Raw genomic sequence first — 72,089 nt, 5'->3', positions numbered from 1 at the left:
TCATACTCATGGGTTCAAGATAATTAAATAGGGGCAGCTGTCATACCCTAATTTTGTCCTACCCTCTTTTTACAATAATTTTTTATTTTTCACTTATTTTCTATTTTTCACTTATTTTTTATTTTTTATTTTATTATTATTATTATTTCAAAACAAAAAAAATAGAAAAAGTCAAAAAGAAAATGACAAAAAAAGAAGCAACAACAGCAGCAACAGCAGCACGCTCCCCCCTCCCCTGTTTCAGCTTTTTCCTTCACCTCACCATACTTTCTTCACCTTTTCTCACCAAATTCAATTCTCACACTCAATCCAATTCAAACACTTCAATCCAGTGGATAAAGAAACCCTAAATTTGCCTATAAATTGATCCAGCAGAATTGAAACAGGAGAGAAGGAATTGAGAGGAATCAGAGAAAGAAAAACAAAAAAACTCACCTCTTCTCCATCACTTTTCCCAAATTCGAAATCCATTCAAACCACCCTCAAACTTCAATTTTCTTTCACTAATCCCTTCTAACACATACTAGTAGCGAAACACACAAGGCAAAACGAAGGAAAACCATTGAGAGAAGCTTACCCAAGGTTCAAAATAGCAAAGAAAAGAGTAGGTGTTAACCCACCGAAGAAAAGCTCAAAACAAGTAGGTTTCTAAACGTTTTTTACTCATGAACACCCGCTGAAGCTTTTCCAACTCTTGATTTTGTTTAACTCGCACAAATGTAGATTTTCAAATTTTTTGGGTTTTAAAGTTTCGAACCTTTTTTGAGATATAAACATCTTTTGAAAAATCTAAGTTTATATTCATGATCTATGTGAAATTTCGAGCAAAATCATATACTCATTTGTAATTTTTGGTGTTTTTTTGATGTGTGTTGTTGTTGGCCGTGAGCTTCCAAAGCTCTTCCATGGCCGTTCCTTGTTGCTGCTTCACGAGGAAGAAGAAGATGTATGGTGGGGTGGCTACGTGTCACCCCTATATTGGTTGTTTATTTATTTTAAAACAGGACTGTTAGATTAATCCAGCGACTGAGATCTGTTTTGTGATTTTTAAATCACAGCCGCATGATTTAATCAAAAGGCTCAGATCCATGACGTCCATGTGTGCCTCTGTTCTCATGCCACACTGGATCCTTAAACCGTTTGGTTTTATTTTAAAGATCCAAGGGCTGAGATCTGTTATGTGATTTTTACATCACAGCCACATGATTTAATCAAAAGGCTCAGATCCATGACGTCCATGTGTGCCTCTGTTCTCATGCCACACTGGATCCTTAAACCGTTTGATTTTATTTTAAAGATCCAAGGGCTGAGATCTGTTATGTGATTTTTACATCACAGCCACATGATTTAATCAAAAGGCTCAGATCCATGACGTCTACTGTGCACCTCTGTTCTCATGCCACACTGGATTATTTTTTTTGCTTATTTTTTGTTTGGACGAATTGGATCTCGGGCTGGGCCTGGTGTTGCGGTTTCCTATTGCTTCACCCCCAGACCCCAGTTTACACCCCCAGCGGCGGTTTATTTATTTTTTAGTGCTTATTCATATAAGTGCTTATTCAAATAAGAGCTTGTTGTCTATACTTTGTTAGCTTGATTTGTTTCTTCTTCGTCTTGTTTAAATTTATTCAATACTTAATCAATAAATAGAATGAAAAAGGAAGGGACTGACGTATGACTTTCTCTACCCGGATGGTTTCGAGGCCCTGACGTATGACTCGTGTCTCGGACCATTCTCATTCTCAAACCTTAAAACACATAAAAAAAACATCTCTTAATCTTTTCTTTTGATTTCGTTAAATCAAACTAAAACGACTTAAGATTAAAAGGATGAAAAAGGAAGGGACTGACGTATGACTTTCTCTACCCGGATGGTTTCGAGACCCTGACGTATGACTCGTGTCTCGGATCATCCTCATTCTCAAACATTTTCACAAAAACTCATAAAATCAACTCAACACATTCAAACCTTTTTCACTGCCCTCGCGCGCAGTAAAAGTAAAACCCTTTTCATAAAACGGGTGACGTTTTCGTCCTTTCTCCGTAACACAAACCACGCTTAAGCCTCCAAAGTGCGAGCATACAAGCAGCGTTTAAATACGAGAATGCGACTTAGATGTCATGCGTCTAAAAAACAACCAACCCACAAACATTTTTACCCTGAACTACGAAACCCTGATTTTCCCATTGCACCTGGGAATACGTAGGAGCAGGATTCAACATCTTGTCGGGCACCATAATAAAAAACAAAACCTTTTTCCCCGCATATATAATAACATAAATAATAATAAAAACAAATTTTTTCTATTGATGAAGCAAGAAACGAGTAATCAAGCAAACATTAAAAAACACGTTAAAGCAAACAAACATTTCCCTCTAAAAGGTTCCCGTTGAGTACAACGGATGTGAGGGGTGCTAATACCTTCCCCTCGCATAACCAACTCCCGAACCCATTTCTCTACCCCTCAAGGTTTTCTCGATATTTTCCTTTCCCTTCTTTGGGATAAATAAAATTCGGTGGCGACTCTGTTGATTTTCGAGTGTTCACACTCGAGGTATTTTTCGCGCCGCGACACTTAGTCTCCACATTGAAATACGTAAAACAACTTAAAAGAAACAACTTTTAACTTAATGGATAAAAGCGTAAGCGTGGTTTCAGCTTTGAAACTTATCACTTATCAATTAATGCGTAACTACTCCCCCTTTTGTCATTATCAAAAAGTAAAAAAATTTAGATAACCAAGACAGTCAAAGAAGAAGAGTGGTTGTTACAAAGGTGAATTTATTTCAACAAACAAAAAACAACGCGCTAAAAGATGTATAAAAGGTGAGCGAGTTAACATACATTCTTCACACAAAAACAATAAAAAAAAATCAAGAAGAATGAGAAGATTTAGTTCACGTATTGCAGAGTTTCGGAGAAAGAAAGAAGAAGAAAAACGCGAAAAAGATGAGAAAGATAAAGAAGACGACAAGAAACCACAAGATGCTGAGATTATAATCATTTCATCAGATTCTGAAGCTGAGGAAAATGAAGATGACGCTGACTATGTTGAGTTCTTGACTGGCTATGTTCCAGAAGAAGAACAAGAAGAAGAAGAAGAAGAAGAGCAGAACCCAGATCCCATAGAAATTTCATCAGAGGATGCTGAGGAGAAATCTGAGATTTCTTCTGAGTATTATCCATCTGACTAGGATTAGGTCGTCTTTTTCTTTTTACCAATGTACTCAACATTGTTAGATCATCAATAAAAATTTTCTGTTAAATTCAGCTTGTGTTCTTATTATCTTGTTTATCAAAAAAAATTAGCACAGAAAAATAACAAACCACATAACTAAGTTAAAATCCAAAATAAAATTGTTCAGACCATACAAAAATAAAGTAAAGAAAACATCAATAACATAAGGTGCAAAGAATCCTAAGGTTTTTTGAGAAAGGCTAAGAGCTGGTCAAATTTGTCATTCAGAGACCCCACGTTGGAAACTAGACCATCCACTTTAGATTCCAAATTGAGTTGAGCTGTCCTTTGCCTTTCCAAACCTTCTTGTTGTTCCCTCAGAGCTTCTTGAAGAATCTGCAGCTGATCTACAACCAAAGGTGCCTGATCTTCAACCAAAGGTGCCTTGCCTTTATCAGAGGAGGGTTCACCTTCCTCTGGATAATCAATCATCAGAATATCAGCATCTGGATCATCCTCTTGGTTCAGCTCAGGAATTACTTCAGCAAGTCTTGCAGCAGCTTCAACCAGACGTTCATTCTCAATCCTTTGATCCTCAAGGCTCTTGAAAAGCTTGGAATCCACCCAGCAATCCTTAAAAGCAGACATATGCCTTGCAGTAGCAGAAATAGCAGCCAGCTTAGCACGCTCATGCTCTTCATGGTTAAACCCAGTCAGTCTTTTCAAACTAGCTCTTGCTAAGCTGTCCTTCAGCAGATGTACCATATCCAAGTCCCGTTGTCCAATCACAGTCTTGATCTCATCACCCATTGCATCCAGAGCATTGCAGATTTTAGCCTTAATAAGTGACACCTCCATATGCACATCAGAGGGACACACCAAAAACTTGTCCTGAATGTGTGATAACCTAAGTAAATCATCATAAAGCTGATTGGAGAGGTTACCAAAAGGGTCAGAGGATGAGGGTGAGATATTGGGAATGGTAGAGTGTTTTGTTGATTCATTAGCTGGGTTGTCAATGATGACAACTTCTGCTTCTGAAGGTTTAGGGGCACAAGTATGAATGTGTGGATTAGGGTTGGGTTCAGGAGTTGATTCAGAAGATGAGATGTCAGATGTTGATTCAGGATATATGTGTTCAGATGATGGTTCAGGAGATTTATGTTCAGAGGTTGGTTCAGGAGATTTATGTTCAGAGGTTGGTTCAGAAGATTTATGTGGAGAAGGTTGTTTGGTGGGAGAGGTTTGTTCAGCAGTTGGAATAACTTATTGAGGTTCAGATGGTGGAATGTCAGGTGATTCTTTTGGTAGTTGGGGTTGAGGTGAAGGTGATTTTGTTTTAGAAGGTGATGAAGATTTGTGGGTTTCATGAGTAAATGGTTGATTATTTAGAGGGTCAGGGCTAAGATGTTTTTCAAGTTCAGATAGAGGGTTATCAGAGGTTGAAATGTTAGTAGATTTGGGAAGAATGGTTCTAAGCGGTTTGGTAAAACCTATTCCAATCTCAGCTTCATTAAAAATGTACTTAGGAGACTTACCTTTAGGATCAGGAACTTGTCTTGTACGTAGCTTGGCACCAATAGTCTCTTCATCAGATTCAGTTTCATCATCAGAATTAGTCTCATCTGATGAGCTATCCTCCTCAATAATGATTGGCTTTTTAGATGATGCTTCAGCAGCCTTGGTAGCAACATCCTCATGTTTTCTCCTGGTTCTCTGTTCAGCCATAGATTGCTCAACCTTAACCTTCTTCTGAGCGAGAAGATCTGGCTTAACTTGTTCATCCTGAGAATCAGCTTTCCTCTTAGGTTTCCTCTTAGGCTTATACATGTTTATTGGAGCCTTTGGAACCATACTTCTATCAACAGTATAACCTTCATCCTAAAGAACTTTCAGATAATCTTGAATGATGTGCTCAGAATCCATTTCAGAGATTACTGGATATCCATCCACATACAGGCGATCTTCCAGACTAACTCTAAACTCTTGTTTAGGTTGAACCAGCTTGGTGTCGATTAAGTGCATCTTTGTTAAGAAGCTTGCATTCAGAACTTCTGGCGAGAGCTTCTGAGCCATAAGTTCTGGATAGAACTTCTTCAGATTCTGAACAATGTGACCTTGGAAGAGAAGATCTGAAAGCAGTCTAGGATAAACAATGGTTGTTTTCCTCTGAGACTTGCTTGAGAAGATGGCTTCACAGATCCTCTCAAAGAAGTATTTGCCCAGATTTACTTTCCTTTCAGTCAGAAGAAAGTAAATTAAATGACGAAGAGGCCATGAAATAGTATCAGTACCACCAACTCTTGGACTGATAGTTGACAAAATAATCTTGAATAGAACCCTGCACTCATCTGTCAATCCTTTAACTTTTCCCTTTAACTTCATATCAATGCACATCCTGTGCAGAAGTTCGTCTCTGAATCTTGTATCCTTCTCAAAATCATCCAGCACCAGACCAGAGTTGTCCAAACCCAACAAAGCATTGAAGTGAATTGGAGAGAAGGTAAGATTGATACCACAGATGTTAGACCTAATCTGTGTACCAGTGAACTCCAATAGACCCATCTCCTTCCTAGTTTTTCCTTTCAGACTAGGATCTCTTTCGATTGCTGCAAGTTCTTCTTGCTTAGCTTCAACCTTTGTAAAGACTCTTGCTTTCATCCAGAATTTCTTCAAAAGATCTGGATAAATGGGACCATTCAACATATCGAAATACTTATTCCATCCTTGAGCAGAGAAGTACGGCTTCACATCATACCCATTTTCCTTTAGACTTTCAAAATCGACCATCTTCTCAGGAAGTAACGTCAGTTGAGATTCTGGGAATTCCATCTCGTTCCCAACAATCTGAAGATGTCTGAACATGAACGGAGGAATCTTTGGAGAAGAAGACGAAGAACCGGCCATGATGGAGTTTAGGTAAGGGTAGGAACTAATGAGAGAGAAAGAAAATTTTGTTGAAGGTTTAGAGAGAAAAGAAAGTGTAGGTTGTGAGAGTGAGAAGTGTGCAAGTGTATTGTGTAAGTTTTATTTAAATGCACACAGTTAACACGAAAATAGCAAATTTGGGAAGTTACGCTAATTGACAGAAAGTTGAATACTAAAAATCATCATTAACCACCCACTACCTGACACACGTAGACCACGTGCAGAAATTTACTCGGTAACTGCTATTTTAATGGACAACTGTTCAGCAGCGAATGCTAAACGTTTCCCACTTAAATAGTTCAGAGCCTCTGAGATTTTTTAAAATTCTCTATCAGAGTTAAGTATTTCAGAGCTTGTGTTTCAGATGTTCTGAATCATAAGTTCTGATATACATAACCTCTTACACTTTAATTGCCAAAAAAATTTTTCATTCAGAGATTGAAAACATGTTCAGATGTTTCTTTATAAAATCAAATCTTTCAACAGGTAAAGCTTTAGTAAATATGTCAGCCCATTGATTTTCAGTATCAACAAACTTAATATCTATAATGCCTCTCTGAACATAATCTCTGATAAAATGGTGTTTGATTTCAATATGTTTGGCTCTAGAGTGTAGGATAGGATTTTTTTATAAATGAATGGCTGCAGTATTATCACAGTATAAAGGAATATTGTGACTGCTTACCTGATAATCTTCTAACTGATATTTTAGCCAGAGTAGTTGTGTGCAACACTTAGCTGCTGAAATGTATTCTGCTTCTGCTGTAGACAAAGCTATAGTAGTTTGTCTCTTACTAGCCCATGAGATAAGGTTTTCACCAACAAATTGACAATTGCCACTTGTGGATTTTCTTTCAATTTTATCTCCAGCATAGTCAGCATCACAGAATCCATTTAGCACATAATCATTGGATTTCTTATAGAGAAGTCCAAGATTAGTTGTTCCTTTCAGATACCTAAAGATTCTCTTTACAGCAGTAAGATGAGATTCTCTAGGATCTGACTGGAATCTTGCACATAAGCAAACACTGAATAAAATATCTGGCCTAGAGGCTGTCAGATAGAGTAAGGAACCAATCATACCTCTGTAGACCTTTTGACCTACTTTTCCTTCATCTTCTGACTTGCTCATGTTGGTAGTTGAATGCATAGGAGTGTTCATTATTTTGCAATCATCTAGGTTGAACTTCTTCAGAAGTTCCTTGGTATATTTTGATTGATGAACACAAGTTCCTTCCTTCTTCTGATTGATTTGAATTCCGAGAAAGAATTTCAATTCTCCCATCATGCTCATTTCAAATTCATCCTGCATTATCTTAGAAAAATTCTTGCACAAGGAAGCATTAGTTGAACCAAAGATAATATCATCAACATAAATTTGAATGATTTAAATGTCTTCTTTGGTTGTTTTTCTAAAGAGTGTGCAGTCAACCTTCCCTTTCTCAAAACCCTTTTCAAGAAGGAAATTACTGAGTCTATCATACCAAGCTCTTGGAGCTTGTTTCAAACCATACAGTGATTTCTTCAATTTGAAAACATGTTCTGGGTTTGAGACATCTTCAAAGCCAGGAGGTTGCTTAACATACACTTCTTCAGAAATAAAACCATTTAAGAAAGCACTTTTAACATCCATCTGATACAAGGTTATTCCATGATTAACAACATAAGATAGAAGTAACCTGATTGCTTCAAGTCTAGCAACTGGTGCAAAGGTTTCAGTATAGTCAATCCCCTCTTGCTGACTATAACCTTGTGCAACCAATCTAGCCTTGTTTCTTACCACTTCACCTTGTTCATTCAGCTTGTTTCTGAATACCCATTTTGTTCCAATAATGTTCTTGTGTGAAGGTTTGGGCACTAGAGTCCATACATCATTCCTTTGAAATTGATTCAGCTCTTCTTGCATTGCTACAATCCAAGCATCATCTTTCAGAGCTTCATCAATCTTTGAAGGTTCCATCATTGAGATAAGACCAACTAAAGATTCCTCATTTCTCAGTTGAGATCTTGTCTTCCTTGGACTATCCTTATTGCCTAAGATCAGTTCCTCTGGATGTGATGATTTGTATTTGAAAGTGTTTCTTGGGGGCTCATCATCTTCAGACTCATCAACAGCAGGTTCAGCAGTTGCTTCAGTTCTTTGTTGTTCAGAGTCTATAGGAACTGTTATGTTCAGAGGTTCTTCAGAGAATGGATGTTCTGAGTAGTTTGGAATATCTGAATACTGATCCTCTGATACCTGAAATCTAGACAAACCTTCCACAAGCTCTGACACTTGGTCAGGCTCTTTGTCATCAAATTTGACATGCATAGTTTCTTCCACAGTGTGTGTTTCAGAAATATACAGTCTGTATGCTTTTGAGCGTTCAGAATATCCTATAAAGATACCCTTATAACCTCTAGCATCAAATTTCTTTAGATGGACTTTGTTGTTTAAGATGTAACAAGTACATCCAAACTGATGAAAATAAGAAATGTCAGGCTTTCTTCCTTTGAACAATTCATAAGCAGTTTTGTTCAATTTAGATCTGATATAGATTCTATTTTGAACATAACATGCTGTGTTTACAGCTTCTGCCCATAAGAATTTTGCTACATTAGTTTCATGCATCATGGTTCTGGCCATTTCTTGCAGAGTTCTATTCTTCCTTTCTACAACCCCATTTTGTTGAGGAGTTCTAGGAGAAGAGAATTCATGCAAGATGCCATATTTTTCACAAAAGTTTTCAAAAGGTTCATTTTCAAATTCTCCACCATGATCACTTCTAACTTTTAAAATCGTGTAGCCTTTTTCATTTTGAATTTGTTTGCAGAAAACACTAAACTCATCATATGCTTCATCTTTTGTTCTTAGGAATTTTACCCAAGTCCACCTACTGTAGTCATCAACAATCACTAATCCATACTTCTTTCCATTGATAGAGGCAGTGTTAACTGGCCCAAACAGATCAATGTGAAGAAGTTCCAATGGTCTTGAGGTAGAAACAATGTTCTTAGATTTAAAAGATGATTTTGTAATTTTTCCTTTTTGACAAGAACCACAAAGTGTATTTGAGTGATATTTGATTTTAGGTAAACCTCTGACAAGGTCAAGCTTGCTAAGCTTAGAGATTAACCTCCAGTAACGACCCAATTTTCATATTATTAATTTTAATGTGTTAAAATATTTTATTTAACGTGGCATTTTAATTAAGTTAATAACTAGAGTTATTTATCGAGTACTTTAGTTATTAAGCGAATAGTGAGAGTTATCATGTTATTGGGCCAAGCCAATTGGGCTTGAGGCCCAATGGGCCTTGTGTGTGTGAGGGGCGCCCATATGGCCTAGGGGAAGGGAGAAACATTTCATTTTTCTCATGTTCTTGTGAGAAAGAGAGGAAGAAGAGGAGAGCTTGGGAGCTAGAGCAAGGGGAGAGCTAGGGATTCGAGATCTTCGTCGTGTTTTCTTCGAATCCAGGTATGAGAGTAGGTTCCATAGTCGTGGGTGATTCGAGGAAGGGGAGAATGTCGATTTCTCCTTACCCGAACTTCCTCCACCCCATTTTCGTTTAGATTGGAATGGATTTTCTTGATGGAAATCGTTCCTAAGGTTCTTAATATGTTTAACATGCTTGTAACATGATTAATGAACGGAAATAATGGTTAAAACGAGTTTTCTAATGGATTAAACTCAAGAACTTTGTGTTCTTGAGAGTTTTGATGAAAAAGTGTCAATCTTTACTTTTTCGATGTTTATGACGTAGATCTGAGAAATGAACTGTCCTTTTGTGTTTATCTATGTTTGTTAAGCTTGAATACAAACTCTTTTGGGATTTATAACATGAAAAATGGGATTTTTGGGCGTTTTTGTGTAGAAAACGCATGTTTTTCCGCCTCAGGCACAATAATTTCCGCCTGAAACGGAAGAGCAGTGAGCAGCCAACCTTTCAGATGTTTCTGCGCCTCAAACGTAAACTTTTGCGCCTCAGGCGAAAACTTCCGCCTCAAACGTAAATATTTCCGCCCCAGGCGGAAATGCTGCAGATTTCACCAATTTTTCATCTGCTATCTTCCTTTGCATGTATTTTCAATCAGTGTCTTATTCTTACATGATTGTTGATGCTTGTTGATGCTTGTTGATGCTTGTTGATGCTTGTTGATGCTTATAACGATTGTTAATCATGTATGAAGTATAAATGAAGTATATTAAGGTGTTAATCAACTTAATAAAGAAGGATATTAGAATTATGTTATTCTAATAAAGACGGATATTAAGGTATTGATTATCTTAATAAAGACGGACGTTGGATAGTGTTCCACGTTATTGTTGATGGGCTATATGCCAAAATTGTTGATGAATATAGTCATGAGTTTTGAGTGCATGCATCATGAATATTTAGGGATATTGGCTTGTCCAATAAAGAAGGATATCGAACTATATTTGTTTGATAAAGACGGATATCGGAGGTGAAATACTCTGATAAAGACGATGGTACCACATGCATTAGAGGTGTCTAGAGGACATAACATGAATGTGAAGCATTAGATTGCATTAGGGATTATGTGTGCATTTTATAATAAATGATGTTTGACACATACTTGGTAAATGTTGATTGTTAATCCGTATGTGAGGAGCAGAGTCCGTCATGACTATAAAATGAACAACGCAGGGTCCGTCATGACCATAATCTGAACAATGTATTTGTTGATGTTTTGGTATTGTCCGAGACGACGTGAAACTATATGTTTGGTGTATTTTGTGGATGATTGATTAGGTGATAAATGAAGTATATGCATGATATATGAATATGCATGAATGATGGTGATGTGTAACACCCCGAACTAACTACCCTTAAAAACGTGATCTTAAAAACTTTTTAAAGATAAGTAGCCGGAGCGCTACGGAAAACATTTTATAAAACGATCGTGCACATGACACGAAACGTCGCAGCGGAAAACATTAAATAAAGGATTTTCAAAGTAATGAACAAAATAGTTCAAAAGATGATTCATCTACATAAAACATAAGTTAAGATGTTCGCATCGATATACGACGGAATACAAACGATCCCCGACTCGATGTTACAAAATACCAGAGCACTAATATACATCACAGCCAAACTAAACTTAACGAACTATACAAAGGTAGCCTACACTAGCTCCTCACCAAAAGTGCTCCACACCAAAACGATCTGCAGCTAAAGCTCGATCGAAACCTCGACCTGAATACCTGAACCCCCAAAGGTCCAGCACATAACAATTAGGTAGAGAGTTAGTAAACATAATCACATACATACGAATATAGAAACGCACCTATATTCAACCTATCACGTAATACTAACTCACACACATACCTCAATAAGTAATACACCAGATAACACATACTCACAAATACACAACCAGATAGTTTCACGTCGTTTCGGACAACACAAAGAACTCACATAACACATAACACATAATTGCACATTTACTCAAATGCGACTAATGCCAAACATTCAATGTCATGCCAACCTAGACACGACTAATGCATGTGGTACCATCTTCTTTATCAAGGAACTTACCATTGATATTCTTCTTTATTGGACAAGTCCAATATCCTTCTTTATCAGACAAGTCTGATATCCCTAAATAATGCATGAATTTATGAATGCCATGCATTTACCAAACATATGATAATCACTTAGCACGAAGCTACTGCTCATTACATGGATAACATAATCCATTAAACTTCTTTATCAGACAAACTGATATTCTTCTTTATCGGACAACCCGATATACAAAAATACATATACTTCTTTGACATTTTATATAAATGCCATTACACAACACCATTATTAAACATATAATAATTCCAAACCAAAACGAAACCAAATACATGGATACACACACTTTACAAACATTAACAAAAATTGCTGTCGCAGAGGCCTTCGCTAAGCGAGGGCTTAGCGAGACATGGCGAACCTCACCAGGAAGTCACCTGCTCATGGCGAGCTTTGGCGAGCTTCAGCGAACCTGTTCGCTACAGCGAACTCCTGGTCGCTTAGCGAACTACACCAGAAAAATATCTGTTCTTGAGTTTCAATAAGGCGGTTTAACATTGAATCCACTCAAAAATCCATTCAAACATGTTATAAATTCTTATAAACAACAATTCCAAGCATATATGATATCAAGGAACATTAATCATCTCTTCCAAACATCCAAATACATCAAACAATCAAAATCATGTCAATTTCTTGCAAAATAAGCAAAGTTGCATAAACATGCAAAACCATCATCAAACATATACATATTCCCTCCTAGATGTTCATTAAGCATACTAAGATGAAAAGACATGTTTATGATAAAGAAATTTCACCCAAACCCCAAAGAAATTGGGTGAGAGAGTTTGGGAATGGAGGCTAGACACCTCCCCTCTCTTGGATCACCCAAGCTTATGCTTAACCACTCTCACCTTAGATTGAATGATGATTCTTGGCCTCTAAATCTCTTCTCCTTGCTCGTGTTCTTCTTCTTGCTCTCCTAGAGTTTTGCTCTTGCTTCTAAGCTTACAAACTTCTAACTTCTCATGAAAAATGAATTGTGAGACTATTCATTGGTTTGACTTGGTTACTTATACCACTTCCTTAGTCATGAACCAAGCCCAATTGGCTTAGGCCCAATAAGCTTCTATCACACGCCCAAGCCCACTAACATGGCAAAGGTTTCGCTCACAAACTTATGTTCGCGATAAATAATTATACGTCGTGTAAATAAATATTTAACCTAACCCAAAATATATGCAAATATATAAAATATCGATTTACTAAAAATCGGGTCGTTACATGATGTATATGTATAATGTATGATTATGCATGTTTTTATGAAGAAGTGTTTAAGTACCATTTACTTACACTTGTATATTTTGAGTATGTTATCTAACTCTCTTTTATGTGTTATGTGCTGGACCGTTGGGGGTCCAGATTTACAGGTTTTGTGGTATTCGATGTCGAGTCGTCGGTGAAGCTCTGCTCTGATTGTGACACGGGAAAAGGGGTTTATATGTATATAGAGTCTCCTTATCTAGGTTGTTTTGTATAGCTAATAAATACATTAGTTGATTTAACATTTGTATAAACAAGTATTTTTACTAATTAACTACATTAGTATTATTTTGGTAGAGGAGTGTAATACTCGAACCGACATTCAATAAATTAAATGTGATTTTCCGTTGCGTATTTTGAAAAAGATTTTACTAAGGTAGAAATATATAAATAATGGGTTTGGGTGTTACATCATACGCCTGGATTTTTGCAATCAAGGCCGCACGGTTGGAGGAGGCATACACCCCTTGAGGGTCGAGCTCCTTCTCTCCCTCTTCGACCACCCCAGTCGCCTGCAGCCCCGCTAGTTTCCCATCCAGCTCGTTGATCGTAGCTTTCTACTTCTCAACCTGCTGAAAGGCGCTGTCCCTCTCCTCCGACACGGTCTTGAGCCTGTCCTCCGCTTCCTTGAGGTTAGTTGAAAGAGTCTTGTGCTCTTCTCTATAACCCTCGCAGGAGGCCTCGGACTCTGCTAACCTCCGCTTCAACACCAACAGTTCTTTGCGAGCTTCGTCCCTTTCCTTCAGATATTTGCACTCCCGGCCATTCAAAAAAGTCGCCACTTCGACTAACTTGAGCAGAGCCATGGATTGAGTGGCGATTTCACTTCGCAGAGCTTCAGGACCCATGTCCGTAAGGATTGCCTCATCCGCTGGGTTGATCTTCACCTTCGTGTCTCCATTCAGCAAGGTGCCATGGGCATAGATAGGGTGGGAGGACGAAATCATCAGCGGGAACACCGACGATCAACCTGTGAGGGCCGGGATTTGAAGAATCATCCTGACCGTCGAGGTCCACAACCTCTTGCTCCCGACGAGAAGAAGCGTCCTCCTCCCTAACCAACCGGATCCTTTTGGAACGGTCCGCAGCAGAAGCGGTCGGGGATTGATGAGCTGAGGAGGTCGCCGCAGTACTGCTCGTTTCCCTCTTATTCTTCGCGGCACGGGCTTGGCGAAGAGCAGCAGAAGCACTTGTCATTTTACCTGCGCGAAAACGGAGTCAACAGTCAGCGAACGAAATAAGACATGCAAATAAAAATCGAAACACGCAAAGTAAAAAGCAAAGCATAATGATAGATAAAGCTAGCTACGAGCATACTCCAAAAAGCGGTTAATTTCTCTGGGGTGTCACAAACGATCAACTCCTTCGTCGCGATCACCTTTGTACTGGTCAACCTCTGACCATCTTCCCCGAACATGGGATCACCGTCAGGATCGCACAAAAGGTAAGGAGACAGGCCCTCTGTAACGACCCAATTTTCAAATTAATAATTTTTATGTGTTAAAATATTTTATTAACGTAGAAATTTAATTAAGTTAATAACTAGAGTTATTTATCGAGTACTTTAGTTATTAAGCGAGTGGAGTGAGTTAACGTGTTATTGGGCCAAGCCAATTGGGCTTGAGGCCCAATGGGCCTTGTGTGTGTGAGGTGGCGCCATATGGCCATGAAGCAAGGGAGAAACATTTCATTTTCTCATAGTTCTTGTGTTCTTGAGTTGAAGAGAGGAGAGCTTAGGAGCTAGGGCAAGAAGAAAAGCTAGAGATTCGAGATCTTCGTCGAGTTTTCTTCGAATCCAGGTATGAGAGTAGTTTCCTTAATCGTGGGTGATCCGAGGAAGGGGAGGATGTCGATTTCTCCTCACCCGAACTTCCTCCACCCCATTTTCGTTTTAGTTTGGAATGGATTTTCTTGATGGAAATCGTTTCTAAGGTTCTTAATATGTTTAACTTGCTTTTAACATGATTAATGAACGAAAATAATGGTTAAGAACGAGTTTTCTAATGGATTAAACTCAAGAACTTTGTGTTCTTGAGAGTTTTGATGAAAAAGTGTTCAATCTTTACTTTTTCGATGTTTATGACGTAGATCTGAGAAATGAACTGTCCTTTTGTGTTTATCTATGTTTGTTAAGCTTGAATACAAACTCTTTTGGGATTTATAACATGAAAAATGGGATTTTTGGGTCATTGGTGTAGAAAACGCCAGAATTTCGCCCCAGGCGAAATTTGTTTCGCCCCAGGCGAAAATTGGTCAGTGAGAACCAGTTCATTCTGCAGTTATTTCGCCCCAGGCGAAAATGTTTCGCCCCAGGCGAAAATGTGTCAGTGAGGTTTTTCGCCTCAGGCGAAAATGTTGCAGATTTCACAATTTTTCATCTGCTATCTTCCTTTGCATGTAGTTTCAAATCAGTGTCTTATTCTTACATGATTGTTGATGCTTGTTGATGCTTGTTGATGCTTATAATGATTGTTAATCATGTATGATGTTGTAAATGACGAATATTAAGGTTTTGTTAATCTTAATAATGACGTGTGTTGGATAGTGTTCCACATAGTAAATGACGAGCTTTATGCTAAATAATTGTTGGTGAATTCATGAAAAACATATACATGCATTCATGAATTTTGTTGTTGTATATTGGATATTCTAATAGAGACGGATATCGGATTATATTTATCCGATAAAGACGAATATTAGAGGTGAGATACTCTAATAAAGACGAAACGGTACCACATGCATTAGATATGTCTAGGGTGACATTGCATGAAGTTGACGCATTAGAATGCATTAGGATATGTGTACATTTATGTGATAAGTGATATGTGACACATACTTGGATAATTGTGATAATTGATTGTGTGAGTATTCGATTATATGTGTTTATGTACTTATAATTGAATGGTAGATTGTTGATGAATATGGATGAATGTATGATATATGCATGATTATAGAGGAAGTGTTTAAGTACCCTTTTACTTGCACTTGTAATTTGATTATGTGATCTAACTCTCATGCTTTGTGTTATGTGCTGGACCGTTGGGGGTTCAGATTCTCAGGTTGAGGATCCCGATCAGAGTTAGAAGTTGCTCGTGCTCGTGGTAGTGCGCTTTTTGGTGAGGAGTTTAGCTTAGACTACTCCTTAGATATATTTTATATATCTTTTTGACTAGGTTGTATAGAATTGCTCTGATTAGGTATTTACCGTGTCGGGTTATTCGAATTGAATTGTATTAAGCCCGTGATGGCATATTTAACTTTGCTAATCCTTTACTTTTTGGTTGTAAACATAATATCCTTGTTGTTGATATGGCCTAGAGCCTAGGGATATTGTGTGAACAATTTGGATATTGTATGATATGCACTATGATAAATATCGTTTTTAATTTCCGCTGTGCTAGCATGATTTTAATTAGGCCGTGGTTTTGTATTATAACATGTGACGCCTGAATTTTCTTAAGTGTTTTATTTATTTATATTCAATAAATACGCGTTAAGGGGTTTGGGTATTACACCCTCCACAAATTCCTTCAATTTCTTGTAATCCAGTCTCTCCTCGGGAGTGAGCTCCCCCAACTTAAAGACAAACTCACTGGTCGGCTTAGAATAATGCTCTTTGCGCCAGTAAATGGGGAATTTGGCGAAATCCTCCTCGATGGGATGCCCCTGTTCGTTGAGAACTTCACGCCCCTGGTCGTCTAGACGATGTCCTCTGCAGACAAAAATTTTCCAACCTTTCGTCGTTATCGCCCTGACCCCATCAAAGGCAGATTTGAATCTCCGCACCGATTCCGCATACATATCAAAGAGGCGCTGTCGTTGCCTCAAAGAAACCCAGCCGTGCTTGGTGTCGAGTTTTGGGGCCCCTTTTACGAGCTTCCCTTTCGCCTTCTCCCCGCGAGGACAGCTTCGTTGAAGGCCAAAGTGATAGAAGAACAAGGGCAGGGTAGGACCCAAACCCAGGTGCTCAGCAGTCATCTCAAAAGCCTTGATAAAGGCTAAAGAGTTCGGATGCAGTTGGGAGGGGGCTAAGTGGAGATGGCGGAAAATGGACACCTCGAGATCTGAAAATGTTAGCCTCAATCCCAGGTGTTTGAACGCGATCTCGTACATGGGAATCGTCCCCCACGCCCAATTACTGCAAATCCTGTGACGAGCAGTCGGGATCCGTACTTCGAAGTCTTCAATAGGAGGGGTCTGGATATCCGTACACATAGAATCCGGGATATCGTCCTGGCAATTTTTATAGATTGACTCCGTCTCCCGAGGTTCATCCGCCACCCACGAATGGTCGACTCGAACGCGAACCAAAGAAGACGGCTGTTGGCCTAAAAGCGGGGCTTGTCCTCGAGACCCTTCAGCCATTTACGAACCTGAAAAAGCAGAGGAAGGAAACGTGAATTCGATATTCAAATCCACCCTTCCACCGCCAAATCAAGTGAAAGGGCGAGGATCTCGACAATACTTAGGAAACATGCGAAAAAGCTAAAAGGGATAGGATTATTCCTCCGAACCCTAAATTCATAAAATACTCGAACACGAAACGCATGAGATGCTCGACATTGTTCTTAGGTGGAAACCCAAAAGTCAGTGGGTAAAACAGCGAATTTTCGCCTCCAAACGCGTAAAAATCCTTGTTTAGGGGGGAAAAGTGTGCTAATCACCACCTATAATCCTAAAAAAACTACACATGCTATATAGAGAACACACTACAAACTACCTACTACATGAACTAACTACGTCCTATTTAATCAAACAACTAAAGCAAAATCCAAAGCAAAATGAAAGGATAAAGCACTTATTTGATTAATGAAGACGAAAAAGGATGCTTGTAGTGTGGTAGCGAAAGAAACGTGAAACCACCGGAAGGAGTAGAATCAAAGAAGCAAAGACGATGGAGGAGTAAGCAAGAAACTGTAAAGTTTCAAATGAAAGAATCATTCTCCTATATATAGGCCAACGCGCCCGTACAGGGAAATTTGCGCCATTCCCCATCTGGACCATTGATTTAATCCAACGAACCGGATCAAATACAAACAAGCGGCCCAGATTTAATCTCAAGGAAAAAGAAAAGGCGCGAAAATCCAACGGCTTTCGACGACCTCGAGGTTCAAATCTCAGTTAATAGCCACTCGAGTGCTATTCAGATAGCCTTTACACGTGGCGAGAGAAAGCGAAGCGACTCGTCCTTTCAAGTCACATCCGCCTGCTCGCGTAAATCACGCAGAACCCAAGACGCCACTGTTGGAGTAAGCCCTAAAAGCCAATCTATTTTGATAGAATTGTCTTTTGTATGATGACTTTGATTTATATATATTTAATATATATAATAAGGCATTTCTTTATTATGTTTATTTGAAACTAATAAAGTCCCTAGAATAGCTAGTCTAATTAATGGAACATTAAGTGTGACTTAATAGTGAGACTCCATTAAACATAAGGACACTATTCTTAAAGTATCCATAGTCAAGTTTTACTGTGATGTGGGATAACGATAAAACATTGAGACTATTATGTGAGTAGACTGATGACCTCATCTCACGAGTCATGGATATGAGATATCAAGTCTTCACATAGATATAAATGTTGTTGGAGTAAGCCCTAAAAGCCAATCTATTTTGATAGAATCGTCTTTTGTATGATGACTTTGATTTATATATTTAATATATATAATAAGGCATTTCTTTATTATGTTTGTTTCAAACTAATAAATTCCCTAGAATAGCTAGTCTAATAAATGGAACATTAAGTGTGACTTAATAGTGAGACTCCATTAAACATAAGGACATTATTCTTAAAGTATCCATAGTCAAGTTTTACTGTGATGTGGGATAACAGTAAAACATAGAGACTATTATGTGAGTAGATTGATGACTTCATCTCACGAGTCATGGATATGAGATATCAAGTCTTCACATAGATATAAATATTAGGAGTAATATTTATATTGGATTGACCCACCATGAGAATACTACATAGTATGTTATGAAAAGTGTCATAAGTTATTCTCATAGTGATAATGGTGTATACCACCCTTCGACCAGAAACCACTATGGACCCTAGATGTGGAGTAGAGTACTTAGTTGTCGTTCAAACATTGTCCGTAACAGGATGACTATAAAGTCGGTTGATGGGTACTCTACAAATCATGCTGAGGGACATGAGTGACCTAGATGGAATTTGCCCCTCCTACATAACAGGAGCAATGTCTGTAGGCCTCTTGATGGAATATGACTGATAAAATGCGTGGCCACGCCGAACTAAGTCAATATGAGATATTGAGCTTATTCGTTGTTCAGTATATTCTAGGATCAAGAAATAAGATATTGAACCATACAAGGGTGACACAATCTATGCCTTGTGTTCAATATAGATATAAGGGCAAAGGGGTAATTATACACATGATCGTTATCACGGAAAGGTTTCGTCATATCACATGACATTCTCGTCACTTGGGTAGCAGTGATGTGTTGCTAGATACCGCTCATTGTTTATAATATTAAATATGTGATTTAATATTATTGTCAACGTTACGAGAACCTATAGGGTCACACACAAAGGACAGATAGATGAGAGAAATAAATAAGTAATACTTATTTATAAAATAATAAGTAGGACTTATTAGTAATTAAATAATTAAGTATGACTTATTATTTAATTTATGAAAATAGAGAAATGCGGTCCACCGTAAGGTACGGTGCAGTGCTTGGCTTGATGACCACACAAGTGGTTCCATAAATAGAACCCTTGTGATGAAGTTTTAAATAGCTTAACCTAATTCACAAAGAAAAACCTAGCCGCCGCTCTCTAAACCCTGTTCTCTCTGAATCTCTAATGGAATTGGCTAGCACCAGTCATCGGAGAAGTTCTGTTCGTGTGGACTGAGTAGATGCATCGCTACTTTGCTTTGCTCGTGATCAGAAACAGTTTCTACTTCAAAGGTTCTGCACTTCAAGAGGTAAACACATAAACTTGTGGTTTTGTGTTCTTTGATTTGTGATTAATGGTTTAATCAAGATCCGTTCATCGGGATTGTTCCGCTAAGAGGATTAATTATTTTGAAAAACCCCTCTTAAATCCCTTCAGTGGTATCAGAGCATCGGTTCCGATTAAATCATTATATTCAAATCGGATTGATATATGTATATATATGTGTTTCTTCGTGAAAAGCATTATTGTTTTGTTCTGTGTATATATGTGATATATACTTGAATGATAATTACTGGTTTTATGCTTCAATGGTTGGAGCAGATGGAATTTGATTCGAAAACCAATATATAATTTTATTATTATTAGATTCAAAACTATTACGCAATAATTTAAAGGTGTTTTAAATCATGGCTTGATTTTGCTTTCAATTTTAATTTGAAGAAGCAACATGTTAACAATATTTTAATCCCTACGTGTGTTTATTAGAATTGGATTTGATTCATATGAATTTACTTATGTTGCTGCGTGTGAGCACTCAATGTATTTTATGAATCGGTTTCCATTTATCACTTGTTATATATGTGATATATATGTTGTGATACTTGTGAATTAATTGTTTTTAATCCAAGAGGTCCTATTTTACTAGAAGCCACATGAAATTAGCATGAGAAGTTATCTTGTTTCCATGATGCCAAATGAAAAATTGTTTTAATTTTTGTGACTTGCATTTGGAATTAAACTAGCCATGTATTTTCTTAAAACTCTGCGATGTGCAGTAACCTTCTCATGATAATTAATGTACCACATGATTCAAAAGGGTTTTGAGTCTAGTTTATGTTTGAAATATGATTTATGAAATATGTATTTTATGTATGTGATGTGCGATAAAAGAGATCAATTCTGTTTTGGCTTATTTTGAATCAGGAGCTTTTGGATTAATTTTGTTACTATATCACCGAGATTGAATTTTAATTTAGCATTAAAATTTGATATCAATTTGCTTTCAATTTAGTAATTATGTGATAATTACTTAATCTGATTTAAAAGAGAAAGAATCGGTATATCTAAAAACATATATGAAAATTTTATATATATATATATATATATATATATGGGGGCTGCTAATTTAGACCCAGTTAGGTCTAAATTAGCAAAGTGCACCTTTTGAGTTAGACCAAAATACCCTTTCTTTTTATTTTTGACAAAGAATAGCAACAGGACATATATGTAATTTCCGTGATAAAAACACGCGCCCCCCATATCTCGCGAGCCCCCCCATACAATTTCACCAAATCAGTTTCACGCGCCCCAAAAGAATGTAATCAACGCGCCGCATCTCTAAACTCATCGCAGATCCAACGAAAACCACCATCATCATCATCATCATCGCAGCCACCGTCCACCGTCACGATTCAACGAAACCATCATCATCATCATCGCAACCACCATCGTTCTCTTTAATTTCAGAGAATCAACGATTCAACGAAACCATCATCATCATCATCATCATCGCAACCACCATCAACATCGCAATTCAACGATCCAACGAAAACACCATCAACATCATCATCGCAACATACGGTATCCCTTCCATCTCTTGTATCTGTAATTCTATTTCATTTTTGTTCTGAATCTGAACTTTAATTGTGCGTTTTTGTTTTTATTTATGAAATTGTGTGTGTGGAAAACTATGAAACCATTTTGCTACTATAATGGTTTCATTCAATTGGGTCTACCTATGGTTTTGAAGAATTAACAAAAGTCAGGGATGAATAAATACTAGTCACTGATATTTGGATGAAACCATTGTGAATGTAGAATGGTTTCACTAATAAATAATCACTGATGTTCGGAGTCCTAATGGCTTTTTGACTAAGTTGTGAATATTTTATACTGATATTTGGATGAAACCATTGTGAATGTAGAATGGTTTCAGAGAGCTGTTTCCAAATGTACTCTGAAACCATTATTCCAGCAAAATGGTTTCAGACAGTTGATACATTTTATTTGTTCTGTTTTATGCTTTTTTTGTGATGATTTTTGTGATGGTATAATGGTTGAGTTCTTATGAATTTGTTATGTTTTTAGGGTGAAAACATTTAAGTACCTAGAGATGGTAGATGCACCAACCTTCAGTCTCGGGTTGACAGCTTCGGATGAGGAGAAAGGGAATGCTTCATCATCTGGTGCTGAGGCAAATGTACAGCATAAAGGAAAGGAAAAAAAAGATGAGAAGAAAGTAAGCGATAAAGTGGGGAAAGATAACGATGCCGATCCAAGAGTGAGGCACAAGCTTAGCATACCTAAGGTGTACGACATTATGCAATTGATAGAAGGAAAAAGAAGGAAAGATCAGATAATTAAGGAACTTACCGAATGTGGCTTTGGAGGAATGAGGTATATATGTAATTGGACAAAGATTCCTACCTCCTTTGTGGATTGGATAGTAAAAAGCTTTGAAAAAGAGCACATGTGGATTAGACTGACAAAGACAAAGGTACTCCCTTTGAGAGATGATGATGTACATCGAGTGTATGATCTACCAATGGCGGGGAAGGAAATTAACTTGGATCTTTGTTCTGATGGAGCTATAAGGAGACTAAGAAGAGAATTAGGATTGGGTGGGGGTAGTTCTCCACGTGTGAAGGTGAGTGATTTGGAAAGTAAATTGAAGACGATCGAGCATCCAAAAGCATGGGTTAAAGGGGCAATCTGTTATATCATTCACAATATTTTGTGCCCCACTAATCATAGTGGTGTATCACTACAATATGCACAAATATTGGAGGATCCAGCCGGCGTGTCATCGTACAATTGGTGTTCATATGTTCTTCAATATATGAAAGAAGGTTTGCAAAATCCGATTGTTGCAAATCCATTAGCCGACTTCCATTTCCTCATGGTAATATTTCTATATCTTACTACTTATATTTTTTTTGGATAACAATTAACGACTTGAACATTTTTGGACCACTATAGTTAGTTTTACACTCAATACTGTGATTAGGAAGATGGTTTTGCATTCAACAAGTGTAAATTGATATGATAGTGATAATGGTAGTCCTAGTCTAGTAATGTAAACACAAATAGGAAAAATGGTTTTGAATTCAACAAAGCATTACTCAGATATTATACTCGTCCATAAACTTTGTTGATTTTGTAACAAACGCATGAGCTTCTAAATAGTATGATTCCGATGCATTTTTACCAAGTTTATGATGAATTCCTTTGTTTAAAATTGGATGACACTGACTATGAAACCATTTAACTGTGATAATGGTTTCAATGTACAACGCTATGAAACCATTTAACAAGAAAAATGGTTTCATTAAAAAAATTGATTTGTTGTTGTGACTGTACTAATTTATTGTGCAGATTAATTATATGGAAAAGATGGGGAAGAAAAGCCCATTTCTGACCGGGAGATACAAACGACCCTCACTTCGTGATTGGGACGTAAAGACGGCAACCCAAGATATTCAAAAGGTCCACGATGTTATGGGACTCGAGTATGGGTTGACAGCCGGTGTAACCACATTGAACAACACTGATGAAGTGCCACTCGTGCTATGCTTTGATGCAGATACTTGTCCATTGTCTGCGGTGAGTGAAAAATAAAGATAGAAATTAAACAATTAAGGAATATTATGTGGAAACCATTAATCTTGCTAAATGGTTTCAATAAGCTATACTCTGAAACCATTATACCAGCAAAATGGTTTCAATTAGTTGATACATTTTATTTGTTCTGTTTTATGTTTTTTTTGTGATGATTTTTGTGATGGTATAATGGTTGAGTTCTTATTATTTTGTATAATTATTAGTATTGTGAACCCGGTTATGTTAATAATTGTTTGTATGCAGGCACCGATGCACCTTAATCACTGTAGGTCCTGTATAATGATCTACAATAGAGCTGCTGAAATATTGGAAAGAAGGTTAGCTGAAGGTAAAGATGGGGCAGCTGAACAAAAAGTTGGAAATGAAGAGGCAAATATTGATGAGGGAAATGTTAGGAAACAAGGTGAACAAAAAGATGGGGCAGCTGAACAAAAAGTTGGAAATGAACAGGCAAATATTGATGAGGGAAATGTTAGGAAACAAGGTTTAAGATATAAATCATCAGCTAACAGAAGAAAAATAATTCCCAATGTAGGAGATGAGGAAGCAGATGATGGACAAGGAAAACAACCACCACTCTCTGGTACACAAGAAACAATACTGCAGTATCCACAATATTTTGATGCAGGGTAAGTAATGACTAGTATTTTGTTTCAGTTTGTTTTTTAAATATAAATAGTTTCAGTAAGTTATATACTGAAACCATTTTTCTTGATAAATGGTAGAATATTAAGGAATATTATAAAATTTATATTTTGTAGAATATCCTTAGATAATATTCTAACATCTTAGACCCATATCTTTAACACTTGTTTCAGGATGGAGAAGAAGGGTGAGAAAAATAATGAAAAGAATAATGAGAAGGATGACAAGAAGGATGAGAAAACTGATGAAAAGAAACATGAGAAGAAGGTTGAGAAGAATGATGAAAAGAAGGATGGGAAGGATGACAAGAAGGATGAGAAAACTGATGAAAAGAAACATGGGAAGAAGCATGTCGGATGTGGAGCTGATGAGGGAAATGTTGGTAAAAAAAGTCTAAGGTATAAAGCATCAGTTAAACAAAGAAACAATACTGCAGATGATGAGGAAGCAGATGATGGGCAAGGACCACAACCACCACTCTCTGTTACACAAGAAACAATACTGCAGTATCCACAATATTTTGATCCATCATCAGAATACTGTGAAAATGTTTTTGTAGAGTAAGAATCAACAGTTCCTTTATATACACAGGACCAGCTTTTAAACATTAAAATAGCTCTGAAACCATTTAACTATGATAATGGTTTCGGTGTATAACGCTATGAAACCATTTAACTAGAAAAATGGTTTCATTAATTAAATTCTCCACAATTCTGCAAAATAACAGCTATGGCATTTATTTGGCAGGGCAACTCCGTTAAGGACGGTGTTGGTTGATGAAATCATTGACTTGAGTCAAGCGGACACTGTTAAGCCAACTAGAATGAAGAGGAAGCATGAAAAGGAGGATCGCACATATCCTGAACGTAGACGAGCTGTGAAGAAATCAAAGTACCTTACAAGCCCATATGATACTGCTGTCTACGAGTCAACTGCAACTAAATTGCAGAAGGATATATGCACCTATGCATGGAGCAGTTCAATTGATGAGTAAGTCAAAATCATTTTAAAATATTGTGATTAGAATAGGTGACTACAAATCCTAACTGCTTGATAATTATATAGGGAGGAAATTCTGTACTGCTCCAGATCACATGACTTCACTCTACAACGGAAAGAGTTATGGACTCTAAACAAAGATGAATGGATCAGTTGCTTTGTTGTAAATAGTTGGGTAAATTACTTGAATTGGAGGCAACGAAAAGGACAAATGACAAGGCTTGTTACACAATATATCAATTATGTACGGATTATATTCCATGAATATTAATAGTTTACTTACTTTTAAGTTTTTTTGGAATTGATTTTACTCATTTCATATAAACAGCAATACATGGAAAGACCGGATGCACTGGAAATGGAGCAACCAGCTGCGTTCAATAACTTCATTGCAAGACTTAAATGGTTCAAGTACATGGATTGGAAGAAAATTGACCCTACAAGTCTGGAATACGTAAGTCCTTCCCCGACTATTAGTTGCTTTAATTATGAAAAAGTCTATTAAATGTCAATTGTGTATAATTAACCAAACTAATGGGTTAATTATTGAAGTCATTTAACAACACTAGTGGTTTCGTTGGATATACTAGTGGTTTCATTGGATATGTTATACAATAAACCATTAATCTTGTTAAATGGTTTCAATAAGTTATACATTGAAACCATTTGTCTTATTAAATGGTTTCAATATCTTACGGTTTAGTCTTATGGTTAATTAAAGGTAATCTTTACCAAGTTCTAATAAATACATTTAAGTAATCATTTCTGGTTATGTTAAACACTTGCAATTGTAGTACCTTCTAATTAAAATTACAGTTTAGATGTGGCAATAAGTAAGTACATAAATCATTGCTAATAAACCTTAGATTTAGGGGCTAGCTGTGAGTCTTCTGATTCAGGGGAAAAAAAGATGTTTATTCTTGTTTCAGGCAAACTTCCAGTTTGAGTTATATGCTCAATTTTGTTCCATTTTTTTAAGCATCCTAATATATTTTGTGTGCTTTTAAACAGATCATGACGCCGGTATTGATTGGCAATCCAGGGAGTCATTATGTGTGCTTTGTTGTCAATTTGAAAAGCCACAGATTCCAATTCCTAAACAGCATGTATGGAGATAGGTTGAATTTGGACCCACCAAATATATACAAAAAGATGTTTGATGTATGGTTGAATGAGGTGAATGCATTTCTTATAGGATTGTATACTCATAAAAAAATGCCATTCCCTTTCCACTTTAGCAAATTTAGTTGGGAATCTCCAAAAATGCCAACTCAAATTGATAAAGACAATTGTGGAGTATTCTGCATGAAATTCCTTGAAGAATGGCAAGGTGACCATTACACCCAAATGGAGTCTTTCAAAAATTGGAGCCAACTCGGAAAGCGAGACAAAATTGCAAGGGTGATGGACTTAAGAATTGGGATATTGTCCACAATTTTAACCGACTCCAGCAATTCAATAAGACACAAAGTGGAAAAGAATGCAACTTCTTACTGTGAAGAACTGACTCAAAAGCTAGGATGATGTCTGAATTTGAATTTATGGATTATGTATAACTAATGTAGTTGTTTCAGATTGAGGTTGTTTCTGAATTTGAATTTCTGGATTATGAATTTGAATTTCTGGATTAATGTATAACTAATGTAGTTGTTTCAGATTGAGGTTGTTTGAATTTACTATTATTTTTTGCCACTTATAATTAGTATTTTCGCTCTTTTTGATAGCGTTATACACTGAAACCATTAGTACAGGTAAATGGTTTCATAGCGTTATACACTGAAACCATTAGTACAGTTAAATGGTTTCATAGCATTATACATAATTTTAGTATTTATTTTAGCTACAACCATTATTACATGTAAATGGTCCTAATTTTAAACCAGTAAACAAGTCCTCTCTCTCCAACATCAACTTTATCGATAGCCATTTGCTGAGATGGAAGACCTGACTCTGAAAGCCATTTCTCAAGAGAAGTTGAACTTTCAAGTGAATCAGTTCCACATCACCAAAGGAATAGTTTCCATAAATGGTTTAGTTTGAGTTGCAGATACAACAGAAACATGGTTGTTTCTTCGTGAGAGAGGTAGTTGACAGAGACCTGTTCTGTGAATTGTTGGGTTGAGAGCAGGAATAACAGTGGTTGTGTTGGTGAACATCATCATCATTCTCATCCCTGAAGCTTCAACCATGGCTGTGTTTGTTTCAGTAAGCAAAAAATGTTACCTTATCTGATGAAAATCTAACTTAACACAACCCCATGCTATACTGTATCTAGAATTCTGCTGTTATGAAACTTTGAGTAGTTGTTAGAATACCACGTGGTCCTAATTTTAAACCAGTAAAATGTTACTATTATTTTTTGCCACTTATAATTAGTATTTTCGCTCTTTTTGATATATTCTGAACCTCTTATATCTTCTCTCTTTTCTGTCATTAAAATATATAATTTTTTCCTTTTAACTATGAAGTTAATGAAACCATTTTTCTAGTTAAATGGTTTCATAGCGTTATACACTGAAACCATTAGTACAGTTAAATGGTTTCATAGCATTATACATAATTTTAGTATTTATTTTAGCTGCAACCATTATTACAGTTAAATGGTTTCATAGCTAGTTTAATGTTTAACAGCTAGTCATGCTAGTCATGGGTATATCTGTTTCAAGAAAAACGTATTAGTTTAATGAAACCATTTTTCTAGTTAAATGGTTTCATACCGTTATACACTGAAACCATTATTACAGTTAAATGGTTTCATAGCATTATACAAAATTTAACAGCATACCAATACATTAACATCATATTTATATTCGGCCGATTGAAAAAATAACACTTGAACATATTATGATACCAATAAAACAAACTTTAACATCTCATTACATCAATTAAATAGAACTATAAGACTAGTTAATGAAAAGCAACTTAGTACTTTTATCCAATGATATAGTCAACACTATATCATTGTATTATAGCTACTACTCCCACTACTAAAACCACACCAGAAAACATGAAACACATCTCTGTTGAATTACTATCATCACTTTTATCCATTACATCCTCGAAGCCTTTTTTGACTATTAATTAGATGAATTTCTCCAGCCCTTTTTGAACCTATCATAAGAAAAACAAACAGTCAATATTAGCATTGAAAAAAAACAAACAATTCATTCTTTTCATTCAAGTAAAACTTACACATTAGGTGATTCATTAGGCAACATGTCATTATGTTTCCTTTTGTTTGGACAATTCCGTGTGTCATGGCCGGTTGCACCACAATTCGGAAAAAGACAATGGCGAATCTTGGTTGCAGCTTCAACTCCTCCTTTTGGCCTTGATCGTTTTGGTCGACCTTTGCTTTTGGTTCTAACTGGATTTCCAACATCACATTCATCATTATTTGAAACAACTTCAACTACTACTTTTGCCTTTGAACCTTTTGGTCGACCTTTGCTTCTAGTTCTAACTGGAATTCCAACATCACATTCATCATTATTTGGAACAACTTCCAAACCAATTTGATCTTCATGACTTTCGGACATTCCTTTTATCTCTCGGATAAGATCCTCCAACCCTTTAGTAGCAATTTGTTTCCGTTCTTTTGTTTTTAAAGATTCATATTCAAGACATTGAATCAGAGAATGAAACTCAGAAGAGGAGACATCATTGTTGTTTACTATGTGCCTAGATCTTGGGATCAATGAACTTTCACGTCTCCATCGAAAAGGAAGATACTTTGAAGGTATGTGAAAATAATTTTTCATTAGAAGCACTCGAATAGCATGCCTGCACAATATTCCAGAAAACTCAAATTCCTTACAAGAGCAACGAATTGATTCTTGACTTTCTATCCAAGTTACAAGACGACCTCCATCATCTTTGGTGTGATGCTTCACAATAAAAGAGCCACTGTTTGTTTCAGTTGCAGCGTATTTTGTAGATAACTCAATCTCAATTTGAATCAACCCAAAAGCATAAGGTGTGAGTATAGATGCAACATGTTCCTCCATTGGAAAACTTGTTTTAAGTAGATGATTATGATACTTTTGACGCATTCTTGCTTCCTCTCCAACTTGATTCCTAATTTGGACAGCAACACCAACCTACCAAAAATACAACAATAGTTGAGTAAGATCATAACTTAGTAGGATCATAACTTTAACACCAATTCAGTACTTTTATCCAATGATATAGTCAATACTGAAACAGAGTACTTGAGTAAGATCATAACTTGCATAAAAACAAAAAGTTAAGTTCATACCCTAGTAATAAAATCAGTCAAACTTGTTTTGGCATCCAAGAAGTGTTTTATATATGAATTTATCGATTCCGAACGTCCAGTTGTTGTCATCCCAGCAAAAAAAAAGTCCTTCAAATAAGGTAGAGCCCATCGTTGGCGAAGAGAATACAACAATTTAATATGTATATCGTTACTTAGACCAAATTGTGCAACCATGGATTTCCAATATTGTTCAAAATCATCTTCACAATCTAAATGGTACACCTTGAAAAACTCAGATTTAAAGTCATTATATCTTGCACCTAATACAAACGAAAACCAACTTGGCAACTTTGCCAAGATGTGCCATATGCAAAATGCATGTTTTGTGTTCGGAAATTCATTTGCAATAGCTTCTTTAAGCGAGGGATCTTGATCTGTAAGAATTGTTTGTGGATTCTTTCCTTTGACAAAAGCTAGGAAATTCTGAAAATATTGAAATAAGATATTAACAGTCAAATTTCAGAATTGAAACACAAATCTAATTACTCTTGTACACTGAAACCATTACTCTTGTAAAATGGTTTCAGTAAGTTATACATTGAAACCATTTGTCTTGTTGAATGGTTTCAGTGTACAATTGTGATAAAAGGTTCAGACAAACTTCCACTAGTTGAAAGAAAAGTCAATTTAATGAAACCACATCCCCATGTGGTTTAATGAAAGCCAGAATTGAATAACAAATCTAATTTAAATAGATATTTACCTTTAAAGCCCATGTGAAGGAAGAAATCTTCTCATTTCGTAATAGAACACAACCAAAAAAAACTGAATTCCCATGATTGTCAACTCCAAGCCATATTCCAAGTGGCATATCATAACGATTTATTCGATAAGTAGTATCAAAGACAACCACATCCCCGAAAGATTCATATGCACGGATTGAATCACCAAATGCCCAAATAATGTGTTCCAACTTCTTATTCTCATCTATTGTGTAATCATATTGGAAGGCATCATCTAACTCTTTCAACCCTTTACACAATTTCAAGACATCTAAAGCATCATTTTGTTTGTCAATACCATTTTGGTTTTGAAGGAAATTCCTAATATCTTTATCCATAAATGGTAGACTACCTACATCTATTCCTTTCTCTAATTCAAGCAATCTCATTGTGACATTAATGGAACAACCAGCTTTATGCATCATTAGTATACGGTTTTGGTCAACAACCGGGATGTTACGATAAGCAGGGAGAAATTGAACCTCTTTCTCATCTAACAAATCATGGTTGTGGACATTGTTGAAATATATTACCACCCATTTTTCTTCCGACCCAATTGTCTCTTTAGCAACCACCAATCTCGCACTACAACTACACCTTGAAGCTTTCCGTTTCCTTTGACTTTCCAGTTCATTAACTTTGACTGGTTTAGAAACCCCGGATCGATGGCAAACGAACTCTCTTTTGTAAACTGTTTCTGGATTTCCCTCATCAGTAGTGTTTCTATAAACGTGATGACGTCTAATTGAGAAACCACTTCTTTGTGCAAACGAAGAGTAAAAATTATAAGCATCATCATCACTATCAAATATTTGAGGGAAATCAACATTTGTAAGAAGTTCAATTACATCAATATCAACTTCATCCCTTACTTCAGTCGACATGTCTAATCTTATAGTTTAAATCTGAACATATCAAAGTAATAACATATCAATTCATAACTCAAAAATCATATGAACTCAAAATCAGCACAAAAAAAACCATAAAACAGATCAAATAAAATGCATCAATTATCTGAAACCATTATACCATCAAAATGGTTTCAGAGTACAACAATCTGAAACCATTCTACCATCACATAATTTCATAAAATCAAAATAAACGCACAATTTCATAGTTCATGAAAAATAAACAGGAGCATAAATCATGCACATATAGCAAACGAAACGCATGTATGATTGTTGCAGAAATCACATAGATGATTGTTCATGAGAAAACAAACAGGAGCATGTATGATTGTTGCAGAAATCACATAGATGGGAACGAAACACATAAGTTTAACTAATCAATATAGCAAACATACGAATATTTGGGATGGTGATGGTGATTGCACGACGATGAACCTTGGCGTAGCTTGTTTGGCGATGGTGATGGTGATTACACGATGATGAAGATGATGATGACGGCGATGGTGAAGAGTTGGGTCGCGATTTGGGGGCGCGTGTGGCGCGTTGATTTGGGCTTCTACAGTAATCGTGTTCTGTAGAAATAGGGGGCTCAGTTACAATGACATCACTGCCCTTCTATATCCTTCTAATTAATTAATAGTTATTGGGGTATTTGTGTCTAACTCAAAAGGTGCACCTTGCTAACTTAGACCTAACTAGGGTCTAAGTTAGAAAAATTATTTATATTTATATTTTATTTAGTTATTTTTAATTTTATTTTAATTTTTTTGGGCTTGGCGGGCCGGCCCAAAAGTGTATATGTAACTGAAACCATTTAACAAAAAAAATTAAATTTCGAAAGTGACGAAAGGTTTTTTCAAAATTAAATTGAGATAATTTTCAAATGGGTTTGCTTAATAGTTAATGTTGTTCAAATGCATTTATAATTAAGTTGAGAAAGATTAAAATGTAACTGAAACCATTTTTCAAGAGTAATGGTTTCAGTGTATAACGTACTGAAACCATTTATCAAGAGTAATGGTTTCAGTTAATATGAGTTCTCATCTTTATAAGTTACCTATTTCAAAAACTGAGTTGATAAAATATGCCTTCATATACATTACTTGCGTTGATAAGTTATCTATTCCAAAAACTGAGTTGAAACCATTACATCATGTATATGTGAAATATGCCTTCTCCACCAAGTTGGGAATTAAGACATGAACCACCAATTCTTCATACACCAACTCACATGTCATAGACTGAACAATGAATACATAAAAAATTTTCATCCTAGTCAGAACCTAGACATCATGTTGCAGCTTTTGAGCCATTTCTTCATAGTAAGAAGCTGCTTGGTTTACCACATATTCCACTTTTGAATTGCTGCTGTGAGTTAAAAGTGTGGAGCATATTTCAATCCTCAAATCCATTAGCTTTGCCACTTTGTCTTGCTTTTTGAGTTTGGTGCACCTTTGTCTAACTCAAAAGGTGCACCTTGCTAACTTAGACCTAACTAGGGTCTAAGTTAGAAAAATTATTTATATTTATATTTTATTTAGTTATTTTTAATTTTATTTTAATTTTTTTGGGCTTGGCGGGCCGGCCCAAAAGTGTATATGTAACTGAAACCATTTAACAAAAAAAATTAAATTTCGAAAGTGACGAAAGGTTTTTTCAAAATTAAATTGAGATAATTTTCAAATGGGTTTGCTTAATAGTTAATGTTGTTCAAATGCATTTATAATTAAGTTGAGAAAGATTAAAATGTTACTGAAACCATTTTTCAAGAGTAATGGTTTCAGTGTATAACGTACTGAAACCATTTATCAAGAGTAATGGTTTCAGTTAATATGAGTTCTCATCTTTATAAGTTACCTATTTCAAAAACTGAGTTGATAAAATATGCCTTCATATACATTACTTGCGTTGATAAGTTGTCTATTCCAAAAACTGTTGAAACCATTACATCATGTATATGTGAAATATGCCTTCTCCACCAAATTGAGAATTAAGACATGAACCACCAATTCTTCATACACCAACTCACATGTCATAGACTGAACAATGAATACATAAAAAATTTTCATCCTAGTCAGAACCTAGACATCATGTTGCAGCTTTTGAGCCATTTCTTCATAGTAAGAAGCTGCTTGGTTTACCACATATTCCACTTTTGAATTGCTGCTGTGAGTTAAAAGTGTGGAGCATATTTCAATCCTCAAATCCATTAGCTTTGCCACTTTGTCTTGCTTTTTGAGTTTGTTCCAATTTTTGAAAGAGTCCATTGAGGTCTTACTGTCACCTTCCCATTCAGCTAGGAACTTCATGCAGAAAACTCCGCAATTGTCTTTGTCTGGTTGACTTGGCATTTTGGGAGTTTCCCACTTAAATTTGCTGAAGTCGAAAGGAATTGTCAGTTTCCAATGCTTATACAATTCTATGACAAATGCCTCGACTTCCTTAAACCAGACATCAAACATCTTCTTGTAAGTGGTTGGTTCTCCTGACTTCACAAGGAACCTCTCTCCATTAATGCTATTCAAGAACTGGAATGTGCAGCTTTTGAAATTAACAACAAAGCACACATAGTGACTTCCTGGATTACCAATGAGTGCTGGTGTCATGATCTGTTTCAAAGCACATATAAAAAAAGGAACAGAAGTGAGCAGACAAACACAAATTATGATACAAAGTCAATAGAGTAATTAAAACCTAATTAACCATAAGACATTGAAACCATTCAACAAACTTGCAGAACAGGTGAAAATGTACCATCTAGCAGTTAAACTATCACAATTTATCAAAAAGAAGATAACATAAAGAGAAATGTAACATTGAAACCATAAGTATGGTTTTATGGTTTCAGCAAGTTATAAACTGAAACCATTTACCAAGAGGAATGGTTTCAGTGTATAAACTACCCCATAAAAGAGATAATAAATCTTAATCAAAATCCAACAGTGTATTAAATGTCCAAACATATATAATGAGTTGCAGCGGGTTCTGGAACTCATCAAAAAAACATATATAATTGCGGTGCGATGCGGTTGCGGGTGCGGTAGCTACCGCATCAGCAATTGGGGAAAGCAATTTCAGATGCAAGTAAAAATGCAACCATTATCAGTAGTTCCATGTTCACTCTATCCTTTCAAATTCAGCTTAGTGAGAAATTAGACCTAGAACCATTCAGAAAAAAGCTTGACAGAACAATATTACCCATAAAAGATGAAGTAATCTAACTTTATCCACCTCTCCCCAAAATAGAAGTCATGCATTAACCAGAAAAAAGTTCATCCTATATGCAAGCTATTCTATAATAGATGACCCATTTCCTCAGTCATTCATCATTCCTCAAAGACACGCTAAGCAACAAAACCTAGCTAATATTACAAAATACTGGATCATCATGAAGTTGGATCAGTAAAACTACCTTTTGGCACTACCTTTTGGCACAATGATAATGAGCATTTAACTAGCAGTAGATAATTATAAACAAAAAGTTCCATTCCAAAAAAAAAAACTCCATTCATCTAAAAAAATTTAGGCTGTAGTTTCTAAAATTCAAATCCTTGCTGATTTTAAGATATGTTACACTATAAAAACGGCCAAGAATTACCCAAAAGTGTCACCTAGTGAGCCAATACTGAGACAACAAAAGCAGGGAACTTCGGACCACTTGAATATGCAATTTAAAATCATGATTTCATTGGTTTTGTTAAGTTATCTTGTAACTACGATTCACAGTTCACCCATTAAATTTATGAATGGAGATTATGCCTAATTTGAAGCTTATTGCGATTGGTAAGAATAATAAATTCCGTGTTTCTCATCCCACATTATGGTGGCATTAAAACAATACGTGAGTAATAGTCGGGGAAGGACTTACGTATTCTAGTTTAGTGGGGTCAATTTTCTTCCAATTCAGGTATTTGAACCATTTAAGCTTGTTAACAAAGCTTTCGAATGCACTTGCTTGATCCATTTCCAATGCACCGGGTCTTTCCAAGTTTTCCTGTTTACATGAAATGGGTAAAATCATTTCCAAAAAAACTTAAAAGGAAGTAAACTATTAATATTCATGGGATATAATGCATACATGATTGACATATCGTGTAACTAGCCTTCTCATTACTCCGTTACGTTGGTCCCAATTCAAGCAATTCACCCAACTGTTGACAACAAAGCAATCCACCCATTCATCCTTGTTTAGGGTCCACAAATCACATCGTTGAAGAGAGAATTTATGAAATCCAGAGCAGTAGAGAATTTCCGACCTATATAAGTGAATTAAATTATATATAAGGATTACAAAAGACAGTATATAAGGATTACATTGACACTATAAGTATGGTTTTATGGTTTCAGTAAGTTATACACTGAAACCATTTACCAATACTAATGGTTTCACTGTATATTTGTTTCTATCATATGTAGCTAGTCATGTGTATATGTGTTTAAATTAGAAAGAACTACAATCTAATAGAAAGAACTGCAATCTAATTGTTTACAAAAGACATTATAATTGAATAAAATTATATATAAGAATGTCCTAGATATATAATTATTTAGTTACTTTAACATTTATTTTCTAATGACTTACTTATCAAGTGCAGTGCTCCAAGCAAAGGTGGATACGTCTTTCTGCAACTTAGATGCAGTTGACTCATAAACAGCATCATCATAAGGACTTGTTAAGTACTTTGATTTTTTGACTGCTCGTCTACGGTCAAGGTATGTACGATCCTCCATGACTTGATTCTTCCTCCTTTTTGGCTTCGTGGTGACCTCTTGACCCAGGTCTATAATTTGATCTGGCAACACAATTCGTAAGGGTGTTGGCCTGTCAAATTGATCACATAACTATTAGTTTGCAGAGTTTAATTAATACGTTTATTGTCAAGAATTTAAAAAATGTTGCCTCTTACTCTATAATATCCTGCTGCTCCTCCACCGGATCCTTCTGCTCCTTCATTGGATCTTCTTTTTTACTTCTTGAACCTTCAGGGGCATCAAAAAATTCCATATCTACATCAAACTCTTCTTCTTCACTACTTGGATGCTCATCATTTTTTTTATCAACTCCACATCCCACATCCTTTGTCTCATTTGCCTCATCCTTCTTCTCATCTTTCTCCTCATACTTCTCCTCATCGCCTTTCTTATCCTTCTTCTCATCATTTTTCTCTTCCTCCATTTCATCAGATTTCTCCTCCTTTTTGTCTCCCTTCAAAAGGCCGTTAAATGGTTTCAGGCAAATAAGTTTAATTATAATGGTTTCAGGCAAAATATTGCATTAAATGGTAGTTATATCGTTATTTTTCTCTCACCTTAGATAGTGGACATGTATCAGCATCAAAACCCAATACTACCGGTCCTTCATTAGTGGCATTCAGTCGTGTGACCCCAGCTGTCAATCCATTCTCGAGTCCCATAACATCATAGACCTTCTGAAGATCTTGGTTTGCCATCTTCACATCCCAATCACGAAGTGATGGGTGCTTGTATTTCCCAGTCAGAAATGGGCTTCTCTTCCCCATTTTATCCAAGTAGTTAATCTGCACAATAAAATCATACATAATCAGTTGTTCTAAAAATACAACTTATTGAAACCATTTATCAAGACTAATGGTTTCACTGTATAACATACTGAAACCATTTATCAAGACTAATGGTTTCAGTGTATAAACTATTGAAACCATTTAACAAGACTAATGGTTTCAGTTTGTAACTTATTGAAACCATTTAAACAGAAATTCAGAAATTCATCTCTATACATATTGAAAAACGTATTAACATAATATGAATTTATATATAGAATTATTACCATGAGGAAGTGAAAATCCGCCAACGGATTTGCAACTCCTGGACTTTGGAGGCCTTCTTTCATATACTCAAGGATGTGTGAGCACCAATTGTGGGATAATGCGGTGGCTGCATCTACTAATATGTGGGCATACTGTAGAGATACATCGCTATGGTTAGTGGGGCACAATAGGTTGTGAATTATGTAACATATTGCACCCTTCACCCAAGCGGTTGCTTTCTCAGTTGTATTCAATACTCTCTCCAATTCTACCACCTTCACAAATGGAGAAGAATTTTCGGTCAGTCCTAATTCTCTCCTCAACCTATTTATCGCTGCATCCGAGCAAAGATCGGTGTTTATCTTCTTTCCCACCATTGGAAGCTCATAGACGCGGTGGACGTCATCCTGTTTCAATTCGAGCACCTCTGTGTTTCTCAATCTGATCCACATGTGATCTTTCTCAAAATTATTCACTATCCAATCCACAAAGAATGTGTGGATCCTAGTCCAGTTGCATATGTGCAACATTCCTCCAAACCCAAATTGATTCAATTCCTCAACTATCTTCTTTTTAAATTTTTTTGTATTCACGGATTGCATAAGGATGTAGACCTTAGGAATACTCATTTTGTGCCTCAACCTCTGATCAGGCTCAGTAACTTCCTTCCGCTTTTTCCCCTTTACTTTTTCACCATCATCTGAACTTCCTTCATCATTTTGTTGATGCACAGTTTTTTTATACTGCTTCTTTTCATTCGCTTTTGTCTGTTCTATTTTCCCCTTCAGTTGTCTAGAAGGACGCGATGATGAAGCCTTTGAGTCATCGGACTGTGTTAGTCCAAGGCTGAAGGTTGGTGCGTCTACAACCTTAGATTTTTCAACCTGCATCAGTGAAAATCATTCCCACATCAATAAGATAATCAATAATGCAGAACAACAGTACTCAGAGAACACATCCGATATACAAAACACCTAAAAAATGAGAAACATAACATTGAAACTATAAGCATAGTTTTATGGTTTTGATAGTTTGTTTTTGAAACCATAATACTTGCCTAATGGTTTCAAGCAAAATCAATACAAGCTAAATTCAAAATACTTACATAATGCTAAATTCCAAAATTAATACAAGGTAGTAGAATATCAGAATCAAAATAAAAAATGTAGCAGCATATCAAAAACCAAAATACTTGCCTAATGGTTTCAGGCAAAAACAACATTCATGCTTATCAGATTCAAACTCAAAATCAAAATCAAAGTTTATCAGAATCAAAATCAAAATATTTGCCTAATGTGAAACCAAAATACTTGCCTAATGGTTTCAGGCAAAAACAACATTCATGCTTATCAGATTCAAACTCAAAATCAAAATCAAAGTTTATCATAATCAAAATCAAAATATTTGCCTAATGTGAAACCAAAATACTTGCCTAATGGTTTCAGGCAAAAACAACATTCATGCTTATCTGATTCAAACTCAAAATCAAAATCAAAGTAGAATATCAGTTTCAAATTCAAAATGTAAATAGCATATCAGAATCAAAGTTAAACATATTCAAGCATGCAAAATTATCAAACCTAATTCTGAAATCAAAATCAAAGTAAATATTCATTGTGTTAACCTGTTTTCTTTTCATTGCTTGGTTCGTTCAGTGATGAATGTTGAACGACGGTGAATGATGAATGATGATGTTTGAAGATGAAACGCACCAACTCGACGGAGATGGTGAAGAGGAAACGGTGACGTTATGTTCTTGCGATGGTTGATGACGATGGTGAAAAGGAGAGAGTGCGATTTCTGAGCAGAAAGGTGAATATGAGGAGGTTTTGGGTTTCCGGTGAGGATGAAGATGGTATGGTTTGCGAGATTACGGCGAGATTTTGCGAAAGGATAAGAGTTGGGTTGCAATTTGGCGGCGCGTGTGGCGCGTTGATTTGAGAAACAAATCTAATTGTGTTCTGTAAAAATGGGGGGCGCGAAAAGAAGAGCTATGGGGGGCGCGCTAAAAAAACAGTTACAATGACATCACTACCCTTCTATACCCTTCTAATTAATTAATAGTTATTGGGGTATTTTTGTCCAACTCAAAAGGTGCACCTTGCTAACTTAGACCTAACTAGGGTCTAAGTTAGAAAACCCCTATATATATATATATATATATATATATATATATATATATATATATATATTGATGATACGGTTTTGATATTATTTTCTTTGTCATTGAATTGTATATTTAATGAGTATCAAAGAGGTGATACGGTTTCTATTTATATGACGACATTTGCTATAACGATTGTATTGCAGTAAATATATTTATTTTTTTTGTTAATTGATTAAATGTTAATCAATTAATTCTTAGAGGTATATAGTTATGGCCTTAGCGTGTTTGGCGTTTATTTTATTTGGTTTAAATACGACCTGCGTGTCGTGGTTTATTATTTTATAAATACGGCCTGCGTGTCGTGATAATTTATTTACTTTATTTATTTTAAATAATTGTAATTGCTCGTGATGACGGGAGACAAAGCCAAACGAAGGATGTCGACGGAGTAACTTGAAAAGTTTGCTCGAGGGTCAAAGAATTGTAATAAATTAGTTTATTTAATTCTTTCATTTTAGGAGGCCATAACTATACTACCTTAGTTTATTTTATGTATGTGATGCATGAGATGAATGTTTTAATTATATATGTTTTGAATATTTTATAGAATTGTTAAACATATATTTACATGAGTGTCATGTAAATTGAAACACGTTTTGTATGAGATACAAAGTACGGTGAGATTAAATTTAATTAAAATCCCTTAAAAGAAATATTAAGTTGAAAGCTTTCCAACATTTAGCACTCATCAAGACTAATATCGAATTATGTGGGTTCGCCAAAGCGAGGTGCATTTTCTATACTAGTAAGGTGCGATAGGATAATTGTAATATCCGACTGCTATTTTTTGGGTTAACTTAACTAAACCTATTATAATACGATTATAAAAGTTTAGAAGCAAGAGTTGGGAACAATCTATATGATGGATTAGAATAAGGAGTTATTCACCCAACTAAGTAATATTCGAGAATTGTATAGGATACAATTGGAAGGAGTTCCTACCTAAATAGCTATGTTTTGGGTGATCAGCCAAAGCTGACTTAAGACATGGTGAAATACGGATCTCGACCCACTAGAAAATCTTCCAACAGGATTTTCCGAATTAAATGTGAAGGGTCATTTGGTTTGAGTAAAATAGTGGGAGCATATTTAATTAAAGACCTAGTTAAATATGTTTTAATCATGATACAAATATTCTTATTTTCGTAGTTAGATATATTTGACATATATTTTATATTTTACTGTAAAATGTCCTTACGAAGGATAAATAGTTCAGAAAGGAGTTTCTGAATTGGTACATGTATTGAGAATTGTTCTCTCAAATACGAGAAAAACTACTAATGATTTTGAAAGAGTTAAAGTTGAAGAAAGAAGTAAGACTTCTTCATAGACCTTGTTATAGAAAGTTAAATTATCCACTTTTTATCTTAGGTATATGATACCAGTTGTTAATTTCATATTTGTTGAAATATGAAGTTGTTTTAAAGAAGTGAAAATTAGACCATAGATAAAGTCAACCTACGTTTAGAATGAAATAGTTTCATTGATAGTAGAAGTTGAGTTTGACATGGAACCAAATAATTGTTATTATGTTTCATTTAATAATAGAAACATTGGACCTAAACCTTGTATTGACAAGAAAAAGGACTGCTTGTTTGAATAATAGACAAGTGTTGTTTCATTATCCAAATAATGTTTTCTATTCTATTGTTCTAATTGAGTAATGGAATTGAGTTCCATCAACTTGATAACCTTATCTATAACAATGATGAATAAGGATCAAATAAGATTTGAACCTTGTAAATTAGTGGCAATTAATATTGTTTAGTACTAATAGGTGAGACACACATTTCCATACTCCATGGATAGGAATTTTTGGACTCATTTGATTTATATCATTTGAAGGATGTGAGTTCCACTTTTGAAAATAGTTCGGTATGTCAATTACCAACTAAGGCAAAGTGACATTTGATCTATTTGAAATATATACATATGAGATGTATATGAACCACTAAACTAATTATTTGCTAGATATAATTTTATTTCTTTTACTTCATTTACGTTACTAATTAGCTTAGTAGATGTGAATATGTGTGGTTGACACAAAGTATGATTCTTTGAATTTGTTCAAAGAATTTATGAAGTAAATGAATAATTTTGAAAAAGTATTAAGACCATACAAATAAGTCGTAATGGTAAATACTTAGATAAGGAGTATAGTAATAACTATTTATATTACATCATGTTTGACATGATTACAAATAAGATAGTTCGTTTATCTCCGACGACTCTTTCGAGAAAAAAATTATTTTAATTAGAGTTATTCTTTACCCACAAAAGTTCCAATAAAAGAAATCATAAAGACACCATATTTGATATGGAGGTGAAAGTACCTAGTTTGACTTTATGGTAGTTTGGGATTGTAAGGTTTATAACATAAACATAATTCCAACTTGGATTAATGTGTATTTGTGGAGGGATCCTAAAGAAACTTAGAAATACTAATTCTACAACACTCTCTAGGACAAAAGTTGTTTTGTTACTAGAATTAAAATATTCCTTTAGAAGGAATGTGTCTCTAGAAGAAATAGTGGGAGTGATGTAGAACTTGAGTAAATTCGAGTACCACAAAACACATAATTTTGAGAATGGAACATGAATCGGTTCAACAAGAGTTGTTGGATCAACAGTTCGAGTAGCACAAGACCTATATAAGTCGGATATGTCATATCACACAGTTGAGAGTCACGTTTTTACCATGACTCGACAAGGTGATATATGATGCTCATGGAAGATGAGAATGTGACTTATAAAGAGTCCATGTACACAAAACATATATGGATATTGTTTTGTCATCCAATTGAGTAAGACTCATAGGATAAATATGAGTCTTGTTGTAAAGACTCACATGGGTGGTATTGTGAATACATTTAAGGTGTGATTGAATGTGAAAGGTTTCATACAAATCATGACGCAATTATGATGAAACCTTTATTTCAATCATAGTGCTTAAACTCATTTGATTCCACTTGCAATTATTGTATGTTTTACTACGAGTTCTGGCAGATGGATAACGAGGTTGCATTCCTTAATTGGAATGACCTTACATATGTATTTGACATATGGATAGGGTTTCGTTAATCTAAAGGATGCTAGAAAAGTATATAAATTACAAAATTCATTTATGAATTTGTTCAAATTTCTCAAAGTTGAATTATCAGTTTTATTGATCAAGTTTTATGAAAACTAAGATTAATAAAGGAACTTTTGTGCACACAAGAAAGTCAGTGGGAGTATTTAAATTAATCTGGTGTTGTATGTGGATGACATACTGATCATCAAGACAATTTTCATACACTACACATGTAAGACATGATTAGGTAATTGTTTCTTGATGAAATACTTAGGCGAGACTTCCTAAAAGTTAGGAATCAAGATCTATAGAGATAGATTGTTGACATATCTCAACCTTAACCTATGTACAAATTTGATGAAGTGTACAGACACCTCATGTGCTTAATTTTATTGAAATTATTGCATACGTCACATGATGTATTTTTTGTCTCAAAGACAATATCCAACCTCATTGGATGAGAAAGGGATGCATGAGAAGTATCCAAATTCTTTGGCAATTGGGTTGATCATGTATATCATGATATGTACTAGACCAGGTGTACTATATGCTATTAGCATAAACAATATGTACCAATTATTTCTAGTGATTGTCATTAGATCACCATCAGGAATATCCATGGATATCTTAAAATCACTAAGGATGGCTTCTTGATCGGATCTGGAAATGATCATTGTAAATGAGTTACAATGATACTGATTGTCCAAAACCGAAGAACAGTATACTCAGATTGTAGTCTGGAATAAACTTTATGCTCGGATGTCAAATCTGTAAGCTTACAAACTTCAGAAGATTGATATATCTATTACAAAGGTCAAATATATGATTTGAATAGTTTGTCTCATAAAATGAGGCCGAAAATTGTTTTCCTTACGTTGCAGATTCCCTTGACCTCATTAAAGATGGTAATGGTTTAATCTTGCAAGCAACGGAAAACCATATCTCACCAACGATTCAAATACAAGTTTTGGCACTTTATTTCTTTTGATAGAAGATCAAAAGTGTAAATTGGAAGATGTATCGGGTACCAACATAGGAAAGAGTTCCTTATCCACTAATAGAAAATCTTGCATAGAAGATGCTTGATGATGACGCTAGTCCAATAGATGTTGAGTTAATATCTGATTGGCTTTAGTGCTAGTGGGAGATTGTTGGAGTAAGCCCTAAAAGCCAATCTATTTTGATAGAATCGTCTTTTGTATGATGACTTTGATTTATATATTTAATATATATAATAAGGCATTTCTTTATTATGTTTGTTTCAAACTAATAAAGTCCCTAGAATAGCTAGTCTAATAAATGGAACATTAAGTGTGACTTAATAGTGAGACTCCATTAAACATAAGGACACTATTCTTAAAGTATCCATAGTCAAGTTTTACTGTGATGTGGGATAACAGTAAAACATAGAGACTATTATGTGAGTAGACTGATGACTTCATCTCACGAGTCATGGATATGAGATATCAAGTCTTCACATAGATATAAATATTAGGAGTAATATTTATATTGGATTGACCCACCATGAGAATACTACATAGTATGTTATGAAAAGTGTCATAAGTTATTCTCATAGTGATAATGGTGTATACCACCCTTCGACCAGAAACCACTATGGACCCTAGATGTGGAGTAGAGTACTTAGTTGTCGTTCAAACATTGTCCGTAACAGGATGACTATAAAGTCGGTTGATGGGTACTCTACAAATCATGCTGAGGGACATGAGTGACCTAGATGGAATTTGCCCCTCCTACATAACAGGAGCAATATCTGTAGGCCTCTTGATGGAATATGACTGATAAAATGCGTGGCCACGCCGAACTAAGTCAATATGAGATATTGAGCTTATTCGTTGTTCAGTATATTCTAGGATCAAGAAATAAGATATTGAACCATACAAGGGTGACACAATCTATGCCTTGTGTTCAATATAGATATAAGGGCAAAGGGGTAATTATACACACGATCGTTATCACGGAAAGGTTTCGTCAGATCACATGACATTCTCGTCACTTGGGTAGCAGTGATGTGTTGCTAGATACCGCTCATTGTTTATAATATTAAATATGTGATTTAATATTATTGCCAACGTTACGAGAACCTATAGGGTCACACACAAATGACAGATAGATGAGAGAAATAAATAAGTAATACTTATTTATAAAATAATAAGTAGGACTTATTAGTAATTAAATAATTAAGTATGACTTATTATTTAATTTATGAAAATAGAGAAATGCGGTCCACCGTAAGGTACGGTGCAGTGCTTGGCTTGATGACCACACAAGTGGTTCTATAAATAGAACCCTTGTGATGAAGTTTTAAATAGCTTAACCTAATTCACAAAGAAAAACCTAGCCGCCGCTCTCTAAACCCTGTTCTCTCTGAATCTCTAATGGAATTGGCTAGCACCGGTCATCGGAGAAGTTCTGTTCGTGTGGACTGAGTAGATGCATCGCTACTTTGCTTTGCTCGTGATTAGAAACAGTTTCTACTTCAAAGGTTCTGCACTTCAAGAGGTAAACACATAAACTTGTGGTTTTGTGTTCTTTGATTTGTGATTAATGGTTTAATCAAGATCCGTTCATCGGGATTGTTCCGCTAAGAGGAATAATTATTTTGAAAAACCCCTCTTAAATCCCTTCAAATGTTAGGAGTAATATTTATATTGGATTGACCCGCCATGAGAATACTACATAGTATGTTATGAAAAGTGTCATAAGTTATTCTCATAGTGATAATGGTGTATTCCACCCTTCGACCTGAAATCACTATGTACCCTAGATGTAGGAGTGTATTACCTTGTTGCCATTCAAACGTTATCCGTAACAGGATGACTATAAAGTTGGTTGATGGGTATTCCACGAATCATGCTGAGGGACATGAGTGACCTAGATGGAATTTGCCCCTCCTACATAACAGGAGATATGTCTATGGGCCCAATATTGAACTTAGCAAGGGTGACATACTATGCCTTGTGTTCAATATAGACATAAGGGCAAAGGGATAATTATACACACGATCGTTATCACAGAAAGGTTTCGTCAGATCACATGACATTCTCGTCACTTGGGTAGCAGTGATGTGTTGCTAGATACCGCTCACTGTTTATAATATTAAATATTTGATTTAATATTATCGCCAACGTTACGAGAATCTATAGGGTCACACACAAAGAACAGATAGATGAGAGAAATAAATAGGTAAGACTTATTTATAAAATAATAAGTAGGACTTATTAGTAATTAAATAATTAAGTATGACTTATTATTTAATTTATGAAAATAGAGAAATGCGGTCCACCGTAAGGTACGGTGCAGTGCTTGGTTTGATAACCACACAAGTGGTTCTATAAATAGAACCCTTGTGATGAAGTTTTGTAAGCTTAACCTAATTCACAAAGTGAAACCTAGCCGCCGCTCTCTAAACCATATTCTCTCTGAATCTCTGGTGGAATTGGCTAGCACCGGTCATCAGAGAAGTTCTGTTAGTGTGGACTGAGTAGATGCATCGTTACTTTGCTTTGCTCGTGATCAGAAACAGTTTCTACCTCAAAGGTTCTGCACTTCAAGAGGTAAACACATAAACTTGTGGTTTTATGTTCTTTGATTTGTGATTAATGGTTTAATCAAGATCCGTTCATCGGGATTGTTCCGCTAAGAGGATTAATTATTTTGAAAAACCCCTCTTAAATCCCTTCAGTGGTATCAGAGCAATGGTTGTGATTAAATCATTAAATTCGAATTGGTAGATGTATAAGGATGATTATATGGCGATATGTTCATAATTATATACATCTATTTTATGTTACCATGTATGAGCGCCGACTTATGTGATGCGACATGTGTGCTTTCGATTTCTTTTTTTGGTCGGTTAGATTTCATATATCATGTTTGTTGTTTTTGAATATGATTCATTTGGTATTATTGTTACAATGTATATGAGATATACATGACAGACCTTATTTTGAGTATGAGAAGTTGTTCTTATTCTCGGTGAATTTTTTCTACTGCCTTTAAACAAATTAGTGTTTTCAAATTGATACCGGGTATCTCCATGTGATGGTCGATACATGGTCTGTTACCAATTGCCAATAGTTTTGTTTTATGATGATCGATCTTTGTTATTGAATAAATTGTTGAATTAATTGTTGTTCAATGAGATTGAATAATATATTAGTTCAATATTTTTGTTCTTGATTCAATTTTAAAATAATATATCATGATTTGATCATGCGGACCATTATCACATTAGATGTGATTTTTGATTAAATATAATTGATTGATAATATATTAACTTTCCAAGAAAGAATGGTTCAAATTTGGAACTGCCATATTTCTTTCTTTTAGAAAATTTGGAACTGCCATATATATATCAATCAATTATATTAGGCATGTTTTGAATTTGGTTCAAGATTTTATGGCTTAAAAAAAAAATAACAGCAAATCAAATTCAAAATTGATTGGTTTTATTGTTTTAATGACCGGAATCCTATTTTGGTTTTGGAAACCAATTTTGACCAATTATAGTAATTTCTTTGAATTAATAGTTAATTCAAATAATTAAAGTGTTATTTAATAATTGTTGTTAAATAATTTTGCGATGCGCTAATTAATTATTTAATTTTAATTAGTTATTAGAAGTGTATAGTTATGGCCATAGCGTGTTTGAGTTTATTTTATTTAGTTTAAATACGACCTGCGTGTCGTGGTTTATTATTTTATAAATACGGCCTGCGTGTCGTGACAATTTATTTATTTTATTTATTTTAAATAATTGTAATTGCTCGTGATGACGGGAGACAAAGTCAAACGAAGGATGTCGACGGAGTAACTTGAGAAGTTTGCTCGAGGGTCAAAGAATTGTAATAAATTAGTTTATTTAATTCTTTCATTTTAGGAGACCATAACTATACTACCTTAGTTTATTTTATGTATGTGATGCATGAGATGAATGTTTTAATTATATATGTTTTGAATATTTTATATAATTGTTAAACATATATTTACATGAGTGTCATGTAAATTGAAACACGTTTTGTATGAGATACAAAATACGGTGAAATTAAATTTAATTAAAATCCCTTAAAAGAAATATTAAGTTGAAAGCTTTCCAACATTTAGCACCCTTCAAGATCAATATCGATCAATGTAGGTTTTGCCAACGTAAAGTGCATTGTCTATATTGATAAGTTGCTGTGAGGTAACCAGTTTACCCGATTGCTATTCATTGGGTCTAACTTAACTAAAAGAAATATAATATGATTATATGATTTTAGAAGCAATTGTTGGGTTACTCCATATGATGGATTAGAATAAGTGTTATTCACCCAACGGAAATGATATGAGAGTTGTATGAGATACAATTGGAAAGGAGTTTCCTACCTAAAATAACTATGTTTTGTGTAATCAGTCCAACGCTGACTTAGAACATAGTAAAATATGGATCTCATTCCCACTAGAAAATCTTCCAACGGGATTTTCCGAATCAAATGTCGAGGGTCATTTGGTTTGAGTAAAATAGTGGGAGCATATTTAATTTTTTTTTTGACTAAGGGAGCATATTTAATTAAAGACCTAGTTAAATATGTTTTAATCATTATACAAATATTCTTATTTTCGTAGTTAGATATATTTGGCATATATTTTATATTTTACCGTAAAATGTCCTTACGAAGGATAAATAGTTCAGAAAGGAGTTTCTGAATTGGTACATGTATTGAGAATTGTTCTCTCAAATACGAGAAAAACTACTAATGATTTTGAAAGAGTTAAAGTTGAAGAAAGAAGTAAGACTTTGTAAGACCCTAAATTCCACCTTACTTTAAGTGTGTTAATTGTTTGAATGTATTTTGGAAATAGTGGAATAAATGAGTATGTTTTGTTGGTTGAAGTCGACGGAGTCGTTTTGAGTCGTTTTCAGAGTTGTTGACTTTTGTTGACTTTTAGGGGTTTTTGTACCCGAAGCCTTTTTGCTTAATTTTTCGCGTAGTTTTCGATTCCGAGGTTTATTGGTTGAGTTAAGAAATGCTTGATATCATTGTTTGGTGTGAGAACCATGGGTTGTGGTTAGTTGGTTTAGGGTTTTAAGTATTTGGTTCGTGTATCGTCGTTTTAACGACATAAGTTGCTGAGATCGTGCCTGTTTCGTGCTCGAGTGTTGGAATATCTTGAAGTTTGTTTCCTTAGTCTTCTTTTATGAGTGAGGACGTTTCTGTGCTTTTAGAATTTCATTTTTCGCGTTGCCCTAGTTTTTGAGAAAACGAGCGAGAATTTACCCGATGTTCTAAATTTTTCCGAGTTCAGAATTCTTTCACATTTTAGATGTGAACTTTATATATCGGCGCGAGTTGGGAACCGTCATTAGAATATTTTTAAGAGGTAGGGTTGGAAAACACAGTCGAGGAAAAATGTTTAGCGATAAGTTTTGGAAATCGTTTACGGAGGACTTTTAGGTTATAGATTTTCTGTTTGCGCAAGTTTGGTCCGTAATCGAGATGCGACTCGTCTGTGAGGCGAGGACTTTTAGAACCATGAGGAAAATATCTTTTGTTGACAAGTCAAACTTGATCCATTGGCTAGGAATTAACAAGGCTTTAGTTGCACATTTGATCCAAGGGCTAGGAATGGCAAAGACCTTTGTATAGTAAGGAGGTTTAGGCACTTAAAGGACTTAGAAAAATCAGATTTTCACTCCTCTTTTCCTCTTCAAAACCGTGAACCATTCCCCTTCATACTATTCATCACAAAATTCTCATTTCTTGACCAAATCATCTCATCCAAAGCTAGTTGAATCCTTGGAACTTGCAAGAGTAACATCACTAAGGTAACTTGATCCTTTCTTTCCTCTATAGCTGGCCAAACCCTTAGGGTTTGATGATTTATGTTTATGTTCTTGAGAAAAATAATTTGAGAATTTGTTAGAAAATGAATTGTGATCCATAGGATGTGTTCATGAGTGTTTAACTAAGATTGTTTAGGTTTAGTTTGTTGGATTCCATGAGTTTGATGAGAAGCTCATGAAGAAATGGGATTAGGGTTTTTGGAGAAAATTCTAATTGATCAAGAACATGGAAAATGGTTTAGTTTTTGTGTTTAGTGAGTTGTTTTAAAGCTTTTAGAGAAATGGATATGTGAAAAAGGGTTTAGTTTTGAAAAACAAGAAAATTGTTCTTGAGTGTTCAAGAGGAAACTTTCATGAGTTTTAGTTTGTGGTTTAGAAAAATGTTTGTTTGTTCAAATAAATGATTTTGGGAACTAAGTGATCAATGGCATGGTTTTGCAATGAAAAATGTTTGAACTAGCTTTATTTTTGGATTCTGGCCGAAATCCTTGAGGGTATTTAGGTCACTTTAAAATTGTTTTTGTGTCCTAAAAACTTAACCATTTGATCCGCCTTTTCGAGACGATGAATTTGGCGTATGGCTCGTCTCGATCGGACTAGGATTGAATGAGTTATGGTCATTTTGGTTTGAAAACCGTTTTGTTGAGAATTGTGTTTAAAAAGAGTATTTTATTATAAGTCGGACGAGAGATGTGTTGGGTTCGGACTTGTTTTGTTTTAAAAGATTTTGGAATGAGAACTATTTCGTTTAATTAGTAAAACGTGAAGAGTTTTACTTGGATTTTTGATCAATCAGGAAAAGCCTCGAAATCGTTGTCCGAGAGTGTTAGAAAGTGCCTTGGACCCCTTTAGATTTTTGAGAATAGGTTTCGTTTCATTAAGGTAATTCGTGAGTAACTTATGCATTGTCCGCTCACTATTTTTAGGAAGCACGAAACGGTAGATTAGTGCGAACGTTGTGGTTTTGTGTTGGAAGCTTAGCCGAGGTAAGGGCACCTTTTTACTTCCGTATTAAATTTCGTCGATAGCATAGTGGTATGCTTGTTGTTGTGATTGCTTGTTGTGCTTGTATTCTTGCTTGTTGTGCTTGTATGATTGCTTGTTGTGCTTGGTTGCTTGCTTGTTTTGCTTGGCATGATTGTGGCATGTATTCTCGAGATGAGTTGTGATGAATACATGATGTTAATTGTCTTACATATGATTTGGTTAAATATATGTGTTGACATGTTGTGGAATTACATATTATGTGAATATGTAGGTTGTTGCATTAGCGTAGATAAGAGTGTCGCATGCTCAGGTGTTCAATAAGTGGTTGCGGGAGTGGACCACGGGGTGTGATTGCGAGAGTGGATCCACCCAAATGTTTGAGGGATTTTATGGGGTTCAATACGTGGTTGCGGGAGTGGGCCACGAGGTGTGATTGCGGGAGTGGATCCACCTTAATTTTTGCGGGGTTTTATTGAGTTCAATACTTGGTTGCGGGAGTGGACCATGAGGTGCGATTGCGGGAGTGAGTCCACCTTAACCCTTCGTGGTTTTATTGATTCTCAGTACGTGGTCGCGGGAGTGGACCATGGGGTGTGATTGCGGGAGTGGATCCACCTTAAATCCTTCGAGATTTTATTGATTAACCTTTTAGTAGGAACATGGTTGCGGGAGTGGACCATGGGGTGTGATTGCGGGAGTGGATCCACCTTAATCCTTATGGATTGTATTAATTTTTGTACGAGTGTTTGGGTATGTGAGACCAGTGGCGGTCGTCGCATTTGTTGTGTTAGAGGTTAGCGAGACCAGTGGCGGTTGTCGCATTCATTGCATTAGAGGTTTGCATTAGGCTTTTATGCTTTGGTTTATATGAGCCCGTTGGTGGGAATGTCTATGTGTTTAAAGAGCTTTCTCCGTTGGTATTTGTTTGTTTGGTATTTGTATATGTGTTTCCAGTTGGTGACCCTTGCTATGTATTCTATATGTCGCGGGCTCCTCCCACCCCTAGTCGATGGAGCGTTACCTGAGGCCGTAAGTCGTGAGGACGACGATGTTTTCGTGGAGTATCCCGGGAGTAGCTGGTGGTCTTAGTTAGACCGTGCTTTTGGACTAGGCTTAAGGTCTAGATTATATTTTGGATGACTGTATTTGGTACTCAGACTTTTTGTGTCCTTTGGTTGTAATTTATTCAGGTACACACTTGCTTCTCGGAAGCCCTGTAATACAATCTTCGGTATTGTATATTGATTTCTGTTTGTATGGTTTAATGAATGAGCTTGTAAAGAGTTTCACGCGCACTCTGATAAATATTTTATTTAGCGTGTTGTTTTAAAAAAAAAAAAATAATGCCCTCTTTTTGGTTTTAAAAATCGGGGTGTTACAGACTTCTTCATAGACCTTGTTATAGAAAGTTAAATTATCCACTTTTTATCTTAGGTATATGATACTAGTTGTTAATTTCATATTTGTTGAAATATGAAGTTGTTTTAAAGAAGTGAAAATTTGACCATAGATAAAGTCAACCTACGTTTAGAATGAAATAGTTTCATTGATCGTAGAAGTTGAGTTTGACATGGAACCAAATAATTGTTATTATGTTTCATTTAATAATAGAAACATTGGACCTAAACCTTGTATTGACAAGAGAAAGGACTGCTTGTTTGAATAATAGACAAGTGTTGTTTCATTATCCAAATAATGTTTTCTATTCTATTGTTCTAATTGAGTAATGGAATTGAGTTCCATCAACTTGATAACCTTATCTATAACAATGATGAATAAGGATCAAATAAGATTTGAACCTTGTAAATTAGTGGCAATTAATATTGTTTAGTACTAATAGGCGAGACACACATTTCCATACTCCATGGATAGGAATTTTTGGACTCATTTGATTTATATCATTTGAAGGATGTGAGTTCCACTTTTGAAAATAGTTCGGTATGTCAATTACCAACTAAGGCAAAGTGACATTTGATCTAGTTGAAATATATACATATGAGATGTATATGAACCACTAAACTAATTATTTGCTAGATATAATTTTATTTCTTTTACTTCATTTACATTACTAATTAGCTTAGTAGTTGTGAATATGTGTGGTTGACACAAAGTATGATTCTTTGAATTTGTTCAAAGAATTTATGAATGAAGTAAAGGAATAATTTTGAAAAGTATTAAGACCATACGAACAAGTCGTAATGGTAAATACTTAGATAAGGAGTATAGTAACAACTATTTATATTACATCATGTTTAACATGATTACAAATAAGATAGTTCGTTTATATCTCCAGCGACTCTTTCGAAAATCTATTTTAATTAGAGTTATTCTTTACCCACAAAAGTTCCAATAAGAGAAATCATAAAGACACCATATTTGATAAGGAGGTAAGAGTGTCTAGTTCGACTTTATGATAGTTTGGATTGTAAGCTTTATTAGATAAACTTAATTCCGACTTGGATGAATGTGTATTTGTGGAGGTATCATAAAGAAACTCAGGAATACTAATTCTACAACGCTCACTATGACAAAAGTTGTTTTGTTACTAGAATTAAAATATTCTTTTAGAAGGAATGTGTCTCTAGAATAGATAGTGGGAGTAATGTAGAACTTGAGTAAATTCAAGTACCACAAAATACATATCTTTTGAGAATGAACATGGAATCAGTTCCACAAGGGTTGTTATTGGATCACCAATTCGAGTAGCACAAGACCTATATAAGTCGGATATGTCATATCACACGGTTGAGAGACATTGTCTTACCATGACTCAACAAGGTGATCTGATGCTCATAGAAGATGAAAATGTGACTTATTAGGAGGTCGTGAGTGACCTAAATTATGAGAAGTGGCGGAATCTTAAATAGAGTCCATGTACACAAACCATATATTGATATTGGTATTGACATCTAAATGGGTAAGACCCATATGATGAAATTGGGTCTTGTTGTAAAGACTCACATGGATGGTATTGTGAATACCTTTATGGTGTGATTGGATGTGAAAAGTTTCACACAAATGATGAAACCTTTATTTCAATCATAGTACTTAAACTCATTTGATTTCACTTGCAATTGTTGTATCTTTTATTACGAGTTCTGGCAGACGGACAACGAGGTTACATTCCTTAATTGGAATGACCTTACATATGTATTTGACATATGGATGGGGTTTCGTTAATCTAAAGGATGCTAGAAAGTGTAAAAATTACAAAATTCATTTATGAATTTGTTCAAATTTCTCAAAGTTGAATAATCGGTTTCGTTGATCAAGTTTTATGAAAACTAAGATTAATAAAGGAAATCTTGTGCACACAAGAAATTCAGTGGGAGTATTTAAATTAATCTGGTATTGTATGTGGATAACATACTAATCATCAAGACAATTTTCATACACTACACATGTAAGACATGATTAGGTAATTGTTTCTTGATTAAATGCTTAGGTGAGACTTCCTAAAAGATAGGAATCAAAATCTATAGAGATAGATTGTTGACATATCTCAACCTTAGCCTACATACATATTTGATGAAGTGTACAGACACCTCGAGTGCTTAATTTTATTGAAATCATTGCATACGTCACATGATGTATTTTGTCTCAAAGACAATATCCAACCTCATTAGACGAGAAAGGGATGCATGAGGAGTAACCAAATGCTTTGGCAATTGGATTGATCATGTACATCATGATATGTACTAGACCAGATGTACTATATGCTATTAGCATAAACAATATGTACCAAATTATTTCTAGTGATTGTCATTAGATCACCATCAAGAATATCCATGGATATCTTAAAAGGACTAAGGATGGCTTCTTGATTGGATCTGGAAAGGATCATTGTAAATGAGTTACAATGATATTTATTTTCCAAACCAAAGAACAATATAACCAGTTTGTGTTGGAGTAAGCCCTAAAAGCCAATGTATTTTGATAGAATCGTCTTTTGTATGATGACTTTGATTTATATATTTAATATATATAATAAGGCATTTCTTTATTATGTTTATTTGAAACTAATAAAGTCCCTAGAATTGCTAGTCTAATTAATGGAACATTAAGTGTGACTTAATAGTGAGACTCCATTAAACATAAGGACACTATTCTTAAAGTATCCGTAGTCAAGTTTTACTGTGATGTGGGATAACGATAAAACATAGAGACTATTATGTGAGTAGACTGATGACCTCATCTCACGAGTCATGGATATGAGATATCAAGTCTTCACATAGATATAAATACTAGGAGTAATATTTATATTGGATTGACCCGCCATGAGTGTTTTTTTTTTATTTTAAAAATTTCGAAAAATGCTACTGTTGTAAAATATTATCGGCTGAGTCGCGGGTGAATACGCTCTCTTTAAGACGTTTCACGGTACTACTCAAATTGTGCAGAGTAGACTATCAACCGTGAAGTCTTCAGGATAAAACAGCCTTCACAAATTTAATACCGAATTGCTACTGCACTGTAGAATTCGGGCAGAAATACACCCTTCTATTGATTCGATGAATCAACTCAATATTGATACAAGAGTATCAACTCAATGAAACAACAAGGAAAGGAAATTTTTTTGCGTGAAAGAAAGCAAGGAGATAAGAAGGAAAATAATTGTTCAGAGACTGTATGAACTGATGAAAAAAATAATGAAAGCAAAGACTGCTATTTATAATGCAATTCTGAACGAATTTGAATAGTGGGGAACTGATTTTCTACATTTGAGGAATTAGTTGAATTTCAAAAAAACAAATCACACGTGACCTGTTTTGTAGGAACAGATTCTTCTTTTGACTGAGCAACGGATAAGCGCTGACACAGCTTTGAAGACTTGGTTTCATGCACAATTAAAAAATTAAATTTTTCTTTTTCTTATTAAAAAATTAATATATCACCAAGACCCAAGCCCGGCCCGGCCCGGCCCGAACCGAGCCGGCCGGACGGACGACGGCGGCGGCGCGCGCACGCGTGTGATTTTTGACATTGTGTGCGGTCTCCCTTTCTTACAAAAGTGGGTACCCCAAGGGCACACCCTTGGTTGCCACCTTGTGGTATATAAACACTACCAAGTAGTGTGATCTTTCCAATGTGGGACTCAAAGAGTCTTTTTTCAATTCACACTCTACATGGTTCTTACACTTGTGTTTATTTCAATACCAAGTTCCCTCCATAATTCTCATCATGTTCCAACAATCCCCCACTTGAATTTAAAAAAGTTGTTTCAGAAGTAAGATTGTGCATAAGCAAAGGTGACACTTGTCTTGAACCTTTACATAGCGAGTAAGAGCCCGATTTAACAAGAGTGACGCTTGTCTTGAACTCTATCTCGGATTTTTCTCAAACCGCACACAACCTCTCTTAGGGTGTATTCTTTGGCCCGTGCGTTAATGGCCCTGCACGACTATCCCGTTTCATGAATGATCTAGGAGTTCGCCTCAAAACCCAATAGGAACCGGCCTCAGTTCCACATTCATATAGGTGAGTCTATCTGGAGTACTCCTGAAGCTTGGTACTCCACTCATATCAGAGTATAGACCTCATTAAGAGTTTCTATTAACTCATCCTTTTACTTCTGCTTCAGGATTCATGCTTCTTATCTTGCATGTTCATATCCTACCACTCACAACTTGTTGTTTACCCATTGGAACCTAATTCTTGGGATCTCCAGTCTTTTAGGTTGGGTTACCATTATGAGCAATTCATAGGCATTAGTCCTATTTTTACATTAGTATTATAGACTTTCTCTTTAGTCAGTCCTTTCGTCAAAGGATCCGCTAAGTTTTCATCAGTGCGTACATGATCCACTCTTACAGCCCCTTTAGAGATTGACTCTCTCACTGTGTTGTGCTTCCTTCTAATTTGACGTCTTTTACCATTATAAAACCGATTCTTAATTTTAGCGATAGCTGCAGTACTATCGCAGTGGATCAACACAGCTGGCATAGGTTTTTCCCATAAGGGAATCTCAGATAACAAGCATCTCAACCAGCTTGCTTCTTCACTTGCAGTTGCTAGTGCTATTAATTCAGATTCCATAGTGGACTGTGCCAAAATGGTCTGTTTCTTAGATTTCCAAGACACAGCTCCTCCGGCTATATTAAATATAAAGCCACTAGTTGCTTTGGAATCATCTGACAAGGTGTTCCAATCAGCGTCACTGTATCCTTCAAGCACGGCAGGAAATCTCTTATAATGTATTCCGAGATTCATGGTTTTTTTAAGATATCCCATGACTCTCTCAATAGCTTGCCAATGCTCATTACTAGGTCTGCTAGTAAATCTGCAAAGAAGTCCCACGACATAGGCTATGTCGGGTCTTGTACAATCAGTGGCATACCTAAGACTACCAATGATGCTCGCATATTCAGTTTGTCTAACACTTTCACCAGTGTTCTTAAATAGTTTTACACTAGCGTCATACGGAGTGTTCTTTTCCTTGCAGTCATAGTAACCATACTTCTTTAATATCTTTTCCACATAATGTGACTGATCTAGGGATATTCCCTTCTCAGACCTGGTAATCTTGATTCCAAGAATCACACTTGCTTCTCCGAGGTCTTTCATATCAAAGTTGTTACACAACAGTGATTTCACAGCATTTACGACAGAAAGGTTTGATCCAAATATGAGTAAGTCGTCTACATAGAGACACATGAAAGTGCAAATGCCATTTTCGAATTTGTAGTAAATACATTTATCACTTTCATTTACTTTAAACCCATTCGACAACATTAAATTGTCAAACTTTTCATGCCATTGCTTAGGAGCTTGTTTTAGACCATACAGAGACTTATCTAACTTACAGACTTTATTTTCTTGTCCGTGGATCACAAATCCTTCAGGTTGTTCCATATAGATTTCTTCTTCTAAGTCACCATTTAGAAAAGCGGTTTTAACATCCATTTGGTGTAAAGTTAAATTAAAAATTGCGGCAATAGAAATGAGTACCCTTATGGATGTTATTCGAGTGACCGGAGAAAAAGTGTCGAAGAAATCTATATTTTCTCTTTGTCTAAAACCTTTGGCGACAAGGCGAGCCTTGTACTTTTCTATAGAGCCATCTGATTTTAGTTTCTTTTTCAAAATCCATTTACAACCAATAGGTTTGCAACCAGGAGGCAAATCTACCAAATGCCAAGTTTTGTTAGATTCTAGAGAATCCATCTCATCGTTAATAGCTTCTTGCCATAAATCTGCATCCAGAGATGACAATGCTTCTTAAAGATTTTTAGGATCTTCTTCTAAAGTATATGCCGAATATTCGGGACCATAGTCTTTGGCTACTCTCACTCTTTTACTTCTTCGAAGTTCAATTTCAGTATTGTTGTTGTTCTCAGAGTTTCTTATCACAGGAATGTGACTTGATTCGGTGCCCCCACTATTTCTTAATTTAAAAGGAAATTTTTCTTCAAAGAAATCAGCGTCAACTGATTCTATGATTACTTTAGCATTCAGGTCAAAAAACCTGTAAGCTTTACTGTTTGCAGCATAGCCAATGAATACGCATTCATAGGCTCTACTAGCAAGTTTTACTCGCTTCGGGTCAGGTTTCCTGACATAAGCTAGACATCCCCAAGTTCTCAAATAAGACAGGTTTGGTTGTCTTTTCTTTAATGTCTCATATGGTGAGATCATTTTCTTCAACTTAGGGACTCTATTCAGGACAAAGCAAACAGTCAATATAATTTCCCCCCACCAGTGTGAAGCAGCGCCTGACTTTAACATTATAGCAACAACTAATTCTGTGAGAGTTCTATTTTTTCTTTCTGCTTTACCATTCATTTCAGGGGAATATGGTGCAGTCGTTTCATGTATAATTCCATGTTGTTTATAAAAATCATTAAATAAACTAGAATTATATTCAGTTCCTCTATCACTACGTAATCTCTTAATTTTCATACTAAATTGATTTTCAATTTCATTCACAAATACTTTAAACACATCAAATGCTTCACTTTTATGTTTCATTAGATATACAAAGGTGTAATCAGAACAATCATCAATAAATGTGATAAAGTAACGTTTGTTATTTCTAGTCAAGGTTCCATCTAATTCACATATATCAGAGTGTATTAAATCCATTGGTTCAGATTCCCTAGTTACTGATTTATGTGAACTTTTAGTAATTTTTGCTTGACTACAAAATTCGCATTTTTCTACATCATCAAATTTTAATTTTGGAATTAAGCCTAAGTGACTTAAATTAGATATTGATCGTGAATTAACATGACAAAGTCTAGAATGCCAAATATTAAAATCACACAAGGAATAAACAGAAGTAGAAATTTTATTCAAATTCAAATTGAGATCAACATTTAACTTAAACATGCCATCAGCGGCGTACCCTTTCCCAATAAAAATACCATTCTTAGTGATGGTGTACAAATCAGCCCCTATAGTTTGACTAAACCCAGCCTTATTGAGAAGAAAACCAGAAACAAGATTCTTTTTCATATCTGGTACATGCATTACATCCTTCAGGATCAGAGTCTTTTCGGAAGTAAATTTCAGCTCTATATCTCCAATTCCAGCAACTTCAGAAGTGTGAGCATTTCCCATCTGCACCTTCCTGTTCTCAGCAGTAGTGTATGTTTTGAACATAGCACGTTCATAACAGACATGGCGAGTTGCGCCAATGTCTATCCACCAACCATCAGTAACACCGATCATATTGATTTCGGTGATCATAGCAGCATATGCCTCTTCTACGGCATTCAGATTAGCAGGCCTTGGCCTTGATTTGTTTCTACACTTTTTTGCCATATGACCCGGTTTCCAGCAATTAAAGCACATAAATTCACCAGCATCATTCTTTGGAGGAGGTGGTGGAGGAGGTTGCTGTCTAGCAATAGGGGCCTTAGAAGGATTCCCATTCTTAATCCGAACAGGTGCAGTACGGTTCTGATTCTTGAAATTTTTGCCCGTAGGCTTCAGAACCGCAGCAGCAGCAGTGGATTTCTTTTTGTTGTTATTGGAGACAACCAGAATTTTCTCTTCTTCTTTCATATCTTGCCTGCGAGATTCTTCCTCAATACGAAGGCGAGTAATCAAGCTTTCAATTGAAAATTCTTTAGTTTTGTGACGAAGAATATTTTTAAAATCTTTCCAAGAAGGGGGCAGTTTGTCAATAATAACAGCAATTTGAAACTGTTCATCAAGAGGAATACCTTCAGTAATAATTTCATGAGCAATCTTCTGAATTTCATGAGACTGCGCTTCAACAGACCTTTCATCAACCATCTGATACTTTAAGTACCTGCTCACAGCATACTTCTTTGCACCAGCTTCTTCAGTGTCATACTTTTTGGTCAGAGCCTCCCACACATCTTTAGCAGTATTGTATGATCGATAATAATCATACAAGTCATCAGCAAGTCCATTAATAATATAGTTCTTACATAAATAATCATGTTCTTTCCAGAGGTGTATATCTTTTTGCAGCTGAAGCTTTTGAGCTTTAACCTGTGCTGCAGCAGAATCAATCTGATCCTTATCTTTGTCATTCACAGGTTTCTCACCACCGTTGGTGACAGTCAATTCATTCGTTCCAGAAGCAGAAGCATCAGGAAGAACAGGTATGTCCTCATTGAGAACATTCACAACCTTTTTCAGAGTTAGGAAGAAATACATCTTCTGTTGCCAGCGTTTGAAGTGCAGGCCTTCAAACTTAAAAGGTTTCTCTGTAGCACCAACAGAACTGTTACCGATAATATCCTCAGTAGCCATGATAGTTTTGAAAACGTCTTAAAATTGTTTTTTTTTATTTTAAAAATTTCGAAAAATGCTACTGTTGTAAAATATTATCGGCTGAGTCGCGGGTGAATACGCTCTCTTTAAGACGTTTCACGGTACTACTCAAATTGTGCAGAGTAGACTATCAACCGTGAAGTCTCCAGGATAAAACAGCCTTCACTAATTTAATACCGAATTGCTACTGCACTGTAGAATTCGGGCAGAAATACACCCTTCTATTGATTCGATGAATCAATTCAATATTGAAACAAGAGTATCAACTCAATGAAACAACAAGGAAAGGAAATTTTTTTGCGTGAAAGAAAGCAAGGAGAAAGAAGGAAAATAATTGTTCAGAGACTGTATGAACTGATGAAAAAAATAATGAAAGCAAAGACTGTTATTTATAATGCAATTCTGAACGAATTTGAATAGTGGGGAACTGATTTTCTACATTTGAGGAATCAGTTGAATTTCAAAAAAACAAATCACACGTGACCTTTCTTTTTCTTATTAAAAAATTAATATATCACAAAGACCCAAGCCCAAGCCAAGCCCGGCCCGGCCGGCCGGACGGCGGCGGCGGCGCGTGTTGGAACAAAATTGATTTAAAAATGTTGCCCCTAAATCTATTAAGGTTTTGATGATAACAAAGTATTAATAAACAATTGGAAGGACTAAAAATTTAATTTAAGTGTGCAGATATTAGCTTCAGATTAACTCTGAATGAAGCTCAGAAGATATGTATTCAGAAGTTCACAAGCGCTCAGAAGATGTTGAACTTCAGAAGTTACAACCGTCAGATGATGAAGTCGTCAGAACTTCTTAAGGTCTAAGCTTCATCAAACTCTGAAGATCTTCTTGAAGTATGTGAAGATTCTCTTTTGCAAGTCAACTCTTCTACCAATGAAGAAAATGACCTTTCAAGCTTGATCAGAACAGCTACTCTCATTTTGTCTGTCCACTCTTGAGAACGTGGGACATCAGACTTGTTAGCTGAATAAGGAAAGTCTTCTCTGCACATGGTCAAAGTGTCTGAAACTCTTACTCAGTTTTAGAAACAACCAACTGCATCAAGACAAGCTGCTTGAAGACAAAAGGTTATCTACTTCAACGGTCATCTTTATGCAACGACTCTTTTTCTGGTTATATATATACTAGAAGGATCAGTTGTGCAATATCAATTAATCAAGGATTAAACACGCGCTCGAACAAACTCTGAATTTTGTATACAAGCTCTGAACCTCTGAACTAGTGTTTTTGCACTCTTAGTCCAAATACTTTGTATTCATTGTATTTTCTCATTAAGGTTCTCTTAAGAGCAGTTGTATTCTTTCAACTATTTTATTATCTCTGGTAATTGAGTAATCTTAAGCTTGTGTGCTTAAGTGAGAAGTCTTAAGCTTGTGTGCTTGAGCATTGTTATGAAGTCTCTTGCTTGTGTGCTTGAGCAGTTGTAATCTTGTGTGATTATAGTGAAATCCCTTGGAAGTGCAAGGGGACTGGACTACTCTCGTTTTGTGAGAGGAACCAGTATAAATTGCTTGTGAGCTCTCTCTCTCTCTCTCATCTTGTTATTATTTGTGTTATTTATCCGCTGCTAACTTAGTTAAGTTAAGAACTTGGGAAAAGTTTTAACTTGGCTAAAACACAATTCAACCCCCCCTTCTTGTGTTTTCACACCTTCAATTGGTATCAGAGCACTGGTCTGTTACTTTCACCTAACAGTGAGACAGTAAAGATCTTGTGAGAACACTATGTCTGGAGGAGACGATAGTAGTACTAGAACAACTGGTGAGGCCAGTGATGCTGGTGGTGGTCCTAGAAATGCTTTTGGTTTTGACTACTTGAGTAATGAATCACATGAACATAGTGGCAATAGAAAAGCCCCTATATTCAATGGTGATGCATCATTATTTGAGTGGTGGAAGGAAAGATTGTATAGCAATATTACTGCTATTGATCATGAGTTGTGGGATTTAGTTGAGCTTGGAGTAACTTTTGAAAACTTAAATGAACATGGAAGATTGTCCATTGAGCACAGAAAGTTACTCTCACCAGCTAACTTAAAAATCTACACTAAGCATCATAGAGTAAAGGACATTGTTGTTGGTGCTATAAGACATGAAGATTATGTCAGAATAGAAAACAAGTCCACTGCTAAATCTATCTTTGACTCTATGTGTGCTACCTATGATGGTAATGAAAAGGTTCAAGAGGCTAAGGCTAGTCTCTTGATAAGACAATATGAACTATTCACTATGCAACAAGATGAAAGCATTGAGACTATGTTTACAAGGTTTCAAATCCTTGTATCTGGTCTTAAAGCTCTTAAGAGAAGTTATTCCACCTATGACCATGTTCAGAAGATTCTGAGGAGTCTTCCTATTGCTTGGAGACCTAAGGTCACTGCAATAGAAGAAGCTCAAAATCTCAAGACTCTGAGTCTTGAGGCTCTGATAAGCAATCTCAGAAGCCATGAGATGGTTCTAAATGCTGATTCAGAAGCTATGAAGAAGTCCAAGTCTGTGGCTTTACAATCAACTAGGACTCCTTCTAAAGCTCTTAAGACTCAGCTTCTTGACATTGAAGAGGAATCTTCTGCAGATGGTCAAGAGGAGGAAATGGGTGAAGATGAGTTTGCTTTATTCACCAAGTTTCAGCAATGGAACAGGTTTAACAAAAGAAATTTCAGAGGAAACAGCTCCAGAAATTTTATCAGCAAAAAGGATGATCAGAAGAACTGCTTCAACTGTAAGAAGCCAGGACACTTTATTGCTGACTGTCCAGAAATGTCTGCCAAAGACAAAAGCAAAAGATACAGCTCAAAGAAGCAACAATTTAAGAGCAAATTGAAAAAGAGTCTGATGGCTACTTTTGAAGAGCTATCATCTGAGGAAGAAGTTGAGGAAGAGGAAGAGGCAAATCTAGCCCTAATGGCTTCAACTGACTCAGATGCAGACTCAGAGGATGAATCAGAATCAGATTCAGAAGTTACAGATGAGGTATTTTCTGACTGTTCTAAATCTCAACTTATAACTGCACTTAACAAGGTCATTGAGAAACATCTCAGAGTGTTAAGTAAACAAAAAGCTTTACAAGAAAAGCTTAACACTCTGACTGAACAGACAGATCATTTTCAAGGTCTATATCAAGAAACTCTGAATAGAGTGAATGATTTTGAAAAAGGTTGTGTTGTGTGTCACAAACCTATTGATGAGCAGGAAATAGCTCTTCAACAGTTTGTGCATCTCAACCTTGGGAAGAGCAAAGCTGCAAATAGGATTTATAATGTTTTAAGACATAGAGGAGAAGGACTTGGCTATGAATATGGTAGAACATATTCAAAGCTAAAGACCTTTGCCAAAAAGGTTGGAAAATCTTGGGTTTATTATGTTGTTCCACCAAGTGAAGAGGGAAAGAATCCTGGTACTCTGGAAAATGAGGATGATGATCTGAGAAAATTAGAAGCTGACAGCTCAGAGGAACCAAGTTCCTCAGGATCTGGGAAGAAAAGTTCAGAAGATAGAAGTTATTCAGAACCTGAGAATATTAGTTCAGATGTTCTGAAAACTTCAAAATCTGAGACTTCAAATTCTGGAACCAAAGGAACTTCAGTACCTGAGGCTAGTCAATCTAAAAGCTCAGAAGTTTTTAAAAGAAAAAATTCAAACTCCAAACCTCAGATGCAGTACAGAACTCAGATTATTTATGATTCTAGAATCAGTAGATATAATCAATCAGAACAAAGGATTGGTGATAAATACAAACTCTAGAGTCATAAACAATCCAAATCCTGGAATAATAACAAATTTCAAACAAAGAAAAAGTTTCAAAAAGGTTATTATTCCAAACCAAGATCTTTCTCTAACACTCAACAATATAGTAAGCATTTGTGGACTAACAAGCGTGGACCCAGAAGATGGGTACTAAAAGCTGAAATAATGTACCATTCAGATTTACCAACTAGGAAAGGATATGTCCTACCTAGAGCATGGAAACAAGTCCTGTGCAAAGGAAGAAGGGCTTATGTCCTAGACAAATGGCTGACATGTTCTCAAGTTAACAATCAGAACTTGAGAAGTGAAGAGGAAGAATACTGGGATGACTTTATCATTAACTGTGATGAAGAATTCTACCGCAATGATTAAAGTTGTTTCTCATACAGCCTACCACTCAAGGATGTATCATGAATCATTCATGGTACCTGGATAGTGGATGTTCAAGGCATATGACTGGTGACAAACAACTATTTTCTAAGTTGACTCTGAAAGAGGGAGGCTCTGTTGGCTTTGGAGGCAATCAAAAGGGAAAAATAATAGGTACAGGTACAGTAGGTAATTCTTCCCTTTCTATTAATGATGTTTGGTTAGTTGATGGACTCAAACATAACCTATTGAGCATAAGTCAATTTTGCGACAATGGTTATGTAGTTGTCTTTAATAAGGAATCATGTACTGTAACTAAACAATCTGATAACTCCATTGTATTCAAAGGTCTGAGAAAGAACAATGTTTATAAAATAAATCTGTCTGATTTGAATGAACAAAAAGTTGTGTGTCTTCTGACCTTGAGTGAAGAAAAATGGATCTGGCATAAGAGGTTAGGCCATGCTAACTAGAGGTTAATCTCTAAGCTTAGCAAGCTTGACCTTGTCAGAGGTTTACCAAAAATTAAATATCACTCAAACACACTTTGTGGTTCTTGTCAAAAAGGAAAGATTACAAAATCATCTTTTAAACCTAAAAACATTGTTTCTACCTCAAGACCGTTGGAACTTCTTCACATTGATTTGTTTGGGTCAGTTAACACTGCCTCTATCAATGGAAAGAAGTATGGGTTAGTAATTGTTGATGATTACAGTAGATGGACTTGGGTAAAATTCCTAAGAACAAAAGATGAAGCTTATGATGAGTTTAGCATCTTCTGCAAACAAATTCAAAATAAAAAGGGCTACACTATTTTAAAAGTTAGAAGTGATCATGGTGGAGAATTTGAAAATGAACCTTTTGAAAATTTCTGTGAGAAATATGGCATTCTGCATGAATTCTCTTCTCCTAGAACTCCTCAACAAAATGGGGTTGTAGAAAGGAAGAATAGAACTCTGCAAGAAATGGCCAGAACCATGATGCATGAAACAAATGTAGCGAAGTTTTTATGGGCAGAAGCTGTAAACACAGCATGTTATGTTCAAAATAGAATCTATATCAGATCTAAGTTGAACAAAACTGCTTATGAATTGTTTAAAGGAAGAAAACCTGACATTTCTTATTTTCATCAGTTTGGATGTACTTGTTACACTTTAAACAACAAAGTCCATCTAAAGAAATTTGATGCTAGAGGTTATAAGGGTATCTTTATAGGATACTCTGAACGCTCAAAAGCATACAGACTGTATATTTCAGAAACACACACTGTGGAAGAAACTATGCATGTCAAGTTTGATGACAAAGAGCCTGACCAAGTGTCAGAGCTTGTGGAAGGTTTGTCTAGATTTCAGGTATCAGAGGATCAATATTCAGATATTCCAAACTACTTAGAACATCCATTCTCTGAAGAACCTCTGAACATAACAGTTCCTACAGACTCTGAACATCAAAGAAATGAAGTAGCTGCTGAACCTGCTGATGATGAGTCTGAAGATGATGAACCCCCTAGAAACACCTTCAAATACAAATCATCACATCCAGAGGAACTGATCTTAGGCAATAAGGATAGTCCAAGAAAGACAATATCTCAACTGAGAAATGAGGAATCTTTAGTTGGTCTTATTTCAATGATGGAACCTTCAAAGGTTGATGAAGCTCTGAAAGATGATGCTTGGATAGTAGCTATGCAAGAAGAGCTGAATCAATTTCAAAGAAATGATGTATGGACTCTAGTGCCCAAACCTTCACACAAGAACATTATTGGAACAAAATGGGTATTCAGAAACAAGCTGAATGAACAAGGTGAAGTGGTAAGAAACAAGGCTAGATTGGTTGCACAAGGTTATAGTCAGCAAGAGGGGATTGACTATACTGAAACCTTTGCACCAGTTGCTAGACTTGAGGCTATCAGGTTACTTCTATCTTATGCTGTTAATCATGGAATAACCTTGTATCAAATGGATGTTAAAAGTGCCTTCTTAAATGGTTTTATTTCTGAAGAAGTGTATGTTAAACAACCTCCTGGTTTTGAAGATATCTCAAACCCAGAACATGTTTTCAGATTGAAGAAATCACTGTATGGTCTGAAACAAGCTCCAAGAGCTTGGTATGATAGACTCAGTAATTTTCTTCTTGAAAAGGGTTTTGAGAAAGGGAAGGTTGACTGCACACTCTTTAGAAAAACAACCAAAGAAGATATTTTAATCATTCAAATTTATGTTGATGATATTATTTTTGGTTCAACTAATGCTTCCTTGTGCAAGAATTTCTCTAAGATAATGCAGGATGAATTTGAAATGAGCATGATGGGAGAATTGAAGTTCTTTCTTGGAATTCAAATTAATCAGAAGAAGGAAGGAACTTATGTTCATCAATCAAAATATACCAAAGAACTTCTGAAGAAGTTCAACCTAGATGATTGCAAGATAATGAACACTCCTATGCATTCAACTACCAACATGAGCAAGACAGAAGATGAAGGAAAAGTAGACCAAAAGGTCTACAGAGGTATGATTGGTTCCTTACTCTATCTGACAGCCTCTAGGCTGGATATTTTATTCAGTGTTTGCTTATGTGCAAGATTCCAGTCAGATCCTAGAGAATCTCATCTTACTGCTGTAAAGAGAATCTTTAGGTATCTGAAAGGAACAACTAATCTTGGACTTCTCTATAAGAAATCCAATGATTATGTGCTAAATGGATTCTATGATGCTGACTATGCTGGAGATAAAATTGAAAGAAAATCCACAAGTGGCAATTGTCAATTTGTTGGTGAAAACCTTATCTCCTGGGCTAGTAAGAGACAAACTACTATAGCTTTGTCTACAACAGAAGCAGAATACATTTCAGCAGCTAAGTGTTGCACACAACTACTCTGGTTAAAATATCAGCTAGAAGACTATCAGGTAAGCAGTCACAATATTTGTAACACCCAAACCCATTAATGCCTTTATTATGGCTTAAAAATTTCTTTTCTCAAAAACGACGCAGCGGATAAAATAAAGTTCTAGACTTAAATCAATTGATTGATAAATTGTTGGTTCGAGATATTACACTCCTCTTTACGAAAATAATACTAAGTTAATTAATTAGTAAAACTCGTTTTATACAAAATAAATCTTCTTTATAAAGATACATTTTCCAAAGTAAATACAAATAGTCATGAAGACTCTATATACTAAATACAACCCTTTCCCGTGTCACAATCAGAGCAGAGCTTCACCGACGACTCGACATCGATAACCACAAAACCTGTGAATCTAGAACCCCAACGGTCCAGCACATAACACATAAAAGAGAGTTAGATAACATACTCAAAAATATACAAGTGTAAGTAAATTATACTTAAACACTTCATCAACATTCATGCATATTCATATATCATGCATATACTTCATTAATCTCATTTAATTATAAACTACGAAAAGTTATAACCAAATATCAATCATAATTTACAAGATATTGAAGTCAATTACATTTAAAATCATCGGATAATCAACACATACATCAAGTCTAACACGCATAGATAATTATCACAAATTCCAAACAAATGTGTCACATATCAAATATCAAATAATGTACACATATCCTAATGCAATCTAATGCCACAATCTTCATGCTATGTCCCCTAGACATATCTAATGCATGTGGTACCATCTTCTTTATTAGAGTATCTCACCTCTAATATCCTTCTTTATCGGATAAATATAATCCGATATCCTTCTTTATTGGAATATCCAATATCACATATATTCATGAATGCATGTATGTATTTCATGAATTCACTCACAATCATTTTAATTAGCATTAAGCTCTTCCTTTACTAATGTGGAACACTATCCAACATTACTTCTTTATTAAGATAACACTATACCTTAATATCCTTCTTTATTAGAATAACATACTCTAATATCCTTCTTTATTAAGTTGATTAACACCTTAATATACTTCTTTGATATTTAAACAAACATCATCAACAATTATCAACACATACAATGCATTTACTCACATTTTTAACACAATACTAATAATATAAGTAAAGTGTATTAAGCATGCATTTTATCATAAAACAAACTCCAGAATCGGAATCTACGCGAAAAATCGAGTAAAATAGGTTCCGGTTGCATAAACCGTCAATAGGTCAAAAGTCAACGGTCAACCCAAAAGTCAACAGTCAACACAGTTCAAGTTGAACTACGCTAGGGGCGTGAAAGGTTCACGCTGCGCGTGACACAAGGCTACGCCGCGCGTGGAAATGATCACGCTGCGCGTGATAAGAATCATGCTACCCGAGACGACCAGCAACATTTCCAAAAGGATCACGCTGCGCGTGATGGGGATCACGCTGCGCGTGAGTGCTGAGGAACAGTCACGCTAGGGGCGTGAAAAGTCACGCTGGGCGTGATAGATCTGATGTTCTTCATGTTCATACGAAAAATGGTCCAAAACTCACTTATTTGGCCCAAAAACCCCATTTTACATGTTATAAAACCCAAATATGTTTGTTTTCATGTCTACTACACATACATAAACATAAAATAACATATTGATTCACAGATCTACTTCAACACATGCCATAAAGTAAGAGATTTATGTATTTTACCCAAAACTCACCAAAACACAAAGTTCTTAGATCAAACATCTACAATTTATGTTTTTACTTGTTAAATTCGTTCATACATCATACCAAGAGTATATCAAACATGTTATGAACATAATAATCGATTTCCTTTAAGAAAATCCATCCAAAACTAAAACGAAAATGGGGTGGAGGAAGTTCGGGTGAGGAGAAATCGACATTCTCCCCTTCCTCGAGTCACCCACGAATATGAAATCTACTCTCTTACCTTAGATCCGACGAAAGCTCAACGATTGCTCTTGATCTCTCTTGCTCAAGCTTGCCCTAGCTCTCCTCTTCTCTTCCTTCTCTCTATCTTTCTCAAGAACAAAGAAAAAATGTGACTTTCTCTCTCTAATGGGCTTAAATAGCGCCCCTTCCATAAGTCCAAGGCCCATTGGGCCTAAAGCCCACTAACACGTCCAACTCGCGATAACTCTCACTAACTCGCGCGTTAACTAAAACTCTCGATAAATAACTTAAAGTTACTATCTTACTTAAAAACCACGTCACCAAATAATTAAACACTTACATAGTGAATAATAAATTTGGGTCGTTACAACTCTCCCCTACTTAAAAGATTTTCGCCCTCGAAAATTACACGACTAAAACAACTCTGGATAACTCCTTTATCCATTTTTCCAACAAAACATTCCAAACGCTACACAAAACTAAGTTTGACAAAATTAGTTTATCCCATCCAACACAATTTTTGTCTATTTATCAACAAGAGATCAAGGACGGCCAGTTCCTCAATTTGTCGATAGATAGTCAACAATCATGATATCGGCATAAACCATTCTTATCAAACCGCTAAAACATCCACTTCGCGCGAAACATCGATAGACTAACATTCTACGACCTCACAACGTTACCCCAAAATAGGTACAACCAATCGAACACACTCCGAAAAGATACTCCCGTGGAATACTCTACAACTCCACAAATCCTATAAGTCTTTGATTCCCTCATGAATCACTTAACCGTGTTACATCACTTATTCATATCCGGATCTTATTCCAACTTATCACTTGATAATGCAATTCCAACAATCACTTGATGACCACTATTCCAAATCTTCCTTGACACATTCTAGAAATTATCGTTTCTAACTTTCAAATTCCTTTTCTCACATATCTCCAATCATTGAGTCGAATCCCAATACGACTATTCTGTTCCCAAGTAATCTCTTAACCAACTTTTGCATTCCTTAACGAAAACATTTTCCAATATCACTCCTCCTTAATCTTTTAGTAATTCACTACTTCAAAATTAGGCTACCGCCTAAAATTGGTTCTCCAAACAATCATAACTTCTATCTCGTTGATTCCAAAACGACATTTTCAATTCGTGTACAATCCATCTATCCATGTTCCCCATCATCTAGCATTGCAACAAGCATACTCTTCTCCATTTATTCACTCATCGATTTCTTATTCACCTCCAACCTCTACCAATCATCATCTCTCTATGGATAACTACCTTTAAACTCTTCCTTAGTACGTTCGATACCAAAATCAAACTCTTGAATTTAATCCACAAGCTCCAAATATTCGCCATACAATCTAATTCCATCCATCAAATTCTAATTAACTTTTGTCTTAGTATTCTTACTAATGACTCCTTGTCTACTCCCAATATGACATCTCTAGAAAATTTCCAAAATTCTCGTCCAAAAATACATTTTAAGTTATACACCAAGTCACTACCGTTCAATCATCCATGATGAAACAATCTAAAATCCTTTACTTCATTGTCACCGATTACGACCATACTACATCAACATCCACGATGCATCTAACAACACTAGTCTCCACTGTCCTTCCTATTCCATAAATCCAAATTTTCTAGTAAATACTTACTCACTCTTATCTCTTGGGTACTACCAAATGCTCTCTGACACTTACCTTATGCATCGCCTTCAACTCCTCACTATATGTGCTCAAACACAACATCTACTCACATGTGCGGTAATCCTTTTCGCAAACTCTCACCTAACACAAGTCACTTCCAACATGACCTCATATTACTCATTCTCAGCACGTTCTCCAACGGCTAACTTTCTTATTTCCAATCATTCTAAGACGTTACTACTCACTTAGCTTCATCTCAACCTCTAAGACTCTACGTTCTTGTTCAACATGTGACACCAATTGTCCGGTCATTATCCAAATCCAATCACTCTTTCTTCGACAAGCCTCTCACAAAATCCTTCGAATCGTTATCCTACTTTCATCTTCGAATAAACTCGATTATTCATACAATCCTTACTTCCAATGATTCAACAATCATACTCATCCTATCACCATGCCTCTTAATTCCATTCTAATCTCACTTGAGAATTCACTTCTTTTTCCTTGATTAATTAACACTAACGGTTCACTAATCTTCACATCTCTTCCTCTAAGCTTCTTAAACCTCTTCTAGAAATCACCTCGCACACTAGGCTTAGAACTCCGAATTGTTCAACCAATTCAACCTACTACCATATGAACGACTCACGTAAAACTTCTTACTTGAACATCCGCTACAACATCCGATCCACTTGGATGACAACTTACTTCAAAATCATCACCTCTCAAGAATCCTAATCACTCCCTCTTCTTCCTATTCGACTCCTTCCGATCAAACAGGTACTTCAACCTTGGTCCACAAAAATGACGTCTTCATACTTTTAGTGCAACACACGATCTCCAACCGTTCTGAAAACCCTTCATCTCACTTAGCCAATCTCTAACGCCCATACGGCGAAACACCCAGTCCGACAACTTTCCTTCTAGTAGTTTCTCACAACTTGTTGCGCCCATTCATTCCACTTCGAACAACGTCACCAACTCCTGAATATTCCGCTTCAAGAACATCTCTACTCATCCAATCTTCTCACGTTCGAAACATCTCGGAGGGATATAACCTTCTCCCCCACTTATCTCAAACCCACCTACACTCTTCCACTAGAACTTCTGGTGCTCACACCTAACGGTTCTATCGTCTCTAAACATATTCTTCCTAAGAAGAAACTAGTATCGACATCGTTTACACGCATGTCGCATACAAGGGACAAAACCTAACCCACGATACCTAAACACTTACACAAAATCATGCAAGCATCCAAGTAACCTATACTTCCCTCACTTCTCAAAGTTAGGAAATCAAACAACACAAGAAAAATAAACATTGCAAAGCAATAATCCATATCCACATTTATTCTAGTCCTAACAAACACAAGAAGACAAGAATTTCACATTCAATCAACTTAGGACACGACATCAACCAAATAAAATTTCTTGTCTGGCTCCCTCGCTTAGCAAAAGCTAGCGAGCTCCCGGCGAGACAAGTCAAAAACATTCACAGGATTTAGCAAGACTTAGCGAGACTCAGCGAGGTTCATTCTTCGCCTAGCGAGCACATCCAAAAATCTGGGTGCTCTGCTACGGTTTTGAACTTACGCCCACTAAAATCTCGTTTTCTCGACTCACCGATCCACAAAATTCAAAACTTCAATCATATAACATCATAATAGACTTGAAAGTACAATTAGAATCATGCATCAATAATCACAACATAGAATTATGAGATCTTCATGTTTTTACTCATAAAACGCATATCAATTCAAGTTCCTAGTAATCATCTAGCACATGTTATAAACAAACATATAACAAACACATACCAGGACACATTAAT

General features: G+C 35.7%; 3 protein-coding genes and 1 long non-coding RNA gene across 5 annotated transcripts; 2 read left to right on the top strand and 2 right to left on the bottom strand.

Annotated features, from left to right (window-relative positions):
- Positions 1-21,217: 21,217 nt before the first annotated feature.
- Positions 21,218-26,671, top strand: LOC123883642. The gene is made up of 9 exons (XM_045932540.1): positions 21,218-21,460; positions 21,968-22,781; positions 23,255-23,482; positions 23,744-24,129; positions 24,319-24,705; positions 24,893-25,135; positions 25,211-25,388; positions 25,473-25,598; positions 26,156-26,671. Exons 2-9 carry the CDS (start codon positions 21,993-21,995, stop codon positions 26,666-26,668), a joined length of 2,850 nt encoding a protein of 949 aa, XP_045788496.1. The 5' UTR covers positions 21,218-21,460; positions 21,968-21,992; the 3' UTR covers positions 26,669-26,671.
- Positions 26,672-28,046: 1,375 nt separating this feature from the next.
- Positions 28,047-31,029, bottom strand: LOC123886147 (protein FAR1-RELATED SEQUENCE 11-like). Its single transcript, XM_045935485.1, has 4 exons — positions 30,175-31,029; positions 29,436-29,846; positions 28,337-29,244; positions 28,047-28,255 (listed from the first exon to the last, which is right to left on the bottom strand). Exons 1-4 carry the CDS (start codon positions 31,027-31,029, stop codon positions 28,222-28,224), a joined length of 2,208 nt encoding a protein of 735 aa, XP_045791441.1. The 3' UTR covers positions 28,047-28,221.
- A 1,223-nt stretch (positions 31,030-32,252) lies between these two features.
- On the bottom strand, positions 32,253-38,935 carry LOC123883641. 2 transcript variants are annotated; one of them, XM_045932539.1, is made up of 9 exons: positions 38,464-38,935; positions 36,860-37,723; positions 36,363-36,590; positions 35,961-36,259; positions 35,636-35,875; positions 35,132-35,309; positions 34,922-35,047; positions 33,253-33,662; positions 32,253-32,454 (listed from the first exon to the last, which is right to left on the bottom strand). In XM_045932539.1, the coding sequence occupies exons 1-9, from the start codon at positions 38,476-38,478 to the stop codon at positions 32,337-32,339; spliced, it is 2,478 nt and encodes an 825-aa protein (XP_045788495.1). In that variant the 5' UTR covers positions 38,479-38,935; the 3' UTR covers positions 32,253-32,336. The 2 variants fall into 2 exon arrangements, with proteins under 2 accessions (XP_045788495.1, XP_045788494.1); XM_045932538.1 differs by lacking the exon at positions 32,253-32,454 and having other exon boundaries at positions 32,909-33,662; positions 38,464-38,931.
- Positions 38,936-48,442: 9,507 nt separating this feature from the next.
- LOC123883640 lies at positions 48,443-50,947 on the top strand. The gene is made up of 3 exons (XR_006800343.1): positions 48,443-48,905; positions 49,850-49,909; positions 50,917-50,947. It is a non-coding gene; the product is annotated as an uncharacterized LOC123883640 (long non-coding RNA).
- Positions 50,948-72,089: the final 21,142 nt, after the last annotated feature.

Source organism: Trifolium pratense, linkage group LG5, assembly GCF_020283565.1.
Source record: "Trifolium pratense cultivar HEN17-A07 linkage group LG5, ARS_RC_1.1, whole genome shotgun sequence".
Classification (NCBI taxonomy): domain Eukaryota; kingdom Viridiplantae; phylum Streptophyta; class Magnoliopsida; order Fabales; family Fabaceae; genus Trifolium; species Trifolium pratense.
This window is presented reverse-complemented; position numbering and strand designations above follow the sequence as displayed.

Excerpts from the sequence above, each read along its gene's own strand:
- LOC123886147 (XM_045935485.1), bottom strand. The coding sequence starts at position 31,029 with ATGTCGACTGAAGTAAGGGATGAAGTTGATATTGATGTAATTGAACTT. Across the intron at positions 29,245-29,435 it reads ATATAAAACACTTCTTGGAT|GTTGGTGTTGCTGTCCAAAT; the intron begins GCCAAAACAAGT and ends TATTTTTGGTAG. Across the intron at positions 28,256-28,336 it reads CCTAATGAATCACCTAATGT|GTTCAAAAAGGGCTGGAGAA; the intron begins GTAAGTTTTACT and ends TTCTTATGATAG.
- LOC123883642 (XM_045932540.1), top strand. The coding sequence starts at position 21,993 with ATGGTAGATGCACCAACCTTCAGTCTCGGGTTGACAGCTTCGGATGAG. Across the intron at positions 22,782-23,254 it reads CCGACTTCCATTTCCTCATG|ATTAATTATATGGAAAAGAT; the intron begins GTAATATTTCTA and ends TTTATTGTGCAG. Across the intron at positions 25,389-25,472 it reads TTACACAATATATCAATTAT|CAATACATGGAAAGACCGGA; the intron begins GTACGGATTATA and ends TCATATAAACAG.
- LOC123883641 (XM_045932539.1), bottom strand. Across the intron at positions 36,591-36,859 it reads CGGATTTTCACTTCCTCATG|ATTAACTACTTGGATAAAAT; the intron begins GTAATAATTCTA and ends TTTATTGTGCAG. Across the intron at positions 35,048-35,131 it reads TTACACGATATGTCAATCAT|GAAAACTTGGAAAGACCCGG; the intron begins GTATGCATTATA and ends TCATGTAAACAG.